Here is a 61,000-nt window from a genome sequence, read left to right on the forward strand (position 1 = left end):
CGCCCTCTGTCACAGCACGACTATTCATCTATCGGTTCTCGATCATGTCGAAATAGAATCCAGTGATTCTTTTGCGTCTGTCACTAACGCTCCACAATCGCGAGTTTGAAGCTCGTCACAGTCATTCAATCCCTGAATCCTACTCAGAATACCACAGACAAGGTTTAGACCTTCCGGATTCTCAAGAATGGCCACCAATGGATTCTAGCTTATACCACGAAGATTCTGATTAAGGAATCCAAGAGATATCCACTCAAGCCTTATTTGAATGTAGAACGGAAGTGGTTGTCAGGCACGCGTTCATAAGTGAGAATGATGATGAGCGTCACATAATCATCACATTCATCAAGTTCTTGGGTGCGACTGAATATCTTAGAACAAGAATAAGCTGAATTGAATAGAAGAACAATAGTAATTGCATTAATACTCGAGGTACAGCAGAGCTCCACACCTTAATCTATGGTGTGTAGAAACTCCACTGTTGAAAATACATAAGTGATAATGGTGATCATTGGCTTCGGCCCCAAAGAGGGAACTAGAAGAACCAAGATGAAAATACAATAGCAAAAGGTCCCATTTATAGATAACTAGTAGCTTAGGGTTTACAAAAATGAGTAAATGACGTAAAAATCCACTTCCGGGCCCACTTAGTGTGTGCTTGGGCTGGGCATTGAAGCTTCCATGTGTAGAGACTTTTCTTGGAGTTAAACGCCAGCTTTTGTGCCAATTTGGGCGTTTAACTCCAGCTTTTATGCCAGTTTCGGCGTTTAACGCTAGAATTCTTAAGCTGACTTGGAACGCCTCTTTGGGCCATCAAATCTCGGACAAAGTATAAACTATTATATATTTCTGGAAAGCCCTGGATGTCTACTTTCCAACTCAATTGAGAGCGCGCCAATTGGGCTTCTATACCTCCAGAAAATCTACTTTGAGTGCAGGGAGGTCAGAATCCAACAGCATCTGCAGTCCTTTTCAGCCTCTGAATCAGATTTTTGCTCAGGTCCCTCAATTTCAGCCAGAAAATACCTGGAATCACAGAAAAACACACAAACTCATAGTAAAGTCCAGAAAAGTGAATTTTAAATAAAAACTAATAAAAATATAATAAAAACTAACTAAAACATACTAAAAATATACTAAAAACAATGCCAAAAAGCGTATAAATTATCCGCTCATCAACACCCATCTCATTTTCTTTCCTGCCTGGTGAGCACCACAAATCCCATTATGAACTTCACCCAAAGCAATATTCTGATCTTCTTAACTCAAACATCTCATTAAACTTCCATCGATCCCTTTCTTATATAATTCATCAGCCAATAAAACAAAGTTCATTGCTCGTAATTTTATTTTTCTATCGACTGTGATATTGGGATCTTTCAAATACTGAGCAATAGTCTTTCTCTATTCAGAGTCCTCCCATTCATCTATACACAGCATTTCTCTTTCATTTGCTGGTACTAAAATTTGATGGATACTAGATAACTTCTTAATAGTTTCTGGACCAATCTGATACCTCGAAGCAATTTGAGCCAACTCATTGGCAATTTCATTATGAATTCTAGGGATATGTACCAAAGAAACCTTCTGAAAAGACGTTAACAACTCCCAAGCAGTTACTAAATATTTTGTAACGTCTCATTATTACATTTAAACTCCTTTGACAACTACTTTAAAATCAAATGTGAATTCCCTAGAATTTGAACTTATAAAGCTCCTTTGTCGATTAAAATTTCGAGACCTAAAATTAAAGCCTCATATTCAGAAACATTATTAGAGCAAGGGTACTTTAATTCGAACAAGAATTCTGACGGGATACCTTCTGGTGAGATAATGAGGATTCCAACCCCTGCACCATCTTTGTGCTTAGATCCATCAAAATACAATTTCTAATAGTTGACCTCTACATCAACTATATTTGCCCCCTGGTCATTCAGATCTTTCGAATTATCCATAAAAAGTTCTGCAATGACTTGTCTTTTAACAGCCTTTGCTGGGACATACTGCAAATCGAATTCTATTAATGCTAACATCTATTTCCCTAAACGTCCCCTTAGCATAGGGAAACTAAGCATATACTTAATAATATCGGTTTGTGCTATAACTTTTATCGATTTAGCCACCATATAACACTTTAACTTCATACAAGTATGATATAATGACAAACAAAATTTTTCAATCGGCGAATACCTTGTCTCAATATCAGTTAAAACTCTACTAAGGTAATAAACAGCCCGTTCATGCCCGTTTTCATCATCTTGGGCTAACATACACCCTATAATATTTTCAGATACGGCAATGTACAATTTTAAAGGTTCAAATAGACGAACGTTCACCATAATTGGAGCCTTAGACAAATATATTTTAATAGAATCGAACGCTAACTGATGCTCTGTGGTCCATTCGAATTTCGAACCACTTTTTAATTTTACTAAAGGTGCGAACACCCTAGTTCGATCTGAAAGATTCGAAATGAACCTTCGAAAATAATTTATCTTACCCAAAAACGATTGTATTTCTTTCTTCAATTTTGGTGCAGATAAAGCTATTATTGCATCTGCTTTATTTTTATCAATAGCTATCCCCTTTTTATGGACAATAAAGCCTAAGAAGTTTCTAGCCGATACCCCAAAAGCACACTTCAAAGGGTTCATTTTTAATCATTTCTTTCTCATAGTCAAAAATGCCTTTCTTAAGTGGTCTATATGTTGACTTACAGAAATCGATTTAACCATTACATCATCGATATACATCTCTGTAAATTTTCCAATAAACTCATGGAAAATAGCATTCATTGTCCGTTGATATGTTGCTCCAGCATTTTTCAAACCAAAAGGCATAACCACCCACTCATACGTACCCAACGCTCCAGGACAACGGAAGGCAGTTTTAGCCACATCATCTTCCGCAATAAAAATTTGGTTATATCTAGAATAACCGTCCATGAAACTAAGGATTTCGTTTCCTACTGCATAATCGATTAATATATCCACAATTGGCATGAAATATTCATCCTTTTGGGTAGCATTATTTAAATCTTAAAAATCGATACATACCCTCAATTTTCCATTTTTCTTCATCACTGGAACTATATTCGACACCCACTCCACGTAACGAGTAGTTCGAATAAATTTTGCTTTGATCAAGCGTTCTATCTCTTCTTTAATTTTCATATTGATTTCAGGAGCAAAACGTCTTGGGGTTTGTTTCACAGGTCGAGCATTAGGTTTTAATGCTAATCAATGTTCTACTAATGAACGATCGAGACCAGGCATTTCATGATAATCCCATGCGAAGCAATCCTTAAACTCATGTAACAAATTGAAAAGCTCAGTTCGAAAAGGATCAACAAGATCTTTACAAATATATGTAATTCGAACATCATCATGAGTCCCCAAATTAACTTCTTCTAAAGGATCCTGAGATTCAAACCCTTTATAATGATCATCTTCAATTGAATATTTTTCAAATCCCAAAGGCTCCAAATCATAAATACAATCGAAAGTAAAATTAATGGAATTAGAGATTGAAGAAACTTGATCTTTGATTAACTCATTACTACATTTATTTTCCACACAATGAGCCTCTGCTATTAAATCGGCAGTCCAACTCACATCATTAATTTCATTACAAGTAATAGAAAAATCATAACTACATTCGACTGGAGGTGTCGAATCAAACATACTACAACTAGTAGATTTACTAATACTATATGATTCAACCTTATCGGAAGAATCATCTTTATTTTATAAAACTTGGAAATTATTCAAATAATTATGCAAAGTTACCAGGTAGTCGAAAACTTCGTCAACCTGGTCCATAATTCAGCCTTCGAAATCTTCAAGAAAGACAATCCCAACCTGTTGGTTCAAAGGGCAAATCTGGATAGCGCAACTTCACCGAAAGTCCTTCCGAAGTCAAATAACACCCTTCACAATTGTAAGGATTTAGAGATCGATCAACATTTAAAGACTTCAGCTTACGATTATATATCCTAAAATCGACATGCATTTGTTCGACATATAAACTCGAATATGCTTTGACAATTTCAGGTTTGCCTTCCTTAGTCCACAGAAGCATGCTCTGATGCACTGTAGATGGTACAGCACGTACTCCATGGATCCAATCTCTCCCAAGTAAGGCGTTATAACTAGCCTTCGATGGCACTACCACAAATATAGAGTGTCTCTTCGAAGACCCCACTTTCACCATCAATGTGACCAACCCTTTTGCTGGCATAAAATTACCACTAAAGTCAGTGACAGCGATGTTTGTAGGGACCATCTCCTTGAAATGTTTCCCTACTTTCCCTAGCATCCTTTCAGGCAGGAGACTTGTTGCTGCCCCACCATCAATCAATACCTTGTTTATTTTGAACCCATTCACAATAGCAACAATATGAAGGGGACGCAAATGAGACATTTGCTTCTCAGTAGGGCGAGAAAAGAATCCTGGCTCATCTTCTATACGAATGAAAGAGAAAGCCTCTTCATCCTTTTGGTCATAATCCTCATCTGGATTACTTTCGCATTCTCCAAGGTACTCGGTAGGAATAATCGAAATCGTCCCTACCATGTCATCATCTCCTTCATCGAAGTACTCCTCATCGACATCAACATCTTTATGTTTATCAATCCCAGAAGACTGAGCAACTGCCTTTTCTTTTTCCATCTTTGCTGGCGATGGAATCTCCTTGGGGTAAGTCTCTCCATCAGAAGGAAAGACAACCCGGGAGTGCACAGAGGGAGTTGCCCCCTTGCTTGCTTCCTTTCATGTATCAATTTAAAGCTTCTTATTTTGATTGAAACTTCTTCTTCCACCTCTTCCTCTTGGGTATCCTCTAGCTCACCCTCGATAAGCAGCATATTGATTTCGAGACGGTGCTCGATGCCCCATTGAGGATTACGTCGTTACAAGTGATCACGCTTTTAAAAATCTTAACAGTTTCTAATCCACTGAACACCAATAGCCTGAGATCGGCTCAAAGGTGTAGTCACGTCATGTGGAGGAATTTTTGAACCAGAACCCTCTACGCATCAAATTGGTTGCCTCTGACGTGCTTGTTCCTCCCTGTGAGCCAATTCTTTCTTCATCATCTCTTTTTCGAAGATTGCTGCTGCTTCAGCATCAAAAATAGCATTACACCGTGGACACAGAGATACGTCTCGGTCTTTGATCTTTTGCTGAACTAAGAAGTCCAACAAACCGTCCCCTGTTTTAGGATACACAGATCTCACTTGTGACTCGAAATCGTCAAGAGCCACATCAAAGTCATAAGACATCCCCACCATATTCACTCCAAAGTAGGGTTTCACATAACTGGCATCAGTTTCAAAGGGATCTACATCAACCTTCATCTCCTTTTTGCCATCATCAAATTTCAAACGTCCTTCCATGATTGCCTCTTGAATCAAATCCCTGAAACAGACACAACTGTTAGTCGAATGTTCTACCCTCAAGCAAAACTAATTGTTTATCTTTAAGCAACACATTGAAAATCTGATCAGATTTTGAGATATCAAAACTATATTTCTTTCCACTTTTAAGTTTTGAACCATTCAACTTTTCACTTCCAGGGAGTTTTTTCAATAAAGAACAAACATATGGAGGGCCTTTCTTAAGTTCGGCCAAATCGACTTCTGTTTCGAAATCAATTTCCTCCTCTAAGGATTCCATTGTTACATAAGCAACCTTCTCTTTTCAAGTAAACGGTTTACTTTTCAACCTCTACTCAGTTCTATGTTTTTCTTTCTCCTTTTTCATAAGCTCAGTCTGCCAAACCTTTTCAGCCAGGTGAGCCAAATCAAGAATATGCACATTAAGCAATTTCCTGCGTATATAAAATTCCAACACCATGGTTGCTATTTTTACTATCTCATTTTCAGGTAATGTCACATAGCACCTACTTCTAGCATTTTTGAAACGTATTAAATAGTCATCGATGGTTTCACCATCTTCACGTTTCAAAGCTACTAAATTGGTAACTGCTACGTTCATTTCTCCTCGATAAAACTGAGCATGAATAGCAGTTTCTAACTGATTCCATGTTGTAATCGAATTTGGTCTAAGATTCGAGAACCATGTAAATGCATTCTTCGTCAATGACGAAGGAAAAAATTTCATTTTCAAATTTTCATCATTGGCTAGGTTCCCAATCTCGACCAAATAACGAGCAACATGTTCAGTTGTCGACTCTCCAACTTTTCCAGCAAATTTTGTGTTTATTTTTGGATTTTTCACCCCTCTTGGCATTTCAGCCATTTGAACTACTTGGGGAAAAGCATATACAAAATGTGGCTGATTCATAAAACCAACATTCAATCCAACCCGATTTAAAACCTCTTCTACAATTCGAGTGACCTGATAACGATCACCACGTAATTCATGTAAAACATTATCAGCATTTTCATTTCGATGAACCAGGCGAGGATTTTCTCGATTTGGAATATAATTTTCATTTTGAAAAATATTTTTCATTCCCTCATTATTCCCTCGAGCGTTATGCCTCTCGCCTTCATCATAATCGACAATTCGAGCAATCCTCTTGACTTGTCTAGCAAGCCGCTCAAATTTCGATTCATGATCGGCCATTATGGGATTCAAAATTGTAGTCATTTGCTGAGTCAATAAATTAACCAAATCATGGTGACTCTCCTCCACTTGTTGCCGATATACTACCATTGAATTTGCAGCGTTTGAAGTGGAGCCCACATGATACTCACGAGAATACTCAGAGTATTGTTGTGGGTTTTGCATATTATTCACTCCATTTGCATTCCCAAAGCGGATAGGCGGCATAAAGCCACCCACCGGTGGGGTATAACCAGCAGGAAGACTATAAGGGGGCCAACCAGCAGTTAATGGAGGTTGATACGGTGGCACAGGGCCACATGGCCGAGTATTGCGTCCCATGTTTCCAGTTTGAATAGTCGTGACGACTATGCTCTCAGTTCCGATTGCACCTTCCGAACGTGAAGACACGTCGGCTTGTTGCATGGATACTGGTATGCTATCATTGGTGGACGAACTACCATTCACATTTGATAATTCATCAGCCATGTAAATGATCTTCCCACTTCGTAATCACATACACTAAGAACTTTGTGGAAAATAATTATTTTGACACACTTCGATTTAAAACTATCCGATCGGGCGTGCTAATTTGTTTTGTCGATTTTTAGCAAATCGATGGTGATTCTAGTGATCTGGGAGCGAAACCTACTCCTCTGTGCGAGTACCAGTTTTCTAGAAGTGCATCAAAGCGTCTCCGATTAGACAAGTTTCGACAATGAAAATCAAATGAATTTGTAAAATGTTAAATAATATTTAAAACTCAAAGTTTTCAATAAATAAAGACATGGTAAATGAAAAGACTTATGCAAAAATCAAAAGGAAACAATAAAAAGTGCCTTTAATTAAATCAGAGAAATTCAAAGTAAGTCAGAGAATGCTAGAAGATAAACTAAACAAAGAAAATAAAGAATATAAATAACACTTAGCGAATAAGATTAAATGAAATTGTTTTACAAACATAATTGAATTTAAAAGAAAGAAGAAGAAGGTGGAAGGAACCCTACAGAAAAAGGAAACTCGATCGTAAACTTAGGGATTCGCTGGGATGTGAGAGTGCTAGAGTGTTTTTTTGAGTAAAAGTTCTAACCTTATTCCCTAACACTTCACAGTATTTATAGACTATCCTACATAACGGTTAACTTGATTACAATTAATTACAATTAAATGAAGAATTACAAATTTAAAATATAATCACTCTTGGTAACCGTTCCCACTGTGTGATTGTAGGTATTTCCAATATTTTTCTCGTGTGATAAAAGCCACGAACTTCTCCGCTTCTACTAATACTCTAACGGTCCTTCAAAAAGCTTTATCGGATTTTTCGAATCAAGACTCCTGCTCAATTTAACTTATTCGATTAACAACATAATCGAGACCCAAACTAACGCTAATTACTTTCAAATCCATCTCATAAGTGTATCTTCTCAAAAAATCATATTTAACTCACTTTAAATCAACTTACTTGTATCAAAAATATTTTTCGATCAACACATATATCTTTTAATTGCAGTGGGTTCGATATTTGAACCTTTTAGACATCTTGCCTCTCTATGCACTAGTTACACAAGTAATTATTTATTTTTATTTTAAGTAACTTTTTTTGTGATCGTAAAAAGAAAAGAACAAAGACTATAAATTAAATTAAATTTTGGGCTAAAACAAATTTTTGGTCTTTATAAAATACATGTATTTAGTTTTACTCCCTATAACGGCTTTGTTTTGGTTTAGAAAACTTACCAGGATAAAAACCAGAAATCACATTTTCTAAAGATTAAAAAGTTATTTAGCCCACATTAGTTGTCTTTTTTTACATGACATTATTTTTGCTCTGTTTAGATGCTCATACAAATAACAAGGTATTTATTAACATTCTGCAATCATAGATGACCTTCTATTGAATATAATAGTATGTAAGGAGTTTCTTGATAAAAGAGTTGCATCTATTAAACCTTCATGTTAGAGCCATGGAGTCATGAAACTTTTACCTATATGAATCATGGTTTAACTTTTCCATTTTTTTTAAATGGGAACAAACTATAAAGCTGCATTCATTCCAGAGAGTAAGGGAAACAATTAATGCATGGGGGATGGAAACTATAATCATATCACTAAGTTACATTATGGTAACGTATTATTAATTGATAGTGGTATATCAGCTATAATTAATGGTTTAATATATTTCAATATTACTCATACAAAATTTTAAGTGTTACCTTGATCGAGTTTGATTTTGTATAGTTTGCAAGTATAAGGATAATTTTTAGCAAACTAAATCTTCATGGTCAAAGATATGATATCTAGTTCTTAGCAAAGTTTGTCATTGGGGAAGAATTTTAGAAGAATGGTAGAAAATAATGTCTTAAATTGAATTTTTTATGACAACGTTTTTTTTTTCTTTTTTCCAATAGTTCAAACCTCTAACAAAGATCCAAAAGGAAAATCAGAAGGCTCAAGTATAAAACCACAAAAGACACAACAAAGGATACTACCGACTATAAAAAAATTTAAGAAAACACAAGTATCATAAACATCAACATAAGCAAAAGTCTCAATGATAATGTGTGAATAAAAAATTTTGGACCACCATGCATATATGAAAAATTTTAATTAAATGAATCTCCAATTCAGGTAATGTGTGAACTAAAAGTGAAAAGAAAAAAAATTCTAGGATTTTATTTTTAAAACGTGCTTGTTCAATACTTGAGTCCTAAACCAACAAATTGTAGTGCATGTACCACAAAATACTGTTCAACACCATGCCAATCAGGGACGGATCTACGGGACGAGTGGAGGCCTCGGCCCCAACTTTTTAAAAAAAAATTAATAAATAAATTATTAAGTATGATTTAATTTTTTAAAAATTTATTTAATATTTTGTCTAATATAAATAAAAGTTCAGTTTAATCTAAATATTAATAATTTCTAATATCTAAAAAGTAAGTAACAATATCAAAAAAATATAAAAAGATATTATTACTAATATTTTTTAATCAAAAAAATTCTTCAAATCCCATAAATTAAATTTTTTTTCTTCTTGTGAGCGTCCTTCTTGATTCATTTGGTATTAATTTTTTCTGTTTCTACTACTACAACTGAGAGTTCTTTTTCAGATATGAATATTGTGAAGAATAATTCAAAAACAAAATGAAAGATAAATTTCTTGCTAATTGTCTTTTAATTATATTGAAAAGAAAACTGCTAAAAAATTTGATACAAATTTCTATTATCGATGAATTTTATGAAATGAGGTATTGACCACTTCGTAAATAAAAAATATATACATATTTTTTGTACTTTAAAATATATTCTCTATCAGTATATTTTTGTAATGCATTTTATATTATATAATTTTTTACATAATTTTTTAATATTATATATGTTATTAGCCCCATGATACTATTTCTGGATTCGTCCCTGATGCCAATACTCCAATAATCTACAAAGTATGAACACAAGAAGTAAATAAGGTATCTGTGAATTCAACATATATCAATGCTCTACTTAAAAAACCTTATATGACACGTCAAATATACTATAGAGTAGGGCTAGCGAAGTAGCGAACCAACAGTAACTACTAAGCCAATTTCGAGTCCCACTAGGATCGAACTGATTTTAGGGTTCACGAAGGATCGAATTCATTCCAAAAATTTCAGCTGATGAAAAAAGGTAACATTAATGGTTATATCTCTAATACTCCATAAACTTCCATTGTACACATTGTACAAATATTCCATTGGCTCCTCATACTTTCCCTTTCAGCTAACATAAAAAAATTCATTCATTCATAATTTTTTTTTCTTTGAAACTACTCTTTACCATTTTTTCGTTTTCCTCTTTCCTCCCACCACCATAATATTCTCGTCGCCACCAGCCACCACTACCGCCACCAGTAACAACCATTGGCCAACCACCGCCACCACCTCCGACTATCCTATATCCAAAATTCTAAATTCTAAACCCCAAAAGTCTAAATTCTAAATCATAAATCCTAATTTATAAATTCAAAATCCTAAATACTAAATTTTATATTTTAAATTGGTTTTATTTTGTTTGACTTTAAATAATTTTTTATTTTTGTTTTAATTGGTTTTTTTTAGTTTTGGATTATTTTTAATGTTCAGTTCTAGGTGATGAATATTGACTACAATGTTGGTTAAAGGATAAAGGATGTTAACTCCCTGTATTTTCTCTAGACTATATACATATATATATGACCAATAATTTTCTTTTATTAATTCAAAGGAACTTTGAATATGAATCATTCTGCTAGAGTTAGCAGGATCATGATATTGAGGTGTGAGCTTAAAAACAAATTAGAATCCTAATCGCTTACATCTGTCCTCCACCAAATGAGCCGCCTTATCATCTCATGTCCTTAATGGCAATCTTGAACCCAAACCCCATTGTCTCTTATATTAATACATAAAAGATAAAACAATTTTTTACATCTTTAATGCATCTAACCATTTCAGTCCAACTAAATCCTTTTGAAAAATGAAAGGAATTTAGTACTATACATATCAAAACAATTCCTATTTTGTATGTATTCTAAAAAAATATTCAATTTTCAAACAAAATCAATTCCAAGTTCAGGGAGTTCCAAATATACCCTTGGAGAATTAACATCAATGTTTTTATTTCAAATATTTTTTCAGCTCAATGAAAATACCGTGATTTGTTTCTTGATGAAATTACAACAAACACTAGAAGGCAACACATATATATGCCACAGCTAAAATTTAATAAACTATTTGATTATCTTGCCAACGAAAAGACAAAAGATGAATGCAAAAACCTTATACATCAAAAGGTACTTTTAGAAAAAGACAGGCAATTCTGCATCTGCTCAGCTGCATGATAACACAGTTTTTCTTTTTTTTTATTTATTTTCTTTTTTTCTATTTTTTTGGGGGGCAAAATCATGTTGTAGTTCAGACATCTTTGCCATTGCTTTCCCCTAATTCCATGTTCAGAGCTTCGGCTAAGATCTTCTCCCTATTCTTCTTCTGTCTCTCTACAGCAACCATATATAGGCCTAGACAAGTATAGTCATTAATAACAATAAACACAAGTTTACAATTGAACAAATTCAAGAAATTAACACTATAATTAAACATGGTTTGAAATTAAGAATTTAAGATTATAATTAAACAAGGAGAATAATCTATCTATTTATAATATATTAAACCAGAACACAAAGTAATCTCCTAATGCATTATTAATCTTATAGCTTTCTAACATTATGCCACGTAAGTATAAGTAATTTATTTGGCACAATTTGCTTACTACTTATCTAATTAAATTACGTTTTAATCTTTTTGTTCTAACTCCTCATGTGTCTTTTAAAAATCCTAAAAAACCCTAAAAAATCTTTAAAATCCTAGAAAACCTAAAAAATCCTGAAAAACTTTAAAAATCCTAAATATCTCTAAAAACCTAGAAAACCCTAAAAAACCCTAAAAACCATTAAAAAATCATAAAACCCTAAATAACCCTAGAAAATCCTGAAAAATCCTAAGAAAATTCTAAAAATCCTAAAAAACTTTAAAAATCCTAGAAAACCATAAAAAACCCTAAAAAACATAAAAAAAACCCAAAAAATCCCAAAAAATTCTGACCCTTGTTCTTTAAATGACGCTATCCCGAGGAGGACACCTAAAGGCGAGCCATAATGACCTCATCTTCGGCAGGCTCATTATTATAACTTAGATTTTTTTTTTATTTTTCTGCTCACTCTCATGACATTTATTTTTATTAGATTACCCTATACTTTTCATATTTTTCTACTTTTTACTTTTATATAAGGTGTTATATATCTTCAATGTTAATATTATTTCTCTTTAATAAGCATAAATATAAATATAATTCATCATCTTTTTTATACTCTTATGTTTATTATATAAGATTATAACTTAGAATTCTTTTTCATTTTCTTTCTCACTCTTATGACATTTTTCTTTTAAATTACTCTATGTTTTTCATATTCTCTTACTCTTTACTTTTGCATAGAATACTTTATGGTTTTAATGTTAATATCGTTTTTCTTTAATAGACAAATTGAATAATAAAACATAATTCATCCTCTTATTTTATACTCACCCTTTCTTATGTTTACAATATAAATCATATTCACTTCACACATCTTCTCTATCTCCTCTTTTCATATAATTTTATGCCTCTTATTCTATTAACTCCATTCTTACTAATGTTTTGCACAAGTACTTTAAGAATTCGGTTGATAACCAAAACTTTTTTTTTTAATATGCTAAACATATGTATTAGGTAATAAATTTCTAAAACACTAGACCTTTATAATTTTTAGGTTTTTTTTTTAATTTTTGATCTAATTGTATTCATTAGTTATAACATCCATATATCATTTTTTTTTCTTTCAATAATTTATATTTTTAAATATCATTTAGTTGTAATATGTTAAAAATATATAGTACTATCGTGAGTTATAAAAAATAAAATTAGAATTTAAATAAATAAAGATAATAATATGAAATCAAATAAATAAATTTGAATTGAGTATTTTCATAATTTTACTTAAAAGTCAAACTTATGTATAAATTTTTAATTATATAATTATTAGATTTTAAATTAATTTATATATTTTATACGGTATATATTCATTTTATTTTCGCGCAATGGTCAGAACTAAATCTAGTTAAAATGGTTTGAAACTAAGAATTTAATATTATAATTAAACAAGGATTTCTCCTATTGAATTTCGCGCGTTTTGGTTACACGGCAGAGGCATATTTATATTGCTTGAAAAGGGAATTCTACAATAGCCATATTTATATAGCCTGAAAAAGGGACTCAGTCCATTAGTACAATACATACACAATTTCTGTATAATAACCGATTATATAATATCATAGATCATTTATTTATAGAATTCTAACAGTCCACCTCAAGCTTGAGCTAAAAGACTGAATGCACCAAGCTTGTTACATAAATAAGTTATTCCAAGACCTCATAAGCCTTTAGTTAAGAGATCTACCAAGTGATTATTTAATTTGACAAAGCTTGTAGCAATGTTATTAGGTAGCGTTTGTTTTGAGGTACTAAAATTTCAGTCTCTGTCTCCAAAATTTCAATATTTCAGTACTTCTAAAAAGTGAGGACACAATAGACTGAAATTTTTGGAGACGAAAATTGAAACTTTAATAATATTTTATACCTAAAATATCCCCATTACAATTAATTAATTCCAACTTTATTCTTTGTGCAAATTAAATTAGAGTTTCATTCTTATTTCAGTCTCTGTCTCCTACTTTACACCAAACACAATACTGAGACTTATTTCAATCTCTGTCTCTCAGTCTCTATCTCTCTTCCAAACGCTACCTTACGGAGTATCTTTTGTCTAGTGAACTGACAATTAATCTCAATGTGATTAGAAGCAATGTGCAAAGTCGTCTAGTTGTCACATACAAGTGTCTTAGGTTTGATTATCTTAAATTCGAGTTCTGCTATCCCAAATTCGAGTTCTGCAGGAAGTTGTTTCAGCCACATAAGCTCACATGAGATCAATGCCATAGCATAATATTCTACTTCTGCACTAGATCTTCAACCACATCCAAATTTTAACTTTTCCAAGAAATAAGATTGCCACCAATGAGGACACAATAGCTAGAGGTAGAATGTCGATCAATCCAAAAACATGCTCAGTGGCACTAGAATTTTGACAATGCTGGTACCACAAAAAAAATCAGCATACTTTGCCGGGGATGGTGTGGATTGATTTAGAGTAGTTGAGGTGGTGGTGGGATTTGTCTGAGCAACATTAACAGCCCGTGGCAGGAGACCATGAAGAATCCAAAACTTACAAATGGTATGACCCAACTAATGGTGATAGCATTTTGGGCATTGGCGGCCACCACAAAAAACGACCACGACCAATAGCTCAGGAGACAAAGGCAAAGGAATTGATGGTAGGCTCAAAGAGTACTCGAGGGCTCGAGGCAATCCATACAAAGCTAGAATCACACAGAATGAGATACTTTGTTCCAACTCTTTCTATAGTTGTTGCAGGAGGCAACAATTCATTGAAATCATAGAGCACCATGAATTTTTCACAAATAAGCAGACATAGGACCATCAGCTTGACAAGGGCAATGACATTCATGAGGCCTTGGCAAACTATATATGACCACTGAGTGTCATTAGTGTAAGGGCCTCAGCCTGCATCTAGACTAATTAACAAGTGACATGCACGAAAAATTTGCTTAATAGAGGGATGGATGGTGCTCTTGATGAGGCTGCAAAGTTGCGCATCAATTTTAGCCTGTTTGGGACTAGTGAACCAAAACAATATCAAAATACCACAAGTCATAATTACGACCATCCAATTTGTCTGTGGTAAGAGGCACACTAACATAATTCGTGAAAGTGGGGGTTTTTGCAGTGGAAGTAGAACTTGCAGCAGCATGGGAACAAAAAGGAATGACCGATAGAGAGGGAAAGAAATCAAAGAATCCAGGGGCAAAAACAAAAATTAAAAAAAAAGGCAAGGTCAAACATGATCGAATGAGAAAAACAATCAGATCTGAAAAGTAGACAGTGAGGTGAGCACGATGGTTGGTGTGGCAATGGAAGGTGATGGGGGATGCACAAGCAGAAGGGATAGCAGTGGGTGTGCTGCAAGGAGAAGAATTGGCACGTGAAGGAGCGTCAGAAAGCGGACAGTAAGTTCCGGTTTAAAGGCTGAGCAGCACATGCCAACACAACTCCAATGACAAGCATTGTGGAACCTACAATGGAGGAACTGGCGGAGGAAAGCTGAAAAATAAAAGTAAAAAAAAACAGTGCTGCCAGAGTAACTCGCATAGGGCAGGAGAGGTTCTAGCAACTGAAAAGATGCACGATAGTCAGGGGAAAAGAAAATGAGAAAAGGACAGTGTGTCGCCTTGGCACACGAACTAAATAAGCTTTTCTCTTTAAACACGGACACCATGGTAAATGTGAGAGGGAGAAAAAAACATGAGAATCCTGTGTGTTGGTTACACAGCAAAGGCAAGTTTATACAGTTTGGAAGAGGGAGTCTGTACATAATTACAGGATATGCACAATTAACTATCATATCATAACAGACCCTATAATATCCTAACTCATTTATTCATAGATATTCTAACATCTCCAATGAAGAAAAAATTTAGAAGAGAAAAATATATTTACAATTGGATAAAGTCAAGAAGAAAATAAGATTAATTAAACATAAGTTTTCTCCAATTAAAAAGGGAAAAGACATACTTCAAAACATAGTTTCTTGACAGTTTAACAAATCTGGTGAAATAAAATTCCATTAAAACAAAGTCAAGAATGCTTACCAGCAGCACTTCCAAGAGCACAAGCCCAAAGAATTCTCATGGACCACTTGTCCCCGACAACTCCTCTAGCTCCCATGTCATCAAGAGAAGGGAAGAAGCTTTGGTCTGAACTGCAACGTAAGATGGGGAATTTTATGGATGAAATACTTAGCCAAAGTAAAATAAATAAAAACTTGCTGATCTATCTATTCATGAATGTCAAATGTTCATCACAGGCTAAAGAGGGTGAAGAGCTATGGTGTAGCCAAATCAAAAAGATAGCAAAAATTGTAAAAGAACTCTAGGATTTCATTCAAAGAATGAGAGGATCTATTCAAGAGCACCTCTCTAACTCTTGGTAAACCGTACTTCTTGTCATTTACTGTCTCCAATGCCTCTTGAGACTTAAAATATTCTTTTCTTCCACACTCAATTATCAACTATTTCCCCGTGCATTCCCTATTACCCCACTTTCCTCCTCAAGAATTATCATTCGCAACATAAACATAACATGGTCAATAAATTAGTCAAACAAACAAAGTTTATTAACATTGAAGGATTAGTTCCCACCAAACATAACTCTAGACTATTCTTAATCAATAGTTAGTTACAAACTCCAAGACAACTAGAACTTTAGAATAGAATCCTACAACAAACCTGTTCATACTATATAACTCCTGAAGAATGACAAATGAAAGCTCTCCCACACTCGGTGCATTCTATGGAGTAAACAAACATATTCTGATATTCATATAATTAGGAAATAAAATATTCAGAATAAAGCATGGGGTGCTGGGGAGGGCATATAAGAATATAAGATTCTATCCCATTATTTAGCAGACACCAAAATAAATAAACAAATACATGTAAAAATAAAATCAAATAACAGCAAAAACAAATTCCACACTTTCAAACGAGTGAAAAGCTAAGAAGAGAAATTGTCAACAGTGAATTCAACAACATAGACATAGGCTTAAACCCAACAGAATGGAGAATGGGTCCCGGAACACACTCCCAACACACGAAACGAACTCTCAATTGATATTGAAAAACGTAAAAGGCAGAGTTCATCTTGAATCACTAGGAACTGCGTTACTATCAGCAAACCATTGATTGAGAAAGGGAATAAAAGGGATTACCTCAGTTACTCTAAAAAAGGGTTTGCTCACCGCAGGAATGAAAAAAGTATCCACTTTCCAGGTAGTATTCTTGTGGCAACGGATCAGGTTGTCAATTTTGTGATTGGGTGAACTGATTCGGGTCAGCATTGGTGTGTTATAAGGAGTATTTCAAGGGCAGTCAAAAACATGCCTCGAATAGAGAGATTCACGCTTTTTTTTGGAGACATGAGCCGAGTCCTACACAGAAGAACCCGAACCCGATAAGTCCCACCCAGCCGGAAACCCGATCCCCAACCCTTCCCTATGCTTGAACTCTCTCCCCTGAAGTGGGAAAAATCACGAGCAGGTATTATTGCCAAGCTCGGTTACTAGTGAGACCCACCCACTCCTGCTAATGCCATTCGAAGAGAATATCAATGCTGCACTTTCCTTCATGGACATTCTAAGGCCGGAGAACAGATGGAGCTAGACCAAGCTCAGAATTCCACCACAAATGAACCACAAAGAACCGGTCCATCGTACCCGAGTGGCTGCACAACCGAACATTGCACACAAGGAGCATTAAATTCTTCTTCTTCAGTCAGGATATATCCCTGCCTCAGCCGTAATTTGTTTGGGACTTGAAGCCTTCAAACTGCAACGATGAAGAGGCGAGAAGATCAGGAATTTCGAATTTGAGTTTACCAAACAAACCCGGATACCCACCCAACCCGACACCAAACGCAACCCAACCCAGCTCAAAACTACCCATCTCCCTCTTCACTATAAGACCTTGCATCCTTTCTTCCCCATAAGCGCGGCCGTTTTTCCCCCTGCCTTGCCGACGAAAGCTCTCCTCGCCAAAGTTGTGGTCACATCCGGTTCAGTTATAGCATCTCCAATGTGCATTTTCAGTTCAATTTTATTTTGGTCTTTCATCAGTATTTGCATAACTATGTCATAATCATAAATAGTAATTCAGTAAGGCTCCAATTGGAAGATAATTGAGATTGATAGACAGATACTAAATTAAATTTCTATATTGTGTTTGATGCAAGGTTTTGAAAACCGGACCAGTGATCGAATTGTTCTAACTACTAGTTTACTAGTTTATTGGTCTAGCCGGCTCAACCGGAATAACCGTTTTATAATAAAATAATAAATAAACATACTAAAACATAACTATAGTCTAATATAAACCTTAAAAGGTCATTCAACTTTAATGAGGATGAACTAAAGCACAAACACAACACAATTAAGCCCAATAAAAACACAAAACGGCACAATTCTAGCAGCACAGCACTACGCAAAAAAAGCACAAAACACAGCACAATTAAGCACAAACACAACACCAACCCTAAACCCTAAATCCTAAAAATTTGTAATGAGGACAAACACAGCACAAATGCAGCAGAATATATGAAAGATTAATAATTAATAATTTATAAATTTGTAATGGGGTTGAACTAAAGCATAAACACAGAACAATTAAGCACAAACAAAGATTAATGAGGATGAATTAAAGCACAAACACAGCACAATTAAGCACAATTAAGCCAATAAAAACACAAAACAGCATAATTCCAGGGTTCCAGCAGCACAGCACTAGGCAAAAACAACACAAAACACATAACAGCAGCACAGCAGAGCAGCCAGAGCTAATCAATAATCAATTAATCATTCAGTAAAAACCCAAAACATTCAATAATTATTCAATGATCAATATGATTTCTGAACAGAGTATGACGGAGAGCGGTTAAGCGCGACGGACGACGGCAACCAGACGACGGCGACTAGACGACGGCGAGCAGACAAAGACCAAACGATGACCACACCAATGGTGAATGAGGAGACGGGTTGGAGACTTGGAGCAACACGACCAGACGAGGACGGAAGCTCCTCAGCGTGACGGACAACGGCGGAAGCGCGGCTGAGCAGACGAAGATGAAAGATGCCGAGCTCAAGGAAGCAGCTGCGATCGGTGACAGCGAACAGGGGTTGGAGACTTGGTGCAGAGTGAAGCTAGATGGACGGACGGACGACGGACTTTGAGTGCGACGGACGGTGGCTGCCACTCCTTGCGGCGGCGGTGTAGGCTTAGAAGGCTAGGGTTTTTTGGCTCTTTGTTTCTGTGATTTCCAAGGTTGCCAGAACCGGACCGGTCAATGAATCGGTAAGGTAACTGGTTCACTGGCTCAATGGTTCAACCGGGGTTCAACCGATTTAGTTAAATATTAAATAAAAATTATTAAAAATTTAATATATAATTTTAATTATTTGAATTCAATAATTTGTAAACTAATAAAATTTAAATTTTTACAATTTGACATAATAAACTATTCATAACAACTTCAAACATCAAAATTTATCACTAAACAAAATCAGAAGTCAAAACGCATAAAAATAACAAACACATAATGTTCTACAAAAAAAAACAATTAACCAACATTAACAACATATATTTTTATTGTATGAAACGAATTTAACTCAGAAAATCATTTTGTGATTGCATCTTCCAAAACCAGAAAATCAAAAACTAACAAAATTAACCATCAAAAAAATTAACTCAGACAAGCAGCAGCAATTCAGAATATTAATCCCAGCAACTCAGAATCACATCAGTATTATACTAACTCGGCAACTCAAAATAGTAAACCCAATAACTCAGAATCACAGAATCAGTATTATACTACCTCAGCAACTCAAAATAGTAAACCCGGCAAACTCAGAATCACATAATCAGTATTATTTAAAAAAAATTCAAAACAAGCAAAAATAAATTGAAGTACTACCGGCAGCGAGAGAGAAAGGAAGTGACGACGACAACGGAATCAGAAATGACAGCGACAGAGAAGGAAAGTGAGCTCAAACAGAGAGCAAAGAGAGAGAGAGCTTGAACAAGAAAGTGAGCTCGGATAGACAACGACCAACGGACCCAGCAATCCTTCGCGACAGATACGCTAGGAGCTTGACGCAGCCCTTCGTCGACGGCCAGGAGAGGAGGAACGTCAAGAAGATGGCCGAGCAGACTTTTCCACAGGCGACGATGGCACCCACGGCGAGAAGGGTTCGGCAACGAGTGTGGGTGATGGGTTTCGGATGGTGGCTAGTGGGTGGTGGGCTAGTGGCTGTTGGAACTTCGAAGAGAAGAGAGGGAGTGAGGGGATCAAGGGACAGATTAGGGTTTTTTGAGTGAAGGAAGAATGGGAAGGAGGGTTTGGCCGTTTGCTTCAAAAGGGGATCATAAACAACTAGTTCTATGAATAAACAAACTACAATGATATGCAGTGTTAAAAATAGGCCAATGATGAAATAATAAAGGGTTTCTCTCTTCAATTCTATGTTCAAGCTTGTAGCCGACCAGAATCAACAGAGTAATACCGTTGAAATAGTCTTCCTTCTTAGTTCTTATATACCTTAAAGAATTTCCTACAAAATGAAAATTGAACACAACACAGCCTTAAAACAAAAACAAGACAACACTCAGAAATCAATCACCTCTTCCAAACACAGCCTTAAAACAAAACAGAACAACATTCAGAGTATGAGCATTGATCACAAAAAATTGATTTCTGAAACAAAACAAAAACAGCAGAACAACATTCAGAGTTTGAGCATTGATCACAAAAAATTGATTTCTGAAACAAAACAAACAATCAACAAAACAATAAAAACAGAATTCTTTTTCCTTTAGAAGAAGAAAACAATGAAAAATGAAGCATATAATAAATCAATGATCACCAATATCCAGCAATAATCTCAAAGACAACAATAAATATACAACAACAATTTAGCAAATAAACAAGAACAAGACCTAAATAGAAAATTCAAATTAAATCGCAGCAACCTAACAATTTAGCAAATTAAAACAGCAGCAGCCCAACAATTTAGCAAATTGTCAACTTAACAAGTTCAAGAACAGAGAATCACAACAAAAACAAAAAAAATTAAAAATAACAGAGGAACAATAGATCAACAACACAAGAACAATTAGCAAATTAACAAGTTCACAATAACAGTTAAAATTTACGAGAAGAACACTAATGCAAGTGGAATCATCATGCTAATATGTTTTCTGCAAACATGCTCTTTGTGCAGCTAAAATTTTCTAATTACTAAGATCCAATTATTCTAATTTCACATGCAATCGACTTACTAAGTTTCTAAAAGCTAGAAATTATAAATCCAACCAGAAATATGGTTAAAGCATTTCATCAAACATGTTGAGTGCAGTAAAATTAAAACCAAATAAGAGAATTCAAAACTTAATATCAATGTGATAGAGAAAAGAACATAACTATTGTATACTTTACTTCAGTCTATGAAAAAAATCCAAACCACTACCAAATCAAATAGTTACTTATTGTAATAGAAATCAGAAGTTGCAGAGTTTGAAGCAGAGTATTGGTGTTGTGTGAGTGTATTGTCTGGTGGCGGGTTTAGGGAACTCACGACGGTGGTGGAGCAAGCGGGTTGGTCGCAGAGTTTGAAGCAGAGCAACGTGGCTTCCAGACGAACGCGAATGCGAACTCGAACAGTGAACGGCGAGGGAAAGCGAACGGTGAACGCCCAGCGAACGTGAACGGCGAAGAACGCGAACGAAGACGACGGCTGAACGAAGACGCGAACGTGAACGGCAAACAAACGGCGGCGGAAGCGCGGCTGAGCAGACAAAGACGACGGACGCCGAGCTCGAGGAAGCACGGCGAACTTTGAGGGCGACCGATGGCGGCAGTATGCCACTCCTTGCGGCGGTGGTGTAGGTTTACAGTGCTAGGGTTTTTTTTGGGCTCAGTTTATGTGATTTCGTTCTGAATGAAATAAAGAAAGGGAGAAAGGGGGAAAGAAACGGAGGAGCTTCCGTGTTTGTGTAAACCGGCCGGGTTCAGGTTCGGTCCGAACCAGCCGGTTCAACGGTTTTCTGATCAACGGTTTTACATATTTGACCGGACTGTTAATGTTGTCGGTTCACGATTAGATCCAGTCTAATTTTTAGAACCATGGAGGGGATAGGGACAGATTAGGGTTTTTTGAGTGAGAGGAAAGAAAGGGAAGAGGGGGTTGGGTTTCACATTTCAGCATTTCTGAAGGTAGAAAAAAAAATAAAAACTTCAAAACGACGTTGTTTCTCTCTTCTTTCTTTTTTTTTCTAGCGTCAAAACGACGCCATTTTTTTAAGAGTATGACAAAATCAGATTTTTAAAAAACCCGCCCCAATCACCAGTTAACTATTAATTCGGTCGATTCTTAAGTCGATTTTTTGCAGGACGGTTCTACGAGTCAACCAGATTGGCCAGATGACTAGATTAACCAGTCAGTCCAGTATGGTTTTCAAAACATTGGTGATTTTTTTCTAAATGAAAGAAAGAAATAAAGAAAGAAAAGGAGAGAGGGGCTTTTATTGCAAGGGAAGAAACAAAGGAGATTCATTTTTTATAAACCGGGGGGTGCCAGTTCGGTCCAACCAGCTAGTTTAGCAGTTCTCAAACGATTTTTGAAAGGGTGGTTTTTTAGTATGGATCGAACTGGAAAGTCTTATGGTTCCTGATTAGACTGGCTTAACTAGTCGATTCAGTCCGATTTTTAAAACCATGGTTTGATGTACAGTGTACAGGACTCAATATCCTGTTTGATTTAAAATACATATAAAGATCCAAATAAAAAAAATTACCTAAATACCCTTATTAGTTAAAAATATAAAAAACAAAATAAACTTTAATTCCCACCCTACGCCTTTGTCTCTCTCTTCTCCTTCTCTATCTCACCGTTAGTCCCTTGAACTTATCTCGCCATGGTTGGTTCTCCCCTCAATGTCGTGTGCATTCTCATCCCCATCTGTTCTTGCCGTCACTGAGTCTTCTCCTCACAGTCGCAGTCATTGTTCATCGTTGATTCTTCTCTTCACCTCGTTGTGTTAGCCCTCACCATCTCAAATCCTCCCCATGTTAGCTCATCGGTGTCTCAGCTCTTCACGTGCCGAGTCTTCTCCTTGCCTCACTGTCCCAGCTCCAAGCCGTCTCAGATCATTGCCGCTTGAGCTCGTCACTGTCTCAACTCTTGGTCGTCCTAACTTCAGACTCTATTTTAATTGTTATATCACAATCATGAGGTTCATCACATTCAATAGTTGGGAGGAGACTTCAGTTTTCTGTTGGTTGGTTATCTGGTGGATTCACTACCGATGTCGGCAATAATGAGGATAACAGTGGTGGAGGAGATGGAAGTTTCAATAAAGATGTATAGTTTGGGAGGAAAGGGAAGGTAGGGTTAGATTTGGAATTTGGAATTTGAAATTTTAGAAGGTATTTTTGAAAATATATGGTATTAAAATTTTAGTTTTCGTTATTAAAAATTTCAATCACTATGTCCATACTTTTTTATGTACTAAAAAAATTAAAATTTTACGTTCTACAACTGAAATTTTCTAACCATCAAATACAATATTGAATCTCAGTCCTCCAATCCCAATTCCAGTTTCTGAAAACAAAGACTACTTAATAAATATCAGATTCATTAATTTAATGGTTAGTATCAATTTATTTTAAACTTTATATGAGATGATAAATTTAATCGGTTTTTTACCAATATCATTTCATTTATCATTTCTAATATGAAATGAAATTTGTAGTCATTCTCATTTCATGTACATGTCAAATTTAAAACTCCAAAAAAAACACTCATTTGAGTTGTTCTTATTTATATAGATTTTTAATTCCAAAATTAAATGGTTCGAATTACAATTGCGAGTAACGCACCAACCATTCAAAAATTTAAGGTGATTACTACGGTACGATGATAAATTCATAAGTACTGTTACGTTTAAAATATAGACAAATAACAATAAGACATGCGAAATTTATTTTCTACGTCAGCATTTAATTTTTTCTTTTTTAAATATATATTATATCACCACTTTTACTAAACACCCTTTTAATTAAATAAAAATAAAAAATATTTATTTATTTAATTTTATAAAAAGTCTTAAACATCCTTCCTTTATTTGATTAGACAAAAATACCCTTTTAAATTAATCAAATTTTAGAATTCAATTAATCATAATCTTATAGTTTCAAATAATTTAAACAACAAAATAAAAGCATATTAAAAAAACAAAAATTAATCTTTCTTCATCTTCTCCAATTCCCCTAATCATTAGTGTCCTCCTCTAAAGCAACGCAAAACATATCAAAAAAATAAAAAATCAATCTGTTCTTCATCTTCTCCTAATATCATTCGTGCCCCCATCCCCTCTGAAGCACACCAAAACGGCAAAACCTAGCAAAAATTGATTGCATTGACCTCGGTAGCTAGCCACCCACAAAATTTAAAGAACTTAAAGGAATAGGAAGGCTAAACCACTCAATTGGGCAAACGTTGCGTCTTTCTCCTCTATGGAAGTTCTTTGAATGCCCCTTCACCCTCCATCGTCGAGCCCCTTCGCCCTCCATCGTCAAGCCCCGTCCAGCTGTCATTGTCCAGCGCCTCTCCCTTTCTGGCAGCCACCGCGTCTTCCTCCACTCATCCCTGCACTCTGCCACTCTCTATCTGCATCATCAAGAATTGAGCCTTTGACTCAGGTTGGTTCTTGATTTTTTTGTCTGATTTTTCACTGCTTCTATTTGTTTTTTTGTTCTGTTCTTGAGTTAACTATGGTTTGTTCCTAAGTATTTTAGTACTTGATTTTAGTTATGATTTTTAAATTTCTTGATTCTTGGTTGGCATATTTTCTGCGGTTCTCTAATATTCTCTTGGTTGCTATTCTTGATTCTTGATTTTTGTTATGATTTTTTAATGCTTCTATTTTTTTCTGTTCTGTACTTGAGTTGATTCTGTTCTTTGATTTTTGATTCTTGATTTTTCACTGCATCTATTATGATTCACCATAGCACGTTATTTGATGTTATTTCATATACGAGTGTTTCATTTATATCATAATTAGTAATACAACTCTAAATCTTTGAAGTTTGGCTAATTATAATTCATAGAGCATGCTACAAATCATTTTTATAGAACTCAGAAGAAAATTGAAAAGTTGCATGCCTATTGAAAGTTGAAACCAAATTAATAGTACTGTTTTAACTCTTTCCTAGTAGTCAATAGCATAAATATGCATTTGGTTTAAATATGCATGTAATGTTACAAAGAATTTGATCCTTGTTACTTATCTAGCTTAAATATGTATTGTTTTTACCTTCTTGACTAAACAGATTTTTGTCTCTCTTAATGACTTTTAGTTTATCACTGTAAAATTGATGAGCAAACTAGAGAGTTTTAAGGAATTAAGACAGCGATGAAAGAAAGAAATACTTGCTATTTAATTCTTTGTTGATTGTCATTATCAATCTTATATTTGGTTTAATATTTCTTTAATGGCATAGAACTAATGTTATTTTTTGTGCCTTAAAATACTAGTGAAGTCACTATCATAGTACTAAATATGCTTCAAGGATTTGGCCAATTTTAAGAGCTAGGTTCTTGTCCTCGTCTATGTTTCACTTATTTTTTATTTTATTTTTATTTCATGACTTAATAATAATAATAATAATAACTATTTCTGTGTTTCCATTCACTCACTTCACTTTCACACACACTCTCCTCTCTGCTGCTTCTGTCAGTGCTCTTTAATTTTGCTCCATAAAACTGTTGCAACACTAAGCTTGCTTTTCTTCATACAGTCACTCAAACCCTGTCTTGTGACCCTTTTCAGGTTTGATCCTCAATCTTTATTTAATTTTGTTTTCAGTATCTCAGGTGTGTGTTAATTCACCAAAGTTTGTAACTTTCTCTGTGATTCTCTGAGCTGTTATGTTTTCTCTGGGTTTTGTCAATTATTATTATTATTATTATTATTATTATTATTATTATTATTATTATTATTATTTTGAAAAAAAATTCTTTTTTTTGAGTGAGCTTGATTTATGTTGTTTGTGGTGTTTGGCTTGGAATTTTGCTTGGTGTTTAAGGTTTTATAATGAGTTGGTGTGTGAGTAGATATGTTGTAGTTCATCTTGGTCTTTTATCTTTAATGTGAAGCCTTTTTTCTATAAAGGTTGGTAAGCTATGTGAAACCACTTTCTCTTTTTGTCTTTGCTGTTTTGGTTGATTAGAACTATTGTAGAATTTTTCTGCCTTTATTTCATAGGGTTATTGTCCCAGTCTATGGCCAATAAGTCAATAACCCTATTGTAGAATTAAAAGTAGAAAGTGAAATTAAAAGTCAACAAAACAACGAGTGGATATGGATAATTGTGCTGAGTGGATATAGATAATTGTGTTTTCAAATTCTATTTCTCTTTGCTATTTTAGGTAAAAGCTGAGCAAAACTGGTTTGATATAAATGCTAACTCAGTTGAATTAGTTACTTATGGCTGGTCGCATTTTTTTAAAATAAGTAGGTTCACATAATTGATCTAGATTCTAAGATCAACAAGCTTTTGTCATGTTTAGGGTGTAAGAACCTTGATCTCAATGGCTAGAAACTACGATGTCTAGGATAGGTAGTTAGAAAGATTAACACTTCTGATATCCAAATCATGTTTAAACATTTTAAATATAATATTATGAATTTAATTTGATGGTATGTAATCATGTTGTCTGCCATATGCTATGCTGGTCGGGTGCGGTGCTGCCAAAATATTTAAGTATTTCTCTAATATCAGTAATTAGTGGTGCTGTTTCAATGGTTACAAGGTCGACTGGTTTAGGAATTAGATAAACCATGGTCTGTTTTATGGTTATCTTGTATGGCATTGAAGATATCAAAACATTTGCTCCTGAAGACTAATGAGTTCAAGTGTGTGAATACTTTTATTTCTCTAAGAAAGAACACATTGCAATTGTGCTTAACTACTGTATAATTGTCAGCGTGATGTGTACACATGGAAGTATAGTCATTGTTGTCTTAGTCAACACATGGTTCAATGATTAACAGAACAATGTATTTTATTCAATTTGCTTCCAGAGTTGGCGTGTTTGGAGAGTCTTGAGATTTCTTACAGTAAAGTCTAATTTTGGCATCAGTTTTCTAAAAGGTACTTTCCGTTTCCTTGCATTTTCATCTTCTTCCTTGGATTTTTCTTTGTTTTCTTTTTTTATGTGAATATATGGTTATAATTATGAATGCAGCTATCAACCAATCAGTTTGTCTTTTCTGGGAAAAAATTTCAGTTATATATCCAATCTTCCTTGTGCTTTATTTCTTTGATGTAGACTTCAGTTGTATAAATCACTCTTGGAAAAGTCTTTTTGTTTTTTCATTTGTCCTTGTAATTTCTGTAGTTGATATTGTTTATGTTAGTCAGTAGACATGTTGCAGTGTGAACTATAAACAGTACCGATATACAATACTAGCATCTCAGCTTGCCACTTTGAACAGAATTCTTGAGTTTCAGTATTTCATAATTATCTATGCTTCATTAATTTTCGATGATGTCCTGGTTCATTTCAGGGTTGCAAAAGCTTTTCTTACTAAACTTGGAAGGGTGCCTTGTAACAACTGCATGCTTGGATTCTCTTGCAGGTTTAATTACTTGATATACTTTTATGCTTATTATGTTGCTGATCTAGAAAATTGGTCGCTTTATTATATTTCCTAGAAACAATACAACTATACAACTACTAAACCTATAAACTAGCCAACATATTTAAGGATATCCTGCAGTGGTGCCATTTGTGAGAATGGTTGAATTCTTGTCTTCTCTCTCTATAACTCTGCATCACCCTCCAAAATGACACTTCTGCGCCCCACATTCCAAGCAAATAATAAACCCTCATCTTCATGGTTCTTTATTTTAGATGTAGGTTTGATTTGTTCTTGTACATAATAAACACAAGAAATAACTGGTACCAAACCTGCTTTGAATTTTAATATCTGATTTTAACACGTTTTCTTTATCTGAGGTAAAAAATGTATTAAGGAAATAGGATAAAAAATAAATAAATTAAAAAAGAAAAAGGAAAGAGAGATGATTAGTTTAAATTTCTGTAATAGAAATGGGGCCAAATAGCCATGAGTAGGTCAATTAGAAGTATTACTATAGTAGCCCAATTAATTGTAGTATGCTTTGGAAGCCTACAAAACCATTTTTCTTAAAGAAAAGATGAAAAAGAAAGAAGAAAGAAGCTGCTTTGAGAGGGACAAATGTGTTTGAACAAATTTTTATGATAGGGTTAGAATACGAGTTAAGTCTCAAAGTAGTCCCTGAAGTTGCACTCGAGTTTCAAAATAATCCCTGAAATTAATAATTACCCAAATTGATCCTCGAAATTGCACTTTGGGACTCATAGTAGTCCCTGAGGCATTTTCCGTTCATGGAAACTTTAAAACGATGTCATTTTGAACAAAAAAAGCGTAGCATAGAAACCCCCCCCAAAAAGAAGCGTAGCGTAGAACCCCTCCCCCCACATGCCCAATCTGTTCCCTTCCCTATTCCCAACCTTTCCCTTCCCCTTCTCCATCCCCAACCCGTCCCCTTTCTCTCCCCCAACCCTTCCCATTCTCCTTCTGTTTTTCCAATCTGACGCCATTCTCCTTTGTCTTTCTCCTCTGCTTCCCCATACCCAACAAACTAATGCTAGCAACCTTCTTGGTTTTCACCTCACTTTTGTTACCCTCAGACTTCTTACTCTTTGATGAAGCAGGTTGCTGAGGCTTCAACTTTGGAATGGGGACCAAGGGAACCTGAGATCCTTGAGGCTTAACAACATATGGAGCACATGGCATCCATGTATAAGGCATGAAGGCCATGGGAGCAGCATGAGGATACATCCAGGAACAGGTGGCGGAGGAGGGCACATCCCACCAACACCCAATTGCTGCCTTAAAGTGGCGTTCTCAGCCATCACAAACGAAATCTTGCTACTCAAATCAGCAACTGTTAAATGTATTGACCGCACCTCCTCAAGCTCTTTCACATAGTGCTTCTTTCTCTGCCTCGAAAGCTATACACTTTCCCTGTTTCTCATTAATCTGGCCTTCTTCTCGTCGTCGTCATCAACCACCAAATTCTGTTGGGTCTTGTTCTCCACAGGCGCTGATGATCTTCTGAATTTGGTTGTTCTAGTCTCAGCACTCCCTTCACTCTGATCTTGTTTTCTCTTTAGATCACAACCTTTTTCATTATCCTCCAATTTCACGTTCCGATCCAAAATTGTATGTGCATGTGTCGATGAAATTTCCCTCTCGTAACGGCAACAATCAAGTGAGGGAGAGTTCATGGTTTCATATACACCGACCTGCTACCGTTCCCCGATCCCTGCGAAGAAATCGCACCATTTGATGACTCTTCCCTTTCACCGCACGAATCAGAATCATGCGACGGAAAGCTCGAGTCTTTCACAACAGCAGAGTCATGAAGATTCGGTGAAAGCTCGCGCTTGTAGCTATCTGACTCTGAGGAGGACTGAGAATTCAAAAATCTAGAAATACCAGAGCTCCGATCGCCATAAACAGCACAGGATCTTGATTTCGGTGAGTCTAAATTAGCGGCGTCACAATCTGAATTCTTACCAGAACAATTAGGTTGGGGAAGTAGAAGGGGAAGGGGAAGGGTTGGGGGAGAGAAAGGGGACGGGTTGGGGATGGAGAAGAGGAAGGGGAAGGTTGGGGAAGGAAAAGGGGTTGAACGAAAAATGTTTCAGGGACTACTATGAGTCCCAGAGTGTAACTTCGAGGATCAATTTAGGTAATTATTAACTTCAGGATTACTTTGAGGCTCGAGTGTAACTTCAGGGACTACACTTAGCTCGTTAGAATACAGATACTATAATTTAATCAGTTTTTACAACACCAACATAATGTTTTCTTTTTATCAAAGTGACCCAAAATAATACATATTTACAATATTTACTTGCTAGGCATTGAAAACTTAGTAAAAATTATTTGGGTATAAGAACCTCTATCTATAATACAAAGGCATTTTGTATGATAACTAGGAAGAAGTGGTTTATACTTTATACCAAGAATAAGCTATTCAAGATGACCATAGAATAAAAATTTTTTTTTCTTCTTTTTTAATTTATTTATAGGAACTAACAAGTAACAATTACTTCTTGCACATGACATAAATTGGGGGGATTGGAAATATGACATTAGTAAAGAAAATCAATGAGTAAGGACATGACAGGACAAGACACTGATGGAGAGAGACACAAAATTTTGTGTTCTTATATTCTGTTTGGTGATAAACTAGAACAAATTATGAAAATTCAATTTATTCTCATTTTTTTTTCATTCAAAAAACTTGAGATGAAAAATATAACAATAAAAAATATAATTATAAAAAATTAACAAGAATAATGAAAGAAAAAATAAAAAATAAGTTGTGTCCCTTGTTAGTGTCTCCGTGTCCTTCCTGTCAGGATGGACACAAAATACACTAATTCAGTGTCTCTGGACACCTTGTCTCTGTCCATGTCTCCTCTGCCAAACATGATTTTGTGTCTCAATGTCCCTATCTCAGTGTCCTGTCTCTGAAAACAAACGCAGCCTAGGGAACTGAAATCTTCTATCCCATTTTCCTGTCTCCTTAGTTCCTTCAATGAAAATCTAACACCTGTAAAATCATGAGACCTCCCTTTTTCTTCTATTTTAAGATTCTCAAACCCAACATCTTCAAAATCATTCACACAGAAAAATGGGATAGAAAATTTGAGTTCCCAACTACAAGCACCTTGTTCATCAAAATTGCACTATACAAGTTCCACTTTTTTAAATATATAGATTTGTTCACCACCAGAACCTAGTACTTACAAGGCTATACTGAAAAGATAACTACCACCCTAAACTCAAAAACTGGAGGAAAAAACAGAATGTGTAACCACCTAATCACAATCTCTTAAAAGCATTCTATCAACCCCTCATACTAAACACAACTATGGCAAATCAATTTAATGAACTAATTAGATTGTCAATAATTAGAATGAATTTGCATTTAATATAGATTTAGCGTAAATTGATATATAATAACAACTCTTTTTTATCATTGTTATGTATTTTTATTCTCAAACACATAACACTACAAGCTAATTACAATGGTACAAACGTGAAGAAATAATTGAGCTGCTTCTGTTGAGGCAAGTTCTATTCCTAACATAAAGATCTGTCAAGAACCAACTAAAATTTTGAACAAGTACGTACTATTTTTTTGGTTTCTTGTATTATAAATTTATTCTGAATGGTCTTGTATAATTTTTTAATAATGAGTATATTTATTCACATCTTTGATTAAAATAATAAAATAGAAATTATGTTTATTCTTTAAAAAAATAAAAAAAGAAAGAAAAAAGAGAAATGCAGCTAGGCATCCTCACTATTATCGGCGCCGTCGTCGCATCTCCGCCAGCCGCAATCCCCACTGCTCAAGCTCCTCTCCTCCGTTGCAACATGACTCACTTCGCAACTTGTATCTCTCTCATTCCTATTTCACTGCACTGCCCCTGTTTTGCCGGTACCACTGCTCAAGCTCGCCTCATCCATTGTAATGCGTCTTGCGTCGCAACTTATGTGGTGTCGCATCTCTTCTCCTCTGTCTCGTTCGTCTGTTGCAGATCCCCCGTTCTGCCGCGCTTTCCCCTCCTCCTTCATTCAATTTCTTTGAGTATTCTTATTTTTCTGAGTTAATTTCTTTGATTGTTGATTGTTGTTAACAGGAAGAATTGTTGATTGTTGTTTTTCTTCAGTTAATTACTATTGCTTTTTTTCAAAATTCGGAGTTAATTTTTAACTTTGATATGAGTTAATCTCAGAATTTTGTTCTCAGTTAGTTGTACATATTCTTCATGTTAATTATATTTTTGTATTCTTTTATGTAAAAGCTAAATGGACTTTGGTTTTTTCATAGTGAATAAAATGAGATTTTGACCCTGCATGAAATGTTCTAATGTTACGGTGAACCCAATCCATCATTGAAGGACAAAATGACTTTAGACTCAATAGCTAATTCTGTTGAGCATTTGACCCAAATAGTCCAATCTCTTGTTTAACTATTGGAAAATAATGTCAGCTCTCCCTCTAAGGTGTTTAAGGTCTTTGGTTCCAAATCTAAGACTCTTAACCAACAAAGTAGTGCATCAAATAATCCATTGTTGCTATGCTGTATTGAGAAGGATAAGACAGATCTGTCCATTGCTAAAAAAAGGAGAACAGATTCATTTGCTCTAATCAATATTCCTGGATTAGAGCTACCTAGTGTGAATACTAAGTAATAAGTAGTTTATTATTATTATTATTATTATTATTATTATTATTATTATTATTACACTAATAACAATTTTTTTTATACATTTAGTGGGTGCAAGTCTGTTTTAGACTAACAGCTTCAATGTGTTTGGACGATACTGAACTTGCAATTGCAGCATACTTGTATGGTAATCATTTGATGGATAAGTAAGTAAACTCAATTAGAATTTTATTTGTTAACGGTGTTGTTGATTTGTTTAGCTATTTTTATTTATGTTAAATTATCTTTGGTAGCTACGAGGAGGATATAGTATTTTCAGAGCTTACATCTCGCAGAGATGTATTCAGGAGCTTGATGCCAGGAAAGCCAATCGTTTCTCTTGTGCTAGACTTAGTAGCAGATATGATGAAGACAGAGTTGACCAGAGAAAGTGGTTATTGGTTTTTACCTACAACTTTTGCGGTAAATATATAGGAGTGTATACTAAAATAATATTGGTAGTTGTTATTTGTATTGTGCATATAAACTAGTGGCTGAAATAATGTAGCTGTCAGAGAAGACAAAATTGGATCCCAACCGTCTGCCGTCTTGTATCACATATGTTTATTTGGGCAAAGTTGACTGCTTAAAAAGAGTAAGTTTATATCATTTTAAATTCATATTAGCAAATATTGGCATAAAATAATTTTAATAACTAAAATGACTTTCTCTTGATTAGGTCTTTATCCCTGTATCTGAAACTACGGACGAAGGTCATGAACACTGGTACCTCGTAGTGATTGATCGTGTTAAAAGACAAATTATTTTGCTAGACCCATTACCCATTGAGAAACAGTTCAAGCGAAAGAGGACATCTTTGAAATTAGTAACTATATTTTCCTTTTTTTGTTAATTATCTACATATATGACTAAAAAGAAAACTCTAACATAGACATAAACAGGCCATTTATTTGGATGAGGTATTGGAAGATCGTTCATTCTATGACTTTGAGACCACTCCAAATCTGATTTCTTCACAGTTTGAATTTGAAGAGCCAGAAGGCCTTCCCACCCTCGAAGCTGGATCGTAAGATCATATAATTAGTAATTATTGATATGAAATTTATGCGATTATATAATACTCTAATATAGCTTCCTCGATATATAGGAGTGACGCGGGTGTGTGGGTTACAAGTTGGATGATAGCTTGTTTTGAAGATGATCATTTTAACATAAAGGTAATATGATGCACTAATCTTTTCCTTGTTCTTTCTTTTATATTTAGGTAGTTAAGCCTAATGTGTAATTATTCAAATTTTATTAGGTGGATGATGGGGTTCGCATGAAGATTGCAATCTCACTCGTGTCAAATAATCATAATATGATAAGCTATAGGGTCAAAAAATGCCATTGAAAATCTTAATAAGCTGTATGATAATCACCATCGTGATGATGATGAATTTCCACAAGATTAGATTTACAACATAGGATATTTTTTATTATTTTTGTTTTTATTATTTTCTTGTGGGCATATGAACCGTCTAGTGACATACGACATTATATTTTGTTTACATTTGTGTTGGTATTTGATAGCCGGATTATTTAATGTCTCTATTTGACTATGTATGAATTTATACTCTTTTGGTGATTGAAATTTAGTTCTTTTATACTCTTTTAGTTCGGTGGCATCGTCTTTCTTGAAAGCATGTTTCTCTTGCGGGGATGACCCTACTTAAGTTCCAGAAGGTAAATTTCTTTGTCATTTTTTTCCTATTGATCTTTCATGTTTTCTAGACATGGATAACCTTGTTAGATTGATTCGGTCTTCTTAGTCTTTCAAGGTTTTTCATGAGTACAAATTTACCGTCTGTAGAACTAGGAGCAATGCAAATTACATTATGACATCTAGTTATTGTTGGAAGTCTTCCATTGCAAATGATATTTAGAAAAGGAATATGCCACATCTAGTTTTTTGTAATTTAGATATTCATTCCTTTTTGTTTAAATCTGTGCATGAAATTTGATATCTAATTCCCCCCTTTCCAAATATTTTCTCAGAACCTGCTCAAAACTCTGTTAAGTACTTAACTTGGCATAGAACTACATCATCTCGATCTTCCTCATCCAGAAACCCTGTGGGAGCAAACTCAAGAGATGATACAGAGGCATTTGCAAATAATCTCTTTAACACGTCTTGTATGATATCCAGAAGCCATGCATCAACTTTGGATAGGCTATAAGCCTGGGAAAGGAAGCTCTATGATGAAGTGAAGGTAGCATATACTTGCTCATCAATAATTATGTTAGCATGTTGTATATTTCCTGTTATTCCACTTTGGTAATATAATATTTCCTAGAATACTTGTTTTGGATCTTTAGACTAACCCAGAAGTAGTTTTGTTGAAAACTAAGTACACTCCAGAGAGTAGTAACATCTCCACATTTAACTTTCAATGACATTTTTTGCTTCTTCAAATTACAGGCTAGTGAGATTGTCAGGAAGGAATATGACACGAAGTGTAAAATCTTGAGGCACCTGGAATCAAAAGGAGAAGAGACTCATACAATTGATAAAACTTGAGCTGTCGTTAAGGATCTGCACTCAAGAATCAGAGTTGCGATTCACAGGATTGACTCTATATCAAAGAGGATTGAAGAATTAAGGGACAAAGAGCTTCAGCCACAAATTGAGGAGTTGATTGAAGGGCAAGATCTTCTAGGTTTATATATGTATATATTGATTAATAATTGTTTAAAAATATTTATAAAAGGTTCCTGATATATTTTTTGTACATGTTGTCGATATATCATCTCCATTTGTTAAAAGGTTTACGTGGATGGATTTAAATTTATAAACATAAAAATGCTCTCAAAGCTCAATATTCAATCACCAATCTGTATGCCTTTTCTGGTTATGGTCATTCTATTTTAAAATTACCATTGTTTGAAATTCTTATCCATTTTTTAGAGTTCAGACCCATTATTATGGTTCTGGTGTGAGGACACTGCTTTCCTCCTCTCCTTTTTGTTTTGGCTTGTATACCTATCATTTTTTGCTCTTCAAATCCAGAAGTGCGTATGATTTCGAATCCATTTGTGCTCTTCTAAACTTACATTTCTATGTTTAACTTTTCTAATAGATAATATAAGATTGCTGGATCTTATTTTCCTATTGCACCAATGATTATCAACCTTTGAATTCCCGTTTAATGATTTTGGATCAATAAGAAACTTATGTTTTCCTTAGTCAATGAGAAGTCTAGTTTATGCATGCACATTTACTTATTTTGAAAAAAAAACTGCTTTTTGTTTTGTATTTCATCTGTTTGTGCTTGAATGGCAGGTTAAGCAGGATGTGGGAAGTGATGTTTGAATGTCACAAGTTTCAGTTTCATATCATTTCAGTATTGTATAACAATAGTCATGCTAAAATCACCATGCATTCTGAATTACATAGGCAGATTACCAGCTATCTTGAAGATGAACTCCTCTTTCTATCATCAAGCTTGACCAAATGGATTGGAGCTCAGAAATCGTATCTGGAGGCTATATCTGGATGGCTCAACAAATGTGTTTCATTTAAAAAAAAGTCAACCAGGAAGAGAAGAAAGCCGCAATCTGAGCTCCTGAGAGATCATGGCCCTCCAATATATGCCACTTGCATTGTTTGGTTGGAGAAGCTCAATGGGTTTAAATTATTCTTCTTTTTTATTTTATTTTTTAAAAATAACATACAATAAAAGAATGACATCATCAATTAGAGAATGTCAAAATCATTCTCCTAAACGTAGTTTGTGTGTGTGTGTGTGTGTATATATAATGTATATAGTAAATTAGTCATACTAATTATTCGGTGCATTGAAAGAGGGTGTTCATTAGATTCAATAGCTTGCTTCTAAATACACTCTTCTTTTGATTTCTTATTCAGTTGATTGAATTGGCAAAGAGGAAGAAATTTTTCCATTCATCCAATTTGACTAGGTTATGTTTATCTGCTTAGGTACCCTAAATATTTTACTTTCCTCTTAATTATCACCCATTTTAGCATTCATTCTTGTATTGAAAAGATAGTAACAAGTTTGATCCAATATATCTCTGAACATAGAATATTTGTTTTTATGGAAATAAGCTATAAATTACTTGTTAATTATATAAAATACATGTAAAAAATTAACAAATGATTATATAAATATATATTGTGCCTAATTGCTTAACTATCGTACCAAAATAGGAAGAAACAAAAAGAAAAGAAGAAAATCTTATTCGTTAGATTAATACACCACTTGTGTTATAACTTGTGCTCCCAACATAATTTAATGGTCAAGGAGAATCAAACTAAAATTTGGTACTTAAATTTTATAACCATGAAAAGTATATCTTTCCTTTTTACACCAATTTAGTTACCATAAGCTGTTAAATATGTCCGTTAACTACACGTAAGTATCCAATTAACTAGATTGACAAAAGAAGGATCAATTCAAGATTATAATAACTTCAAACTGATTATAACTGATTATCAAAATAAAAAGAGTGAATACTCAAATTGCAACAGTGGCCAAGTCTCATACCACTAAATGGGATTAACAACATAGATCAAATGGCATAACAATTATGTTCAAACCACAGAAAGAAAAATTCGCTTATGATTATCTAGATCTCCTCTAGCAAGAACAAAATTTAAAGAAAGAATATGTATATACTCGGCAACTAAATATGTCTGATCAAGCATTCACAAACACACATGGCAATGAAGAAAGAGCTATAAACCTAAACTCAAGTCTTGACATCTACAGAAATATGCTGCAGCACTTCAACATTTTAATTGACTAACATACATAGTTTGCGTAACAAAAATGATTTGCAAGTATTTTATGTGCTGAAATGGGAAACCCACCTTTAGTGATAGGTAGGGAAACAGAAATTAAAGTATAAACAAGTATTGGATAATAAGTTAACCTGAGACAATGCCATAGTGCATCATAATGAAGACCAACAATTCTCCGATTCCTCTTTCTATTGCAATCTCCACCGCGTTTAACCACTGGTAATTGCTTAATGCCCTTGGCTTCCATTAACTCCTTGGCCACAGCCAAACTGGTATTGGGATAACAGGTTAGAAATCCACGCTCTCGTCCACGATAGGTCATGCCTCGAGTACAAATAGAGGAAACTAAGCATGTATTTGCCTGTCAAATATTTAATTTAAAATATTATTTGAGACAAGACTAACCAGCAGGTATTGTAGATAGTATAACTGAGATTTTTCAAGAATAAATCAGATAGCTGTCAGACATGGCCTGAGAAACCTGAAAAGAGCAATAATGACATTAATAAAGGCATAAAGTTAATGGAAAAAAAAAGGATCACATGTCAGCATTCTACTGGAGAGTTAACAAGAGAAGGATTATTTTTATTAATTAAAATCTTTTATCAACCTTAAGATTTTTGAGATGAAGTTCCTCGTCAATTGCTTCATGATCAGCAGCATCACCAACAACAGAGAGTTCTAAATCATCAGCAGCATTTGCCTGTCTCCAATTACCTTCATTTTCATCAGCAGGTGAAACTGGAGAATATCCTTTAGGTGAGTTTTTTGTATCAGATTTGTTGTCAATTTCCTTCTTCTAGTTTGTCACAGAAGGAGCCCATATTGCTAATCCAACAGCCCCCTAGGTACAAAGTTTATAGTAACACAGTACGACAACTGTAATCAATAAGAATTACAATAAGATAAAGCACTCCCTTTATAATAAAAATATTATGTAAAATCAATAAAATATTATGCCATAGAGAAACAATTTTCTTCTGCCTTGCTTTAACATAAGATACAGGGAAACAACCAATGAGAAAATGAGCATGTAAGAATATACCAAACATCTTCTCTTGTTCATTCGAGGTAAAAGAATGCAGTTTGCAAATTCTTCATTTCATTAAACATAAGAATAGGAAAGCAGCAGAAAACTGCACATGTAACTAACTTGCAAGACATAAAATAAACATTAAAAAAAGGAGTTACTATTGATAGAACTAACTAACCTCTTCAGCTAACACTTCATTGTTTTTCATTGCATTGAGCCAAAAAACAGGTACTCCTTTTTCTACAAAACCAAATCAAAATGTTATCAGTGAATGAATTGAAATGCTATTTAAAGAAAAGGTGTGATCTTGTAATTAGTACCTTCATTTTTTTCAGCACCTGCAGTTTTTTCCTCTGCTATTCCTTCAACTTCAGTGACACCATTAACTATCTCAAAGCACTGCATCCATTAAGAAATGGTTGAGGGATACAGATTCTTTTTCCTTTTTTTGGTAAAAGGATTACATAAAATAGAATGTAATCACATAAAATGGCTGCGCAGATTACAGTGTATTAAGACCCACAGGTTCCTATCAAAATGTGAAACAAATGAACATTCTTGCTCTTGGTCCAATCATAAGACTGGCTGTATTTTCCTTTTTTCAATTGGGGTTTTGGCTTGTTTGCTTTTATTTGATCCAAATACCCGAATGGGGTATATGTTTAGTTTACAGTTTTTTATTTTAAATTCATTCATGGGAAACAAGTTATCAATTGAAGTATATCATGCAAAAACAAACTGAAATCATGAAGCAATGTACAATATGAAAACTGTAGAGATAAATATAATAGGGGGTGTTTGAGCAAGCCAACAACAAATTCAAGGTTCGATGATAATCAGTAACAAATTCAACTCTGATGATTTTTAGCAAAGAAAAAAAATTAAACTTAGTGATTATTCAGCAAGACAGCAAGAAATTCAAGATTCAATCATTAATAAATTAATTGATTACCAATTCAACATCATCTCAAAATACAGGGAGAAGGGAATCTGGGAAAGGGAGAACAGGGGAAGTGATGATGCATGGACTTACCAAGGGCGACTGGGTGACGAAGAGGACCCGACCCCAGAAGAGGACGAGCGACGAAGCAAGTGACGACCCTACGACGGTCCACGATCCACGGCGACTCGCGACGGTGAGTACTTGAAACCAGAAGACGATTAGCGACGACGATCCGACGAGTGCTTCTGTCATCAGCGAGGAGGAGCCCAAGGAAGGTCGCGAGAAGTTGAAATGCCGGCGATGACCTCAATTGCGAGACAAGAGAGGAGAGAGGGAGAGATCTTGCGTGCGATGCACGGTGAGACAGATGAGAGAGATCGAGCAGAGAAAGACAGAGAGAGAGGATAGGAAGAGGAGAGAAGAAGATGAAGAATACTGAAACCTTCAGAGGCGTGAACGAGAGGGTTTCTGAACCCAGATGAAGAACAATTTTGGTTTTTTTTTTGTTTTTTTTAATATGTTGAACCCACATGAAGAACAATTTTGGTTTTTTGTTTTTTTAATATGTTTAACCCAGATGAAGAACAATTTTGATTTTTTGTTTTTTAATATGTTTTTGTTTTGTTGTTTCAATTATTTGAAACTATAAAATTAGGATTAATTGAATTCTAAAATTTGATTAATTTAAAAGGGTATTTTTGTCTAATCAAATAAAGGAAGGATGTTTAAGACTTTTTATAAAATTAAATAAATAAATGTTTTTTTATTTTTATTTAATTAAAAGGGTATTTTAGTAAAAGTGATGATATAATATATATTTAAAAAAGAAAAAATTAAATTCTGACGTAGAAAATAAATTCCACATGTCTTATTGTTATTTGTCTATATTTTAAACGTATCGGTATGTATAAATTTATCATCGTACCGTAGCAAACACCAAAATTTAATGATTCAATTGTGATCAAATCAATATAATTTAAATTTAAAATAAAATTTTTTAAAATATAAGATATAATTTCTATATGTCTTAATTTAATAATTCAATGACAATTCAAAATTCCACTTTTCACTTAATAATTTGTCTATTTTTCATCATTGAAATTTTCTATTCAAAGTTCAATTATTTAACATAAGAATGGTAATTTCTCTCGCCAGGTTGAGCATATGCGAATATTTACTCGCTAGAAATAGATATAAGAGATTTTCTACAAAATTTCTCGCTGTGTGGGTACTTATATGATACCTGTATGTGTGAAATGACTAAACATTCAAACATTCTGTCACACACTCTCAACATCTCACCGGTCATCATTGTCGCACCCTCACTATGTCTTATCACCACCCTCCTCCAATTGGTATTTCCTTGTCAGACTCCCAACTTTTATCGGCACCCTCACTCTTTCTGACAGCCACCCTCCTCTACCATCGTCCTCGCTATCTTAGGCAGAATCATTTCTGCCAGCAAAGTACTCATCACCGCCTCCAACTGCCTTGTCGTTGTTGCCTCCAACAACATCATTGCTGTTGATCGTCACTACCTTTAGCATCATCTTCGCCATTCATTGTTGTAAGAACCCGATTTTTCATAAGATGATTTTTCGATCCTTCTGTTATTAAAATTCGAAAAATCTGTGAATCACGGTTCACTTTGTTTTAACAATATGTACCCATAATAATAATAATAATAATAATAATAATAATAATAATAATAATAATAATAATTCTCTACTAAAACATTTTTTATATAAGACAATAAGTATTTTTTTAATGATGACATTTAATTATCGGGTCCAAATTCAATTAGTAAGAAACTTTTACCGGTATTCTTTGGTCCATTTAACTTCAGAAAAATATTTTAGAGATCTTTTAGAGCTGAGATAACATATACTACAAGAATAAGGCCGATTAGCTACCACAAAAATAGTCGAAAAATCATCGTTAGTCTGATGCAAAATATAATTTGTGATGGATTAGCTACCACCTAACAGCCAATGCTTTCCTCGCTAATTACAAGTCGCAAATTAGTGAGACAAACACAACAGTCACTAATTCATCGGAAAGACTTTTAGCGACCAAATGGATAGTCACAAATCTATCGCTAAATTGTAAGCTAATTCCATAGAACAAATAGACTAAAAAGTAGTCGCTAATTAGCAACAAACTCTACTGCAGCAGACTCATTGCTAAATCAAAGCTAACTTCGTATACAAAATGGAATGCTTAGTTGACGCTAATTAGTGAGAATTTTTTTGAACCTAACTCATCGCAAGTTGTCCGCTAATATGATCGTAAATTTATCACATTTTGTAGCAAATCTATAATTAATCTTTGAAACTTCTTAATCAAATTTGTCTAAATTTTGTTGCTAAACCAAAGCTATTCTAAATGAAAAAACAAAGTTAGGTAATAGTCACTAATTTGCTAGGAAATAATATGTAGTCAATTAGTTGCAATACCATCGCCACTACAAGAAAATTAGCTTTTTACCACACTATTAAAGCGTACCAAAAAGTGCAAAAAACCGTAACAATAACTTTTTGCCATGCTTTGAGCTATCAGCACATTTTTGAAAGTATCACATCCGCAAGCATGCCAATTGTTCTATCGTTACGCTTTTGTTAATCTATTGGCATGGTTTATTTTTTGCCACACTTTTATCTATTGGCACGCTTTTAAAGTGTGTTATATCCTTATCAAACTAAAAAAAATTCTAGTATGTGCTTTTACATGTACTCTAATGCACTCCAAAAATAATAAAAAACATTGAAAAAATATGTAAATATGATTTAAAAAAATTAATCAATAAAAATTAATATTACATTAGTAGAATTCAAACCAAATTAGCCATATTAATCTCTTATAGCCAAAGTAGCTATAAAATGCATCGAGATATAAAAATCAATTAAGATAGTTAAGTATAGTTGATTAACAATAATATGCTATATAAGTACAATTCATAACAATTAGGAGTCCTTAATAGAAATCATAATTCTTTATTGTTCATTCCAGAAGACCTACTTCTTAATCGTCTTGATGGTGTAACCTCACTCTTTTCTACAATTTCTACAACAAAAGTATAATATGTAAACATAAAAAAATAAGGAAAGAATGATATTGAATTATTAATCAAAGTAGTATCATATAATTCAGCTTACATTTTCTTGTAGATGAAGACCTGCTTGCTTTGGAACCTACATTTGAATAATGGGACTATGATCAAGGAATTACTCTATACCTCAACACTAAAGATTATATAATAGATATGCAGAAGACTAAAAAAAAGGATACTAAGATGAAGATATAATACAAAAGCATGTTAATAAAATTTTCAACATATAGTTATGATCATATCAGCTCTATTTGCATGGATCCTATTAACTTGCCTTGAACTCGTTGAACCAGAATGACAAAGTGCTTGCAACACGCATATGAAAATTTGCTTAAATATTCCAAAGTAAAAGATGTGTGAAAGAATTTTTATTTATGTATTATTATGTTCCAACTTCCAAGTATTTTCACGCAATGATACAATGAATCAACAACTAAGCACCAAGAGCTAACTCAATTTTGACTACAGGAATAATGTATATGTATTTACTCATGAATTTTATATTTCATGCATTTGATTTCCTTAAAAAGAAAATTTTACAAAGTGAAAACATAATCATTTCTAACAATTACTTGCAATATATTCACAATAAAGGGGAGTGAAATTACCCACAATAGAAATAAAAGAAAATTACCTGAATTTCAATAAGGAATGTTTGAAAGCCATCCATTATCACAGCAACAACTACCCCTGTTAATATTTTTGAATCTAAATAAAGCTCACTGAAAAATATTTCACTCGTATTTAAAATAGCTTGAAGTCCTGAATGTGACATCTCAAAAACTCAAAGATGAAAACAAAGATCAAACATAAATTTTTTGATTCATCATCGTGACAATAGAATAAAGAAAATAATGCCAAAACCAAATAAGTGGAAGAAATTGGCATGATTACACAAAAAGATACTACTTTTCTGTATGGTTAAAGAGAGGCAAATAAGGTGCATATAAAGACACTACCAGAAACGTACCAAAATAAACTAAAGAAGGAACAAAGAAGTTAATGCCAAGACATCTATTCATAACATTAAGTGTTGCAACTTGCAACTAGATATTTATTGAAGTTGTTGGTACTTAGATATAAATAAAGTCAGGAAAGATATGGTAGATCCACAACATAATTGTGGTGGTGTACCTCATCAATGGATCCAAATCAACTTTTTACAAGTCAAAACATGTGATGGGTGGAGACTTCTCACCCTTGAGGATTATAATGAGTAGTTAACATAGAGAAAATGAAGTGACTTTAGCAAGGTAACCATTCCATAAGTAACATGCAAAAAATGCATTAGGCAGTAAAACAAAAAAATGTGATTTTAGCTAAAAAATATACTCTCAAAATAATTTTCCAAAGCAATTAAAGGAATAGGATGAACCATGTCTTGCACATGAACAATAACTTAGAATCTAAGTAAAAATATATAGTCAAAGTCTCAAAGAATAGATGCGAATTAGAATTTGTCAACTATACAACGAAAAAAACATCAAGGTACCAACTTCCATATATAGAACAATGTTTACAATATGCTCCAAGACACGAGATCCGACTATGTCTCCAGATTTAGTCACATGCTCAATCTAAAATATAGAACAAAAAAAAAGCAAATTTGTAATGGTTAAGCCAACAATTCACAGGCCACTTAAACAGGAAAGGTACATTGCATAAGTTTGATGAATATATGCTTGCTCACCAAAAGAACGGGGATGTTTGTTGTCTTTGCAAATTGTAGCAAAGCTGAAGTGTAGCTTTTCACTTGTCATATACCTATATGACATGTCATAACACCTATATGACATGTCATATATCATGGAACCGACATGTCATTTCACCGTATAAAAAGATATAGCCAATGCACATTTGACAGTTTTGGTAATATAGATTAAATGAATCATGATTAGGGATGATATGGTGTGAATGATAAAGTAGGTCATTCATCTCAGAAACAAAATGAATAAATCAAAGAATTTCAAGCAACAAAAAATTTACGAATCATACCACAGATGTTAATATTTTCAGTAAGATTCAAGTTAACAAGAAAATTTAGCAAGATAGATTCCCAACATGCATAATCTCTCTAGGAAATTCCATTATTTCATTCAAATATATAGTTCGTATTGAATCAATAACTAGAGCCCGAGGAGAGAGATACTGAACTTTTTTCAATATATTCTGACACAATATAATAGCAAACAATAAATAATTTGTAATAAATAATTGCTTAATTCAATTAGTAATAAATAATTAGTTTCAAATAGTATACTAGTGTGTGAATGTTTAATTTTTTGAACTACTATTAAATAAGTGAATTTGATACTGTCTATACATTACAATGAACTACTAAATTCATTGCTCATAAATATATAGTGGCCAAATATATAGTATAGTTACTGATGGAGACATTTTTAAATTTCCAGCAAAAAAAATTAGTAGTTTGTTACAAGGTCACAAAGCACATAACCAAAGATATTAAGTATAGGGATGTCAATGGGGTAGGATAGGGACGGGGGATGCCTCCCTGCTCCCCATCCCACCCCCAGATTTGCTCTCCATCTCCATTTCCATTCTCCAAGGGGACCCTATTTTCCATCTATCAGATAGTTCTAATTAATTATTAATTTTCAAATGAATAGAGCCGCAAGTTTCCATCCTATACAAAAATAGCAAGATTTTATACAAAAAGTCTAAACGACAAGATGCTGACTTCTTTTAAAATGATGCAGTGGGGGGACACAATAGCCAGCCAGAGGATAGAGCAGTGGACAAGGTGGGAGATGCGGCAACAGAGAGAAAAATAGACACAACGACAGAGTTACGGAAAGGGATACCGTAAATAGAGAGCACGACACGATGAAGGTGATGGTACCATGAGGTGTGACGATGCGGTGAGAAGGGAGAGTGATTGCAGAGAAGTTGGATTGAGTATGGACAGCGTTAGGGATCTCTAAATTAGAGAAGGGTTATGCAAATGAGGATTAGGAGTTTTGGGTTTCTATATGTGTGTGTGTGTGTGTGTGTGTGTGTGTGTGTGTGTGTGTGTGTGTGTGTGTGTGTGTGTGTGTGTGTGTGTGTGTATGTGTGTGTGTGTGAAATGACTAAAAAATATATATGAGAAATAAACTATTAAGGATAATTCAGTAAATTTATGAATTTCAGAAATTAGCGGGGATGGGGCGGGGATCCTCGCTCGGGTCCCCACGCCTGCCTCGGGAGAATTTTGTCTCCCATCACCATTTCCGCTGGAAAAATTCTCCACAGTTGAATCCCCATCCGGGGCCGTCCCTGCAGGAATCCCCACGTCTCGGGGAGTTTTGTCATCCCTATTTAAGTAAATGAACACAAAGATATTTTGCCATTAAGATTAACATCAAACAAAAAAAACTATCACGTCTTATGAAAACATAACTAAAGTTCAGAGTGTAACACAACACACAATTGGAGAGAAGAAAAACCAGAACCAGTGGTACACAAAATCAATTATAGGAAGAGAAATTGATAGATTTGATTAAGGGATACCTTTCTCAAGGGAAATACCAGCCTTAGCCTTGGGTGTGTAGATGATTTTTGATGAAAAATTGGAGTTGAGATGCTTTAACAAAAATATTTTCCCACCAAAAAAATATTCATATCCTATTTTTCACAACCAAAAACTTCATAAATTAGGAGAAAAAGAAAAGAAAAGCGCAACTAACATTGTACAACTATTCGTAATTATAACCTTTATCCATCCAATTTCCAAAATCTCCTAAAAATGAACTAAAAAAGTTTTAGTTTTTAACACAGCCGCTGTGACCCATCGCCGAATATACCTCTTAGTTTCTTACTTATTTAACTACCAAACCAACTTCTTGCTTCTTCCTCTTCAAGTACCATGTTTTCTTCATCTGTCTTTGTTCTCTTTTTTTTTTATCCTCTTCCATGGTTAGATCTCAGCTTTTTTCCTGATACTCCCTGTCACAAAAGACTCAGCAACACTTTAATACTTGACTACACTCTCTTATGGAATCATAAACCTTTTTTATAATCAGAAAATTTACAAGGAGTGCCTTGTTGTGTTTGGTAAGGTAAGGGTTTCGAGGAGTGAAGGAGTTGAGCACTTTACAAAAGAGAAAGTGAGCGCAGCGACAACGGATTGCTAATCCATGGAGAAAATGACGATGAGTGAGGGTTAGTGCGAGAAAGGGGTAAGCGCCATTGAGGCAGGGGAGAGGTTGTGACGATTAAGGGTTATGATAAGGTGAGGGAAAAAAATAAGGAAGACGACAGAGAGAGAGAGAGAGAGAGAGAGAGAGAGAGAGAGAGGGGCGCAAAAAATAGTAGGAGACTGAAAATTGAAGAATAAACTGACTCATAAATTATTTTAGGCAGATTCTTTGGTGTAGAATGGGAGACAATTCTACACCTCTAGAAATGCGCTGGAGAGATTGCCTGTGCAACAAGTGTCCAAGAAGGGGAAACTTCTGGTAGTTGAAAAGGGACATGTCTGAAGTCTCTCACGTGATGGCTTAGGTTACTTTAGGTTAGTTGGTTGTCAATGTTAGTAAGCTATAACTAATTAGTGTGGGTTAATTAACGGGCTTATACGTAGGCCTTATTCTGGTGCAGGGTGATGGTATCTATTTTTTTTATGTAGTTAAATATTTTTTAAACAATCAACCTAAATAATTTGTTATTTTGTTGGACGTTTGTATTTTTTTATATATGTTCGGGTCCTAGACCCAACTATTTTTGGACATTATTTTGTAGTGTTATGACCATGTTTTCAAATAATGATAAAAATATTGGGCTAAGGCCCTATAACTTACCAAGAAAGTATGATAAGATAATTTTGATGTAACTTTGTGAAAGCTTGATTAGATAAAAAGAGTTGATTTTATCTGTAAAATTTGATATTTTTTTAGTAAGTAGATACATTGATATGTTTTTGTTGTCAACAACTAATAATACTTTTAGAAAACAAAATAAAATAAAAATATAGAGATAAGATTTTGATTGATTTTTGTGCATATTTTTTAAACAATTATGTAAATATTTGTATAAAACTTTGAATCTAAGGTATAATGAATTTGTTGCGTTTTAATATATTTGAGGTTACTTTTGTCGAGGATAAAATTCTAGTGTATTTTCTTCTGGGAGAAAATTATTGAATTGGATTTCTGGAGATTATCCGTTAAAAAAATACTACTAATTTTTTTGTACTTATATATAGCTATGTTGATTATATTAGTTTCTTAGTATATAAATCATATTTAAGAGTCTAATTTAAATAATTAGTCGTTAAGACAAAGGAAATGAATGAAGTTGTAGTTGATAGTGTATTTTTGAAGGTGATTAAGTTGGAATTTCGAAAATTAGGATTTTGGTATTGGTTTCATATTTAGAGTTTAGAGATTAAGGTTTTGGGCTATGGCGTAGTATTCTGTTTTAAGTGATTTAGAATGAGGATGGATCATAAACTGTATAGTATGACGCCTAAAAACAAAATTAGTAACCATAGATCAGTATGCATACCACTCGGTTATGAATTTATTTTAGAAAAATATCTTTATAATTCTATATGAAAATCAATATTTAATGCATAACTAGACTAATTGTCAATTATTAATGTGTTCATTCATTCTAATTATGTTATTTGTGAATCATTCTAAGGATAAAACACTCAAATAAACTAAATTCATGCCAAAATTACGCGAATCACCCAAAGCAAAAAACGTTACGTTGATGTTCTGAAGCATGTAATTATATAATTCGAGTTAGACAAATTCGATTTTCACATTTTGGGAGTCAATCGAATTAAGTTGAATCGATTTACATAAGAATGTTGTGTTAACCATAAATTGAATTGAGCGTAGGCAAATTAGGTAAACTCAGAATAAATCGAATTAGACATATTCGATTTACATAAATCAACAATAAAATGAAGTAAACCAATTCGATTTATAAAGATGGTAGCTATGGTAAATCGAATGTAACATTATCGATTTAATATGTATGTAGCCATAAAAAGGAAAAATAATTTATATTATAACAAAATTATAATAACAAAATCATAACTCTTTTTGGACAAAATAAATATAAAAATGATAAGTAAAAATTATATGTTATAACTTCTTCACATAATAACAAAATTGATAATAACTAAAATATATTATCTTATGTGTTATTTATAATTTAATAAATAAAAATTTTTATTATAAAAAAGATATAAATGGATTTATATTAAATGAAAATTAAAATTAAAATATTAAAATTGAAATATAATTATGTTATATTAGTAATTATGTTATATTAATAAATATAAATAATATATAGTCATTATGTACTTAACCAAGTAAATGTGCATATATGATTTGTTTTGTAGTCTTAATGTTAAGTTATATATTTTTAATTTTTTAATATTTTATATGCACTAGACATATTAGGTAGCCAAAGTGTTTAGTTGCATGCAGTATCTTCCCAAATTTTTAAGGTATTGCCATCATGAAGGCTTGTCTTTTTTTAAAAAAACTTTTTATGACTCATTGGACCCCATGTGGAGTTTTCACATCAGCATTCAATACTTTTGTGTGAGATACTGAAGCTGGATTATATAGTCATTGGAGTGCCTAGGTTTGCTATTGAACATTCATAAGAGAATTCACTTCACAAAGTGAGCGAGAATGGATGGTGGCCAATATCAATACTACGCGGTGAGGAAGGGACGTGTTCCTGGCATATACGGCACATGGTTAGAGTGCAAGTGTCAGGTTACCGGGTTTAAGAACAATGACTATAAGAATTTCAAAGACTTAGATGAGGCAAAGGCGTGGCTTGATGGCGTTCCAATACCACAAGATTTTGGGGGGAGCCTCAGCAGCTTGCTATCGAGGCGGGGGAGCAACATCAATAGGGAAGGCTTGGGCAAGACCTTCCGCATCCGATTCAACCTCTGGTGTATGGAAGCCCGCCGTCCCATGACATTGAAGACACCTGTGGGAGCTTGTCAACTAGCCTTGACGTTTGCAATGGCAACGGCAACTCATATGCCGTAGGAGGTGTGTCAATAATTGATTTAGAAAGCTTTTATTAGCTTTTAGAGTAGGATTGATTTGAGGGGCTAAGAAAGTGAATTTGGTTTTCTGATGCAGGTGGCGTAGTTGGCCGTCTGATGAAGGAGGGACCTTTCTTGCACGTGGAGGACATGGAGTTGTTGCTAATGCGTGCATGCTCATCCCTTGACGTCAGAGCTCCCATATTCGTATTCCAGGAGAACAAGTCTAGTGAGGAGGTTATTCGCTTTGCGTTCACCGTGGTACTGCCTTATAACAGTAGGGGTCTGGAGCTCGTTGCAAACAAACCCACTTTAGCAGATGTGCAAGTGGCTCGTCAAGAAGTCTCGTTTGCAATGTTGGAGAAAATGGTTGCGGTAACTGGATGTAGCACATGTGACTACAACTACCGCACAATTGCTCGCATGGAGGAACGCTGGAGAGAGACTTGGGATGCAAGTCTAGCTTCCATGGCACAACAGATTCGTCTTCTAGAGGAGGAAAATGCTGATCTTTAGCGTCAAGTTGAGATGATAAACGAAATGCTGGAAGAGTAGTGGTGCAGTTTACGATTTAGTTTTGGGTTTGAGGTATGTGTGCTTAGGACAGTGGCTGTTGAAGGTTTAGGGTTTTACTTTAGTTGAATATGTTGTTACTTTAGGATAAGTTATGGTAAGTTTTGGTAGCTAATATTTCTGGCATTGGTCTGAGTATCTCTGCTGGAGCGGTAGGCATTCAATATGGTTTTGTTGCTAATTTTCGGGTGTTGGACTCTTGATTTTTTTGTTTCTTCTTGTTGATGCCACCGACAAGCGCCAAGGTGGTACATTGTCATTTAGTTGGAACATAGATGGAAGAACCAAAGTAGTTGTAAATAATGATTAAATATTTAATAGATAAGAATACTCAATATTTTGGTTTAAAAAAAACCCAATGCTATTGATTAATAGTTATTTTAAAATTAAATACGTGATTCGTTGACCATGTTAACAAAAGAGGTGGTGATTAGTGTATTTTACCCGTGAATCTGTGGACAAAGGATTTGGGGAAGAAGAAGCCATTGCCCTAAAAAATATAAATTTGTAATTTGCTTTTGAAAAATAAATATTTAACTTAAGCTTTTGCAGCCATCAATCATGTCGAATCAATCTATTAAGTAGGAGGACAGATAGTAGTTGGAGAGTTTAGGATGAGTGGTTCGATGACCACCTCATGATTCGTAGCAAAGCTTGCAACGAAAGATTACCATCAGGAGAAGGGAGAAATTTTGTTGGGCCTCAATGGTTGGGCCTTTGGTTGTATTTCATTCTCTTTGTGCAAAGCAGGGCCTATCCAAGTGAGAGAAAAGAATTGACACCTCGGTTAATAAAATTATTGGTCTTATTGTACTGGTAGTAGGAACACCTCAGTAATCGTCCTAAGTTCCATTTAGCTCGTAAAGTTGGATTTGTGAGAGATGAATATGGGTGATCCAAAGAATGGATTGGGGAAGCTCTTGGATCAACTAAAGTTCCTCCGAACTTTGCATCAGTGGAGGCATCCATGTTAGATGAGATTGTGAGGTATTTGCTTATTTTTGATGTCAATATATGCATACCCATGTGAACGGTTCATGTTTGAAGGTACTCAGTCAATTGTTATTTGCATTAACAGGGAGAAGAAAAATGCACACGAAGAGGATGAATCTGCTCCGGAGGACAGGATTATGGCTGTGTTCAATAAGATACATGAGGTTAGTATGGTGATGTTGTTAATGGTACTAGTGTTGCAAGTTTCCATTTGGGTTATCCTTGTCTACATTATACGTTTTTCTATTGTAGCTGTTGATGGACAATGATCGAGCTGTGTGGGAAGTTGTCGAGTCTCAGGGAAAACAGATAAAAGGATTGTTGGAGCTTGCGGCAGAGAAATGCAAAGTAATTGCCATCTTGTGGAAAGACTACATAGCGAGGCGCAAAGGAGAAGCTATGGTTGCTGATGTTCACATGAAGAAGACACGTGTCATGGTTGGTTCAAGTCGTTAAAGGGGTAATGTAACTAATGCAAGTTGCAGCAAACACAGGACGACAAAGAAAGTTGATATGCCAATACGAGAGGTGGAAGCTGTTACTAGAAATGTTGAAGCCATTTTACGTAACACCAGAGGAGAGGCGGAAGACCTTGTGAGGTCAAGTAAGTGTTCAGCAGAAGGAACGGAAGATGCCAGAATGTCCAAAGTTATTTCCAAGAAAGGGACATCAAGACAACCTTTGAAGGTGGTTAAGGTATGTTTTGTTTTCTTGGGACCGTTGGCAGTGAGCTTTTGTTAATATTTAGTGGTTATAAGGTCGTTATGGTGCTAGTTATTTTCTGTTGTGGCAATTTTGTACAGCGAAAACTTGATTACTGGTTAGTAGATGCTGTTGTGGGTGGTCTAGGCTCAAACCACAGGGAATAAGAAGTCCCGAAGTCACCTGCATATGTTGACGTCGTGGCACCAGCTTTCGTGGAGCTATCTACCCTGCCACTGTGCTTAGACCTTTCCTTCCATCCACCTGCCGGAATGAACTTGTCGTCGTTGGAGTTGGTGGTCGAGGCTTATATCTTCGTGCCTGACCTAGATATGAAGTAAGTTTTACTATGAAAATGAGAGTTGCAATGTTGCGCTTGAAAAGTTTTTTTCCAACCTTGTTCAATATTTTTTGTTAACTCTTCAGCTTGGTGAAAAAGGACGATCCTTCGACGTGAAAATTGGCTCCTCTCAGAACTTTCTTTATGGCTTTACCTTTTTTGGACCTGGCTGTAGGCCACAGAACTGACCTGGCCCAACCAAAACTGACCCATAACCTGACACACACAAAGACCCACCCACCCTAACAGACCAATCATCTTTTCCTCGTTCTCTATCACTAGAGATCTCTGTTGTTACCAAAGCTTCACTTCAAGAAACCTGACTTTTGTTGCATGGAGCAGAGGCCAAGTGCCTCATCCTCGACCGTGGACTCCACCAAAATTCACAGATGTTACCTGTTGAAGCCTGTCCATGCCGCACCGTGTTGAATATTATTTGTATTGTGGTTTTCATTGACGTCCTAACATTTCTTCCACTATACACTATGATATAGAAGACCCAATATGCATTATGCACTATGAGCAAACGATCATGACCATCTGTGGCTTTATCTTTCAAAGCTTTTCCTTTGGCGCTGTTTTTGGTTTCAAGGTGTTGCCCATCATGATTTTTGCGTGTTTTGTTAATTTTTTTGCTTTATCAATGGGGGTTCCAGTTTTTGTACCAAATTTTCTCCTTTTTTTTGTTAGGCTTTATTTTTCTTTTTGCTGATATTTTGTTTGGGCCTCAAACCCTTCTCATCCACAAGTTCACAAGCCTGAAGGATTTTTACCCTAATATTTCAATCACGTTTTAACACCTATTTCTATCTTCTAACTCTAAAAAATAGCCACACAAATAGTTTTCACAGAGAAGAAGTGATTGGAAAACACATGGTGATTGGGGGTAGAGTAGTGGAAGTGAGAGAGGATGACGCCGTGAGATGTTGGTGAGCACTGGCTACTGAAGAAAAGAGACCGTGGATGAGAGAAAGGGATTTAATTTGTGATTTTTTTGGTTAAAAAATTGCATATAGTATTGTGTTCTAAATTATGCATGGTTTTTAAGCATTTTAATTGTGTTGCATATCGTTTAAGAGTTAAGTGATGCTATCTTCTTGCCCACATTAATGCATAATAATCTAATTAACTGATAAACAAATTGAAAGTATGAATGCATCTGGTTCCAAATTTTTTTGTCTAATTTTCCATAGGTTTTTTTATTTACTCCATCATGCTGTCGTCTTTGACGGTGCAGAGAGATATTGGTACCCAACGATCATTGTATTGGCGACAGGAAAGCATTCTGGATGCTTCGGCTAGGAAAGGAAGTCGTTGACGATGTAAACTTCTCTTTAATCAAAATTTTATCGTGGCTTTTCACGCTATAAGTGATTTTACCAAATGTTGCAAAATGTTTTGATCTTGCTTTTGCAATGACACAGGTGCTAAACTTAGTTGCAATCATGTTGACAGATGACTGGACTGAGAATACCTGGTGGCTTCTGACGACCTTCTCGGTGAATGCTCCTGCTTCTCGTGTAACCTTGTACAGAGGATCCAATTGCTCCTAACATTTGTGTAGGTTGAAATTAGTGCAGCTAACATTGTGTTGTTTTTTAACCCAATGAAGCAAATAGGTCTGAATCTGACAACCTACTGCAGGGAGTCGTTGAAGTACAATAAACGTCGGTACATGTGTCCGGTGGACGACATCACCAAGGTAAATGATGATGTTGTACTCGTGTTTAGAACATTACTAATACAAACTGTCTTTGGATATAGATATACATACCCATGTACACGGAGGGGCATTTGTACTTAATGGTAGTAGACATGCACAATCAATTTTTAATTTATCTGGACTCCTTCAAAGACGACAAGCTTTACGACCAAAGGGTTGGCCAAATGCAATTTGTGGTTTGATATAGTATTTGAAGATTACTTAATATTTTTCCTTATAGTTTCATGATACCCTATTAATTGTTATTTTACCTTTATGTTGCACAGGCTCTCTTTTTGCAAACAATGCTTCGGGGGAGGCAATTTTATCAAAAGAAAACTAGAATTTCTGCAATAATTAAGGACTTCAAACTAAAAGAACCTGTTACTGGCCAACAAGGAGAGTATTTGTAAGATTCCGAAGTTCCCTTGAAAAATTCTACATCTATCCTTAATGCTTAATACATTATTGGTTATTTCAAAGTTGAGTTATCTAATTTCAGGAGAGAATGCGGGGTTTGGGTAGCACAATGGATGGAATTCTCACACTTGTGGATATTGTACTACCTAAAGGAATCAAAACTCAAAACTCATCATGAAGGTTATAATCCGAATTATGGTTGATGATCTAATAAGGCCCCATACATTATCTTCATACAGGTGGTCGCCGATCAGACAAGAATGAGGCTAGCATTAGATTTAATTTTGTGAAAGTCTAATTCTAAAAGGGATGACATTTGTAAGCTAGCTGACAAGTATCATGACACAATGCTTCAAAAGAAAACAAGTTACAACCTTGGAAAGACCGGAAAAGCTCCCAAGATGGACGTATGCTTTGTTGATAGCAATAGTAGCCAAAGTCTCACCATCTAATTTAGGGGAGGGCTTTTCATCCATTTGGTAGTGAGGTGTAGTGCCGGCATCTCCTTTTGTATTTTGATGGTGTGGTTGACAACCTGTAGTATAAGCAAACATGTTAAATGCCTTTTTAGATAGGTACTCCCTTTTTATTTTGTTAACATTGTGCAAGCTGTTGTTAAATTTTTCTTTTGTTCATGAAAGAAAAAACCAACAACACCTTAATGCAAGTTTATTACTGGAGGTGGATGTAATGAACGGAGACATTTTGCAATAAAATATCCTACGTGTTATTGACCAAGTATGTCTATGCTTAACGCAGTAAATTTGGAATGTGCCTTTTGGTATTTTTTATGTCATTTTTCTCTAGTTTTGTTCACCTTAATTATAATAATATTTTTTTTCAGGAGATAATACATATATTATACAATTTTTTAAAATTATTTATTTTAAAAACCTAGACCAATAGGTACATAAACATAACATAAAAATTAGTTAATACGTATAACGCTGTTACTTATATATTTTATTTTTACTACAATTGAAGCAATTTCGACCCTTTTTTTCTAGTTTTTTTTTTAATTTTTTTCGCTTGAAAAATTTCTTTCTTTGAAATAAGAAGATGATTATAATATATCGTATGAACTTCATAGACGTTGGTTTTTGTGAGCAAAACTTTTAATATGCAGAAATATCTGAAGTTCTGAGTTACATGCTTCTGTTAATGGCATTTGGCCTTGGTCACCTTGTCCCAAATAAGTAACAACGCCACATTTTACAGTGGAAAGTAACACAAGGGAAATTAGAAGGAATAATAGAACTAAAAAGTGATGGAATATTCTCCCCGTTTTGTGTGTGTGGTTGTCTTAATTCTTTGTTGGTACGGATCGCGATGATTTGGTGCATGCCAATGTATAGGAAAATCAATCCAGTTACATTTGAAATATTTTGACATAGAAACAGATATAAAAACAAACACAACTGAGCCTGCTGCGGCTGGCACCTTGTGGACATCCATAATAACATACTCTTGACCATGTCAAGACGGTCAAATTCGACAAGCCAAAAGAATACTAAGAAAAAACTAAACTCCACATGCGTGAACTCATCAAGAATGACATCACAAAGTACTAGTGTGACCAACACCATATAATATTCATATCATACTACTTAGTAAAAGAAAGGTCCCTTTAAGAAGTACAAAACTCTGACATCATGACTTATGTAACAAACACATGAATGCACCAACTTGTCATTTGTACTTAACATGTGCGTGGAGTGACCGAAGGAGGTCCAGCACCTCAAAGTTACAATGACGTGATCAAACTCACAAGCGGCTTCTATGCCTTCGTCCCTATTAACCTGAGCAGTGCTACCCTTTGCAACCTGGTTCAAATTTGGGAACTTGCTCAAAAATTACTTGACAGAGTACACATTAACAACGTTACCAACAATGAATCACCAAGAAAATGAATGTGACACATATAACCACTAGGGGTGGGCATGCTTTGGATTTTCAAAAATCCGAACAGCATCCACTTTAGAACCAGTTCTGTAGTTCATGAAACCAAGATTCAACCGGATTAAAAAGGGAAACCTGTTCTAAACAGAATAGAAAAAATAAAAACTGGTTCCAAACCGGTTTTAATATGTAAATCCAGCTTTATTTCCAAACAAATCTTGAAATCAGTTTTTGAATATTGAAATTTAAAATCATTTTGTTAAATCTAATTTGTTAAACTGATCATCGTCTATTTGTGGTTATTTGCACCCGAGAATGTTACAAGTGGTCTCTTGCACATGTTCTTTTTGTACGTCGAATCGAACGCGATGACATCACCAAAGTGTTGGTAATTAACTCTGCTCATTCCATCGGCCTAAAACAAGTTGGCCAAGATACCCTCCTTAATCAGGTTATACCTCGCCATTGCCATCAGGTCCACAGAAGCCTTTCCCTCCAAATAAATAATGGCAAAATTTGCGTCCCTGATGAGCAGATATTTTATATGCTTTTTGGCATCATTTCCATATAGTTTTTAATATGTTTTATTTAAGTTTTATTAAGTTTTCATAGGTTTTAGTGTAAAATTCACATTTTTGAATTCTACTTTGATTTTGTGTATTTTTATGCAATTTCAGGTATTTTCTGGCTGAAATTGAGGATCTGGAGCAAAAGTCTGATTTAGAGGCAGAGAAAGCACTACAGATACTGTTAGGATCTGACCTTTGTGCACTCAAAGGAGCTTTTCTAGAGCTACACAAGTCCAAATGGAGCATTCTCAACGACTATGGAAAGCTAACATCCAGGGCTTTCTAGAAATATATAATAGTTTATACTTTACTTCAGAATTAAAGTCCCAAAACTAGCATTCAACGCCAGCCATCTACCCCAATCCTCGCATCCAATGCCCACAAGGAGGTGACCAGCGTCCAATGCCCAAAAGAGGCCCCCTAGCCAGTGTTCAACGCCCCTAGGGAGTCATAGCACGTGGGAGACACTAAAGCTCAGCCAAAACACTCACCAAGTAGGCCCCAGAAGTGGCTTTTCGCATTACAAGCCTAAGCCTATCATATTTCTGTAATCTTTAGTTATTAGATTAGTATATATAGACAAGAGTTCACCAATGTTAAGGGATTTTTTGGGAGACTTTTGAACTGTTGCCCACTTTCATGTTTACCATTATATTTTTCTATCAGCATGAGTCACTAAACCTCCTAGGTTAAGGTTAGGAGCTCTACTGAGTTTTATGGATTAATAAAAGTACTACTATTCTATTTTCAATCTGTGTTTGATTCTATTCTAAGATGTATCTTCGTTCTTCAACCTTATGAATGAGTTGAACTGGCACAAGGTTATCTCTATTCTACATGGGTTCAGCGGGCATCTTTCGTTGGATATCAATGAACCACTAGCTTGAGGATACGTCTCTTAAATGGCTAATCTACAACTTCATTGGGGATTTCTCGAGACATCAGTTCAGCCGAGGTATGGAAAAATTAGGGTCTTTGTGGTAAAGGCTAGAATCAAGGCACAACATTCTCTGATCCGCGATTCGACCTTGTCTGTGGCATTTTGAGTAGGATCACCAAGGGAATGAACTGCAGGAGCTTCACCCTCATTCAGACTGGATAAGCACTAAACCTGATGCTCAGCCTAGAGGAAGATTGGCGTCTGCTCAAACCGGCGTTGATCACATACAGCCTGCTATAGAAGAAATCATTCACAGTTGGATTAGATAGCAAGAAAGTATTGACCCAGAAGAACAAAGCATCTCCGAAGCCTTAACCATATTCTTATCATTAGAATCACAACCACTGAGTAACGTTTTCTTTATTTTACTTTTATGCGTTTAAAAAACTAAACAAGTTTTCTATCCGCCTAACTAAGATTTACAAGATAACCACTTGATCCAAGCCGACAATCCTCGTGGGATCGATGCTGACTCACCTCAGGTATTACTTGGATGATCCAATGCACTTGCTAGCTCAGTTGTACAGAGTGTGGGAATCCGTGCACCAAGTTTTTGACGTCGTTGCTGGGGATTGTTTGAATTTGAACAAACTAACGGATTATCTTGTTGCTTAGATTAGGTATTGTTTTTAATTTTATTTAAGTCTTTTATTTTCTTTTTCGAAAAAAATAAAAAAGATTTTCAAAAATCTTTTCTTTTCTTTATTAATCTTTATCTTTTGTTTGAGTCTTTTGTTCTTGTTCTTGTTAGAACTCGAATTTATTGAGTCTTTTTCTAAAAATTTTCAAAAATAGTGTCTTTTGTTTGAGTCTAGTGTCAAATCTTAAAGTTTGGTGTCCATTTTGTGTTATTTAATTTCTTTGAATTTTTTGAGTTTGTTCTTGGTGTTCTTTTTATCTTCAAATTGTTCTTTTTTTTTTGTTTTGATCTTTAAAATTTTAAGTTTGGTGTCTTTAGGTGTTTTTCTTTAAAATTTTCGAATTCTAGTGTCTTTAGATCTAAAAATTTTAAGTTTGGTATCTTTTGGTTAATTTTCTCTTTCTTCATTAATTCAAAAAAAATAAAAAAATATTTTCTATCTTTTTTTATCTTAATTTTCGAAAATATAAAAAAGATTTCAAATTTTAATTTCAAAATAATTATCTTATCTTATCTTAGTTTTAAATTTCAAATTCAAATCTTTTCGAAAGTCAAAAATTTTCAAATCACTATCTTATCTTTTTTATCTTTTCTTTAAAATTCAAAAATCTTATCTTATCGTATTTCAAATTCAAATTTTAAAAATTCAATTTCAAAATTTAAAATTTAAAATTTCAAAATTCAAAATCAAATCTTTTTCAAAAGTCAATTTCAAATCTTATCTCTTTCAAATATTTTTCAAATCTTTTTTCAAATTCCTATCTTATCTTTTCTAATTTCAAATTTTAAAATTAAATCTTTTCCAAATCTTTTCAATTTCTATCTTATCTTTTCTAATTTTAAATTTTAAATTCAAATCTTTTCTAATATTCTATCTTATCTTAATTTCAAATCTTTCTTAATTAGTTACTTGTTTTCTCTTTCTTCTTTTTCAAAACTTCCTAACTAATTCTTCTCTCTTCTAATTTTCGAAAATATCTTCTCTATTTATCTCTCTTCTTTTTTCAAAATTTATTACTTAATTTTCAATTCCTTTTAGATAATTAGTTTTATCTTTGAATTTAATTAATAAATAAAATAAAAATAAAAATATTTTCTCTTTTTACTTCTAATTTTTGAATTCTTCTACTCCCCAAAGCCAAATTCTTTCTCGTTTCTCTCTATCATCATTCTTCTTTCTTCCTCACATCTCATAGGGAGTCCTCTGTTCTTGAACATAGAGCTCCCATTCTTCTTCTTTCTTGGTTTTCTTTTTCTTGTTTATGAGCAGGAACAGAGATAAAGAACCTCTCTTAAATCTTGATCCTGAACCCGAGAGGACTCTAAGGAGGCGTTTACAACAACCTAAAGCACAACACTCCGGAAGAAACCTCACAGAAATTTTCGGACAAGAAGCTAAAAACATGGCAGCCGAGCCTAATGATGAAGGAGATGCAAGAAAGGTTTTTGGTGACTACACCATACCAAATTATGATTTCTATGGAAGAAGTATCTCCAAATCTGCAATTAGAGCAAATAACTTTGAGCTTAAGCCTCAAGTAGTCTCTCTAATGCAACAGAATTGCAAATTCCATGGACTTCCACTAGAAGATCCACATCAGTTTCTATTTGAATTCTTGCAAATTTGTGACACTATTAAGATCAATGGAGTGGATCCTGAGGTCTACAGACTTATGCTCTTTCCTTTTGCGGTTACAGACAGATTTTTTTGGCCAGGTTCTTTCCTCATCAGAAGATGAGCAAAATTAGAGTGGAAGTTCAAACCTTCAGACAAAGAGAAGGTGAATCTCTCTATGAAGTTTGGAAAAGATACAAGCAACTGATTAGGAGATGTCCTTCTGACATGCTCTCAGAATGGCCTATCTTAGGCATCTTCTATGATGGTCTCTCAGATGTCCAAAATATCATTGGACAGCTCTGTAGGTGGATCACTCCACTTGAAGAAAACGCCTGCAGAAGCAAGAGAACCTATTGAGATGGTTGCAAACAACCAATTCATGTACACTTCTAAGAGAACCCCTGTGAATAATGTGGTAGCTCAGAAGAGAGAAGTTCTTGAAGTAGACACCCCAAATGCCATATTGGCTCAGAACAAGATTTTGACCCAGCAGGTCAATATGATTTCTCAGCATTTGACTGGAATGTAAGCTGCAGCTGGCAGCACTCAAGAAGCTTCCTCTAAAGGAGAAGCTTATGATCCTGACCAACCCAGGATGGAGGAGGTGAATTACATGGGAGAACTCTATGGAAACACCTACAATCCATCATGGAGGAATTATCCTAACCTTTCATGGATAAAGATCAACAGAAGCCTCAGCATGGCTTTAATAATAATCAAGGTGGAAGAACCTAGAATAATTTCAACAACAGACCACCATTCCCATCTTCTTAGGAACACTTGGAGATTTCTAAGCAGAGTCTTTCTGACTTAGTCACTATAGTCTCCAACCTCTCTAAGACCACTCATAGTTTCATAACTAAAACAAGGTCCTCCATCAGAAATCTGGAGGTACAAGTTGGTCAACTTTGCAAGAGAATCCCTGAGACTCCTCCTAACACTCTTCCTAGTAACATTGAAGTAAACCCAAGAGAAGAGTGCAAGGCCATCACTACAGAGGCTGAGGCCAAATCTGAGGAGGACAAGTTGGCATTGAACGCCAGTAAGGAAGACCTTACTGGGCGTTCAATGCTCCAACTGGCACAAGAGCTAGCGTTGAACGCCAGTAATGAGGACCTTACTAGGCGTTCAAAGCCTAAATTGGCAAGGAAGCTGGCATTGAATGCCAGTGAAGATGTCCCCACTGAGCGTTCAACGCCCAAAAAGCCAAAAGAGGTAGAGTTGAATGGCAGTAATGGTATTCCTATTTAGTACTCAACACCCCCTGATGAAGTCCCTATCCAAGAATTAAATAAAGTCAAGGCTCATAAAGAGACCATAGAGGTCCCCTTGCAAACACTCTTGCAATTCATGAGTTCTGATGAATACTCATTTTCTGATGAGGATGAGAAAACTAGGGAAGAGCAAGTTGCTCAGTACCTAGGAGCTCTCATGAAGCTAAACGCCAAGTTATTTGGAGTAAAGACATTGGAGGAAGAACCTCCAGTGCTTACCAAAGAACTCAATGCTTTGGTTCAGC

At 34.7% G+C, this 61,000-nt stretch overlaps 1 protein-coding gene, 1 long non-coding RNA gene and 1 pseudogene across 5 annotated transcripts; 1 reads left to right on the forward strand and 2 right to left on the reverse strand.

The window, feature by feature from the left end:
• Positions 1–11,184: 11,184 nt before the first annotated feature.
• Positions 11,185–21,803, reverse strand: LOC107483927 (uncharacterized). 4 transcript variants are annotated; one of them, XM_016104531.3, is made up of 3 exons: positions 21,443–21,803; positions 15,912–16,021; positions 11,185–11,608 (listed from the first exon to the last, which is right to left on the reverse strand). In XM_016104531.3, the coding sequence occupies exons 2-3, from the start codon at positions 15,985–15,987 to the stop codon at positions 11,505–11,507; spliced, it is 180 nt and encodes a 59-aa protein (XP_015960017.1). In that variant the 5' UTR covers positions 15,988–16,021; positions 21,443–21,803; the 3' UTR covers positions 11,185–11,504. The 4 variants fall into 4 exon arrangements, with proteins under 4 accessions (XP_015960017.1, XP_015960019.1, XP_052116974.1 ...); XM_016104533.3 differs by having other exon boundaries at positions 15,912–16,016; positions 21,443–21,579; XM_052261014.1 differs by lacking the exon at positions 21,443–21,803 and adding an exon at positions 20,372–20,419.
• A 12,020-nt stretch (positions 21,804–33,823) lies between these two features.
• LOC127746505 (uncharacterized) lies at positions 33,824–34,847 on the forward strand. The gene is made up of 3 exons (XR_008008162.1): positions 33,824–33,894; positions 34,207–34,421; positions 34,631–34,847. It is a non-coding gene; the product is annotated as an uncharacterized LOC127746505 (long non-coding RNA).
• Positions 34,848–38,478: 3,631 nt separating this feature from the next.
• Positions 38,479–38,589, reverse strand: LOC127746912 (uncharacterized; annotated as a pseudogene).
• Between the last annotated feature and the right edge of the window lie 22,411 nt (positions 38,590–61,000).

This window comes from Arachis duranensis, chromosome 4 (assembly GCF_000817695.3).
Source record: "Arachis duranensis cultivar V14167 chromosome 4, aradu.V14167.gnm2.J7QH, whole genome shotgun sequence".
Lineage (NCBI taxonomy): Eukaryota > Viridiplantae > Streptophyta > Magnoliopsida > Fabales > Fabaceae > Arachis > Arachis duranensis.

Excerpts from the sequence above, each read along its gene's own strand:
- LOC107483927 (XM_016104531.3), bottom strand. The coding sequence starts at position 15,987 with ATGGGAGCTAGAGGAGTTGTCGGGGACAAGTGGTCCATGAGAATTCTT. Across the intron at positions 11,609-15,911 it reads TGCTCTTGGAAGTGCTGCTG|GCCTATATATGGTTGCTGTA; the intron begins GTAAGCATTCTT and ends ATACTTGTCTAG.